Source organism: Hordeum vulgare, chromosome 1H (genome assembly GCF_904849725.1).
Source record: "Hordeum vulgare subsp. vulgare chromosome 1H, MorexV3_pseudomolecules_assembly, whole genome shotgun sequence".
NCBI lineage: Eukaryota > Viridiplantae > Streptophyta > Magnoliopsida > Poales > Poaceae > Hordeum > Hordeum vulgare.
The window spans coordinates 307359632-307431720 of record NC_058518.1 but is presented as its reverse complement, the minus strand read 5'-3'; the positions used below and the strand labels follow the sequence as shown (position 1 = coordinate 307431720).

Below are 72089 nucleotides of genomic sequence, written 5' to 3'. Positions count from 1 at the left end.
AATTCCTGTATCAAGATAATCATTTATTATCCATGCTATAATTGTATTGAGTGAAGACTTAGATACATGTGTGGATACATAGACAAAACATTGTCCCTAGCAAGCCTCTAGTTGGCTAGCGAGTTGATCAAGGATAGTCAAGGTCTTCTGATTATGTACAAGGTGTTGTTGCTTGATAACTAGATCACATCATTGGGAGAATCATGTGATGGACTAGACCCAAACTAATAGACGTAGCATGTTGATCTTGTCATTTTGTTGCTACTGTTTTCTGCGTGTCAAGTATTTATTCCTATGACCATGAGATCATATAACTCACTGACACCGGAGGAATACTTTGTGTGTATCAAACGTCACAACGTAACTGGGTGGCTATAAAGATGCTCTACAGGTATCTCCAAAGGTGTTCATTGAGTTAGTATGGATCAAGACTGGGATTTGTCACTCCGTGTGACGGAGAGGTATATTGGGGCCCACTCGGTAATACAACATCACACACAAGCCTTGCAAGCAATGTGACTTAGTGTAAGTTTCGGGATCTTGTATTACGGAACGAGTAAAGAGACTTGACGGTAAACGAGATTGAAATAGCTTTGCGGATACTGACGATCGAATCTCGGGCAAGTAACATACCGAAGGACAAAGGGAATGACATACGGGATTATATGAATCCTTGGCACTGAGGTTGAAACGATAAGATCTTCGTAGAATATGTAGGATCCAATATGGGCATCCAGGTCCGGCTATTGGATATTGACCGAGGAGTCCCTCGGGTCATGTCTACATAGTTCTCGAACCCGTACGGTCTGCACACTTAAGGTTCGACGTTGTTTTATGCGTATTTGAGTTATATGGTTGGTTACCGAATGTTGTTCGGAGTCCCGGATGAGATCACGGACGTAACGAGGGTTTCCGGAATGGTCCGGAGATGAAGATTGATATATAGGATGACCTCATTTGATTACCGGAAGGTTTTCGGAATTACCGGGAATGTACCGGGAATGACGAATGGGTTCCGGATGTTCACCGGGGGGCAGCCCACCCCGGGGAAGCCCATAGGCCTTAGGGGTGCCACACCAGCCCTTAGTGGGCTGGTCGGCAAGCCCAAAGAGGCCCCTGCGCAGGAGATAAGAAAATCAAAGAGAAAAAAAGGGGGAAGTGGGAAGGAAGGGAAGGACTCCACCTTCCAATCCTAGTTGGACTAGGATTGGAGGAGGAGGACTCCTCCCCCCCCCCCTTCGGCCGAACCCCTTGGGGGCAAGGCCCCTCCCCTCCCCCTATATATACGGAGGTTTTAGGGTTGATTTGAGACAACTTTTCCACGACAGCCCGACCACATACCTCCACGGTTTTTCCTCTAGATCGCGTTTCTGCGGATCTCGGGCAGAGCCCTGCTGAGATTAGATCACCACCAACCTCCGGAGCACCGTCACGCTGCCGGAGAACTCATCTACCTCTCTGTCTCTCTTGCTAGATCAAGAAGGCCGAGATCATCGTCGAGCTGTACGTGTGCTGAACGCGGAGGTGTCGTCCGTTCGGCACTAGATCGGAGCGGATCGTGGGATGGATCGCGGGACAGTTCGCGGGGCGGATCGAGGGACGTGAGGACGTTCCACTACATCAACCGCGTTTATTAACGCTTCTGCTGTGTGATCTACAAGGGTACGTAGATCTGAAATCCCCCTCGTAGATGGACATCACCATGATAAGTCTTCGTGCGCGTAGGAAAATTTTTGTTTCCCATGCGACGTTCCACAATAGTGGCATCATGAGTTAGGTTCATGCGTAGATGTCATCTCGAGTAGAACACAAAAGTTTTTGTGGGCGGTGATGTGCGATTTGCTGCCCTCCTTAGTCTTTTCTTGATTCTGCGGTATTGTTGGATCGAAGCGGCTCGGACCGACATTAGTCGTACGCTTACGAGAGACTGGTTTCATCGCTACGAGCAACTCCGTTGCTCAAAGATGACTGGCGAGTGTCGGTTTCTCCAACTTTAGTTGGATCGGATTTGACCGAGGAGGTCCTTGGATGAGGTTAAATAGCAATTCATATATCTATGTTATGGTGTTTGCGTAAGTAAGATGCGATCCTACTAGATACCCATGGTCACCACGTAAAACATGCAACAACAATTAGAGGACGTCTAACTTGTTTTTGCAGGGTATGCTTGTGATGTGATATGGCCAACGATGTGATGTGATATATTGGATGTATGAGATGATCATGTTGTAATAGTTAATATCGACTTGCACGTCGATGGTACGGCAACCGGCAGGAGCCATAGGGTTGTCTTTAAACTAACGTTTGTGCTTGCAAATGCGTTTACTATATTGCTAGGATGTAGCTTTAGTAGTAATAGCATGAGTAGCATGACAACCCCGATGGCGACACGTTGATGGAGATCATGGTGTGGTGCCGGTGTCAAAGAAGATCGTGTCGGTGCTTTGGTGATGGAGATCAAGAAGCACGTGATGATGGCCATATCATGTCACTTATGAATTGCATGTGATGTTAATCCTTTTATGCACCTTATTTTGCTTAGAACGACGGTAGAATTATGAGGTGATCTCTCACTAAAATTTCAAGACAAAATTGTGTTCTCCCCGACTGTGCACCGTTGCTACAGTTCGTCGTTTTGAGACACCACGTGATGATCGGGTGTGATAGACTCAACGCTCACATACAACGGGTGCAAAACAGTTGCACACGCGGAACACTCGGGTTAAGCTTGACGAGCCTAGCATGTGCAGACATGGCCTCGGAACACATGAGACCGAAAGGTCGATCATGAATCATATAGTTGATATGATTAGCATAGGGATGCTTACCACTGAAACTATCCTCAACTCACGTGATGATCGGACTTGAGCTAGTGGAATTGGATCATGAACCAATCAAATGACTAGAGAGATGTACTTTTTGAGTGGGAGTTTAGCAAGTAATTTGATTAAGTTAAACTCTAATTATCTTGAACATAGTCTAAGTCCACTTTGAATATATTTGTGTTGTAGATCATGGCTCACGCGATAGTCACCCTGAATTTTAATACGTTCCTAGACAAAGCTAAGTTGAAAGATGATGGAAGCAACTTTGTAGACTGGGCTCATAATCTTAAGTTGCTCCTGCAAGCTGGGAAGAAGGATTATGTCCTTAATGTTACGCTAGGAGATGAACCACCCGCTACAGCTGACCAAGATGTTAAGAATGCTTGGTTAACACGTAAGGAGGACTACTCAGTAGTTCAATGTGCAGTCTTGTATGGCTTAGAGCCGGGACTTCAACGTCGCTTTGAGCGTCATGGAGCATATGAGATGTTCCAGGAGTTGAAGTTTATCTTTCAGAAGAACACCCAGATCGAGAGGTATGAGACCTCCGATAAATTCTATGCTTGCAAGATGGAGGAGAATTCGTCTGTCAGTGAACATGTGCTCAAAATGTCTGGGTACTCAAACCGTCTAGCTGAGTTGGGGATTGAACTCCCGCAAGAAGCTATCACTGACATAATTCTTCAATCACTGCCGCCAAGCTATAAGGGCTTTGTGTTGAACTACAACATGCAAGGGATGAACAAGTCACCCGGCGAGTTGTTCGCGATGCTGAAAGTCGCAGAGTCAGAACTCCGTAAAGAGCATCAAGTGTTGATGGTGAATAAGACCACTAGTTTCTAGAGAAACGGCAAAGGAAAGAAGGGTAATTCAAAGAAGAGCGGCAAGCCTGTTGCCAATCCGACGAAGAAACCCAAAGCTGGACCTAAGCCTGAAACGGAGTGCTATTATTGCAAGGGTATGGGTCACTGGAAGCGCAACTGCCCCAAGTATCTGGCTGATAAGAAGGCGGCCAAAGAAAAATCAGGTATATTTGATATACATGTTATTGATGTGTACTTAACCAGCTCTCGTATTAGTGCGTGGGTATTCGATACCGGTTCTGTTGCTCATATTTGCAACTCGAAACAGGAACTGCGGAATAGGCGAAGGCTGGCGAAAGATGAAGTGACGATGCGCGTGGGAAATGATTCCAAGGTTGATGCAATCGCCGTCGGCACAGTTTCACTTCAGTTACCATCAGGATTAGTTATGAACTTAAATAATTGTTATTTAATGCCCGCGTTAAGCATGAACATTATATCAGGATCTTGTTTATTGCGAGACGGTTACTCGTTTAAGTCAGAGAATAAAGGTTGTTCTATTTCTATGAGTAATATCTTTTATGGTCATGCACCCAATGTGAGAGGATTGTTCATATTGAATCTTGATAATGATAATACACATATACATAACATTGAGACCAAAAGAGTTAGAGTTAACAATGATAGCGTCATGTTTTTGTGGCACTGCTGCTTAGGTCATATTGGTGTAAAACGCATGAAGAAACTCCATTCCGGTGGACTTTTGGAGTCACTTGACTTTGATTCACTTGACACGTGCGAACCATGCCTCATGGGCAAGATGACTAAAACTCCGTTCTCCGGAACAATGGAGCGTGCAAGTGACTTGTTGGAAATCATACATACCGATGTGTGTGGTCCGGTGAGCGTGGAGGCATGCGGCGGATATCGTTATTTTCTCACCTTCAGTGACGATTTGAGTAGATATGGTTATGTGTACTTGATGAAACACAAGTCTAAAACATTTGAAAAGTTCAAGCAATTTCAGAGTGAAGTTGAAAATCATCGTAACAAGAAGATCAAGTTCCTACGGTCTGATCGTGGGGGTGAATATCTGAGTTTCGAGTTTAGTGCTCACTTAAGACAATGTGGAATTTTTTCACAGTTGACACCGCCTGGAACACCACAGCGTAATGGTGTGTCCGAACGTCGTAATCGTACTTTATTAGAGATGGTGCGATCTATGATGTCTCTTACCGATTTGTTGTTATTGTTTTGGGGTTATGCATTAGAAACATCTACATTCACTTTAAATAGGGCACCATCAAAATCCGTTGAGACGACACCATACGAACTGTGGTATGGCAAAAGACCAAAGTTGTCATTTCTTAAAGTTTGGGGATGTGATGCTTATGTCAAAAAGCTTCGGCCTGAAAAGCTAGAACCCAAAGCGGAAAAGTGCATCTTCATAGGTTATCCAAAAGAGACAGTTGGGTATACCTTATATCTCAAATCCGAGGGCAAAGTGTTTGTTGCTAAGAATGGAGCTTTTCTCGAGAACGAGTTTCTCTCGAGAGAATTGAGTGGGAGGAAGATAGAACTTGATGAGTTTGTCGAACCTCTCGTCCCTCTGGATGGTGGCGCAGGGCAAGGGGAAACCCCTGTCGTTGCGACGCCGGTTGAGGAGGAAGTTAATGATGATGATCATGAAACTCCGGATCAAGTTCCTGTCGAACCTCGCAGGTCGACGAGACCGCGTACTACTCCAGAGTGCTACGGTAATCCCGTCTTATCAATTATGTTGTTAGACAACAATGAGCCTGCGAATTATGAAGAAGCAATGGTGGGCCCGGATTCCAACAAATGTCTAGAGGCCATGAAGTCCGAGATAGGATCTATCTATGAAAACAAAGTATGGACTTTGGAAGTACTACCTGAAGGCCGCAAAGCTATTCAGAACAAATGGATCTTTAAGAAGAAGACGGACGTTGACGGTAATGTGACCGTTTATAAAGCTCGACTTGTGGCAACGGGTTTTTCACAAGTTCAAGGAGTTGACTACGATGAGACATTCTCACCCGTAGTGATGCTTAAGTCCGTCAGAATCATGTTAGCAATAACTGCATTTTTCGATTATGAAATCTGGCAGATGGATGTCAAAACGGCATTCCTTAACGATTTCCTTAAGGAAGAGTTGTATATGATGCAACCCGAAGGCTTTGTCGATCCTAAAAATGCTAACAAAGTGTGCAAGCTCCAGTGATCCATTTATGGACTGGTGCAAGCATCTCGGAGTTGGAATAAACGCTTTGATGAGGTGATCAAAGCATTTGGGTTTATACAAGTGGTTGGAGAATCTTGTATCTACAAGAAAGTGAGTGGGAGCTCTGTGGCATTTCTAATATTATATGTGGATGACATATTGTTGATTGGAAACAACGTGGAGTTTTTGGAGAGCATAAAGGATTACTTGAATAAAAGTTTCTCTATGAAGGACCTAGGAGAAGTTGCTTACATTCTAGGCATTAAGATCTATAGGGATAGATCAAAACGCCTGATAGGACTTTCACAAAGTACATACCTTGATAAAGAATTGAAGAGGTTCAAAATAGAACAGTCCAAGAAGGGGTTCTTGCATGTTTTACAAGGTACGAGATTGAGTAAGACTCAGTGCCCAGCAACTGATAAAGATAGAGAGCATATGAGCACCGTCCCCTATGCTTCAGCCATAGGTTCTATCATGTATGCAATGATGTGCACTAGACCGGACGTTAGCCTGGCCATAAGTATGGCAGGCAGGTTCCAGAGTAATCCAGGAGTGGATCACTAGACGGCGGTCAAGAATATCCTGAAGTACCTGAAAAGGACTAAGGAGATGTTTCTCGTGTATGGAGGTGACGAAGAGCTCGCCATAAAAGGTTACGTCGATGCAAGCTTTGACACAGATCCGGACGACTCTAAGTCGCAGACCGGATACATATTTATTCTTAATGGGGGTGCGGTAAGCTGGTGCAGTTCCAAGCAAAGCGTCGTAGCTGATTCTACATATGAAGCGGAGTACATGGCTGCCTCGGAGGCGGCTAAGGAGGGTGTCTGGATGAAGCAGTTCATGACGGATCTTGGAGTGGTGCCAAGCGCACTGAATCCAATAACCTTGTTTTGTGACAACACGGGTGCCATTGCTTTAGGAAAGGAACCATGGTTTCACAAGAAGACCACACACATCAAACGACGCTTCAACCTCATCCGCGACTACATTGAAGGGGAGGACGTAAATATATGCAAGTGCACATGGATCTGAATGTAGCACACCCGCTGACTAAACGTCTTCCATGGGCAAAGCATGATCAACACCAGAACTGTATGGGTGTTAAATTTATTACAATGTAATTCGCATGGTGATGTGAGGGCTAGATTATTGACTCTAGTGCAAGTGGGAGACTGTTGGAATTATGCCCTAGAGGCAATGATAAATAAAGTTATAATTATAATTCGTGTATCAAGATAATCGTTTATTATCCATGCTATAATTGTATTGAATGAAGACTTAGATACATGTGTGGATACATAGACAAAACACTGTCCCTAGCAAGCCTCTAGTTGGCTAGACAGTTGATTAAGGATAGTCAGGGTCTTCTGATTATGTACAAGGTGTTGTTGCTTGATAACTGGATCACATCATTGGGAGAATCATGTGATGGACTAGACCCAAACTAATAGACGTAGCCTGTTGATCGTGTCATTTTGTTGCTACTGTTTTCTGTGTGTCAAGTATTTATTCCTATGACCATGAGATCATATAACTCACTAACACCGGAGGAATACTTTGTGTGTATCAAACGTCACAACGTAACTGGGTGGCTATAAAGATGCTCTACACGTATCTCCGAAGGTGTTTGTTGAGTTAGTATGGCTATAAAGATGCTCTACACGTAACGAGATTGAAATAGCTTTGCGGATACTGACGATCGAATCTCGGGCAAGTAACATACCGAAGGACAAAGGGAATGACATACGGGATTATATGAATCCTTCGCACTGAGGTTCAAATGATAAGATCTTCGTACAATATGTAGGATCCAATATGGTCATCCAGGTCCCGCTATTGGATATTGACCGAGGAGTCCCTCGGGTCATGTCTACATAGTTCTCGAACCCGCAGGGTCTGCACACTTAAGGTTCGACGTTGTTTTATGCGTATTTGAGTTATATGGTTGGTTACCGAATGTTGCTCAGAGTCCCAGATGAGATCACGGACGTCACGAGGGTTTCCAGAATGGTCCGGAGACGAAGATTGATATATAGGATGACCTCATTTGAGTACCAGAAGGTTTTCGGAATTACTGGGAATGTACCGGGAATGACGAATGGGTTCCGGATGTTCACCGGGGGGGCAGCCCACCCCGGGGAAGCCCATGGGCCTTAGGGGTGCCGCACCAGCCCTTAGTGGGCTGGTGGGCAAGCCCAAAGAGGCCCCTGCGCAGGAGATAAGAAAATCAAAGAGAAAAGAAAAAAAAGGGAAGTGGGAAGGAAGGGAAGAAGTCCACCTTCCAATCCTAGTTGGACTAGGATTAGAGGAGGACTCCTCCTCCCCCCCTTCGGCCGAACCCCTTGGAGCTCCTTGAGTCCCAAGGCAAGGCCCCTCCCCTCCCCCCTATATATACGGAGGTTTTAGGGCTGATTTGAGACAACTTTTCCACGGCAGCCCGACCACATACCTCCACGGTTTTTCCTCTAAATTGCGTTTCTGCGGAGCTCGGGCGGAGCCCTGCTGATTAGATCACCACCAACCTCCGGAGCGCCGTCACGCTGCCGGAGAACTCATCTACCTCTCCGTCGCTCTTGCTGGATCAAGAAGGCCGAGATCATCGTCGAGCTGTACGTGTGCTGAACGCGGAGGTGACGTCCGTTCAGCACTAGATCGGAGCGGATCGTGGGACGGATCGCGGGATGGTTCGCGGGGCGGATCGAGGGACGTGAGGACGTTCCACTACATCAACCGCGTTTATTAACTCTTCTGCTGTGTGATCTACAAGGGTATGTAGATCTGAAATCCCCCTCGTAGATGGACATCACCATGATAGGTCTTCGTGCGCGTAGGAAAATTTTTGTTTCCCATGCGACGTTCCCCAACATGGCCAACTAGATTGATATTTCTTTAGTGAGAGGGGTGTGTTGTAGTGGGTTCAATCTGGAGGAGTACGATATCCCTCTAATAGAAAGGGACAAGGACACATCTTTGTATTGTTGCCACTAAGGATTAAATGATGGGGTTAATTCATATTGATTGAATTCTCTTGGTCTACATCATGCCATTGTTCTACAAGCATTACTCTGTTTTACTTAATGATCTAGATGCAAGCTGGATGGCGGTCGATGGGTTGAGTAATAGTAATAGGTGCACGCAGGAGTCCGCCTATTTTATTATGGACGTGGTGCCTATATATACATGATCATTGTCGGGAATATCACATAACTATGCACTTTTCTATCAATTGCCCAATAGTAATTTGTTTACCCACCATAAGCCTACTACATGAGAGATGCCACTAGGGGAAACTAGGACCCCCGGGTCTATTTACTTATAAGTTTACAAATGCTTGAATTACCTCATTGCCTTTATTTACTTTTCATATATCAACATTCAGCTAGACACTTTACTTTCTTGCAAATATTGGGTCCAAGGAGATTGACAACACTCATGCATTAGTTGGGTGCAAATGTTTGCTTCTTTGTGTGCAACCGCTGAAGACGGGGGCTGGTTGTCACTCCTATTGGTTCGATAAACCTTGGTTCTCTACTGAGGGAAATACTTACCTATATTGTGCTGCATCACCCGTCCCTCTTCACGGAAAACTCAAGCAGATCAAAAGTATCACGTGCCCACCCCCCCTGGGCTCTCCCTGTTGGCTTGGGACCACCTTGTGGCCCCATTTTACGTGATTCCAACACTGAAAAATCCTATATATACGGGAACCCTCGAAAATGAACCTATAACTTCCGCTCCTCCAACGCAAGCCTTTGCACTGAAGAAAACTTTTCCAAATCCTCGTTCTGGCACCCTGCTGGAGGGGCAATCATCACCGGACGCTATCTTCATTATCTTGGCAGTGTCCATGACGAGGAGGGAGTAGTTCACCCTCAGGGCTGAGGGTATGTACCAATAGCTATCTGTTTGATCTCTCTCTCTCTCTCTCTTTCTTGTGTTCTTGACATGTCATGATCTTGATGTATCACGGGCTTTGTTAATATAGTTGGATCATATGGTCTTCGTTCCTTGCTATCTTGATGTGATGAATTGAATCTTTCCCTTTCACCTCATGCTATGTTCGATTGAATATTTGATTTGTCACACCCTGTGTTTCACCTTACTTTGCTAATTTGTCATAGCTCAGAAATTAGGACCAATTAATTTTTTTACGAGTGTTTGTGATGCTTGATGTGGTTGTTGTCTGCTTGTTTGCTCGTTAGAGTTTCAATAAATAAAATTCCTACTAGTCTTCAGACTCACCTCCTTGACCCAAGTCTTTGTGCAATGAACATACCATGCGTATAGGACCTAAAACTATTTTTACAAAATATTATTTTGACCAAAAAGCTTTTATTTAATTTAAGCTTTCAAACCCCCCCCCTCGATTGAGGTTTGTACTACAAGTACTCAAAATAGGAGAAGTGTTTTACCCGAAATATTTTATTTGGATCCTATTATCAAAAAGACTTCCGAGAACCCCAAAATTATTATTTTCAAAGTTATTTTCCTATTTTGTTCAAATTCCTTTTTCTGAGGTTAGAAATGGTCTTTTATGAAGAAAAAATATTTTTCTTTCTTCCAACATATTTGAGATAATTTAGGGAAACTCAGTGGACATATATATTCCATATATAACAGTATGAACACATGGTTATGTTCAAAATATTGGACAAAACCCTTCAAACCACTTTGTGCCTATTTCAAGCTTTTGAAACATTTCTACAAGAAATATTCTCAATACATTCCAAGAAAATTCTAGCAAGTCACACATGATATATGGGATGATCTTGCAAGTTTCAGGTCAATACAAGTTGATTTGATTCACTTAAATATTCTAAAACCATATCTATCCAGATCCAAATTTGAGCAACTCTACATTGCCAAGTGTCTCCAATTGTGATCAAATTTGGTGGACATGTTCTAATGCTTTAATAATGAATCCACACAAAGTGGTGCATCAAGGAGAGCAGATGAACTTGTCCAAAACCCCTCAAACCTCTTCTGTAGATTTCTAGAATTGGGAAATTTTACATTGTGAAGTTTCTCCACTTGATCCCAAACTTCTTGGGCATGCTCTAATACTCAAATACTGCCACCACACCAAGAGGTGCATTACTGGGACTTAATTTCCAAGGGTTTATACAGAAAAACCCATTCCTGCCCATTTTTAGGGTTTTTCAAGTGCACATTGGAAATTTTCTCCAAGAAATCTCAAAATTGGTGGACAGGCTTATTTATCACCACTATTTGATCTTGTTGAGTTTAATGGCAATAAAATCATTTTAGCTAGCCCAAACCTACATCAAACACCTTCTCCTCATTTACCAAACTTGTTGCTTTGGCCCCTTCCACTGTTCTCCTTCACTCCAAACTTTTACTAGGCACCCTCCTAGTCATGTTTTACCCCCAATAAGCTTGCATGGCCTCACACCAATCATGGAGTGGGGCGGAACCCACTTTTTCAACCCTGGGCAACACCCTTTTCTGTTCCCCTCGGCTTTTCCTCTCACCTAAGGCACCTCCAGAGCCCTCATTGACCTTATGAACATTATTTGCACCCCCTAGGTCCCCTAGACACAAGTGGTCGTGCCCACCCTAATAAAGGCATACATGGGCATGCAAAGTTCATGCTTTGGAGCATGCTACATTGCACTCCCGCACTGTAGCTTGCCCATCACGAGGCTCTTGACAACTTTGGGCAGTGGGGTCGTGTCCCCCGAGGCGCCCTCTACGTCTCGGACACTCCTCTCTGTCGGCCCCCTCCTCTCTCTTTCTCTCTCTTATCCCTCGCACACGCGTCACGAAAGCCCTAGCGCTCCAATGAGTGCATCCACACGTGTGCACCTATGGTGGTTCCCTGCTCCCCCTCTCGCTCTCCCTCGGCGTAGACCACATCCACGAGGCACACGGACATGCCCCAGGGAGCCCACATAACCCCTAGCGGCAGTCGTGCCATGGTCGTGGATGCCATCCACGGTGGTTTTGCGCCCCTGCTACTTTAGGCCTCCCTAGCCCCCTCTCGACCCCCTTCGCTTCTCCCCACTCCAGTAGACCTCCCGAACCCTCCAATTCCGCCTCTCGTGCCCTCCTTCCATTACCATGGCCAAAGCCCAGCCAGCGGATTGTGCTCAAATTCGAGCTCGGTGGTTGATCTCTCCCTCTCTAACACTCACCATAGCATCACCACTATCGTGGGAATCTCCCCTGCTCCACTTGCCACTCCTGATGATCGTAGCCTTGTTGCTAGATTGTTTGTCGCCGTCTTCCGCCATGGTATACGCTACGCTTAGCCTCATCCTCCACAAGGCCCGAGGAACACCCGTACGCCTGCGCCTCATCGCCTCGAGCATGCCGATGGCCGTGGCACTACCAGAGGTGGACAGAGCCACCTGGACGAGCGTCCGCATGCGTCGGCTCCGCCTCCCATGGATCCCTCCCAATGATCTAGCGGGAGGTAGGGGATGAACCCGACAGGCGGTCCCCACCGGGCAGTGACCTACCGGCCAGGCCCGGTTATTTAAGTGGATGCGGCTTCGGGCCAGGGAAGTCTCCCCACGGTGGAAGCGTACTACATTGAGTACGTGTTCAACGTGGCCCCTCTGTGTGCATGGCTGAGCCACTCGGCTGACCGAGTGGCTATTCCACGCCCTAAGGCAGCAAGGTTGATGAAGAGGCCCTCCATAATTGATCCCCGACTAGCAAGGTGCCAGAACGGAGCTCCAGATGACCTCCGTCGGAACACAGACTTGCAGCGGCGTAAAAAGTGTTTCGGGACTCCCTCTTGTGTTTTTAGGGTAGAAGAGAATTTATAAGCCAGAGAATAGAGTTAGGAGGGCCACAAGGGAGGCGCAAGCCATCAGGGCGGCCCCAGGCTGTGGCATGTTGGCTTGTGGGCCCCTCATGAGGCCTCCAACCTTCTTCCGATGCTCGTTGGTCTTCTTTTGGTCTAGAAAAATTTACCAAAAAGTTTCACGGCAATTGGACCTTGTTTGGTATGGAAAACCTGCAAAGTGAAAAACACACAGAAAATAGTAACTCGCACTAGGCACTGTGTCAATAGGTTAGTGCTCAAAAATAATATAAAATGTTAAATTAATACCCCAAAAGTATTCTAGACTGATAATAAATCAGAATGGGATAATAAAAAATTATAGATACGTTGGAGACGTATCAAGCATCCCTAAGCTTAATTCTTGTTCGTCCTCGAGTAGGTAAATAATAAAGATGAAATTTTTCATGTCACATGTTATCCATGATGGAACCTTATGCATGTATGCTCACTGAGAAACGATCAATTAACAAGCATTAACATAGCAATACTTATAGGTATAAGCAACAAATCATTAATCTTTCAAAGTATACGATCCTCAAAGATTGTTTTACCCCCCATCCATCTTTATTATATCAGCAAGGAATGGCTCCATATTCACCACATTAATACAAATGCCAAGCACTACGGTGTTCAAGTCACGCAATTGGATCATACTTTTTCAATATGCATCAACTTTTTATTCTTCACGCAATACATGAGCGTGAACCATTGGACATAGCTTAAAGGTGGAACGGAATATGGTGGTAGGTTTCAAAGGGGTAAAAGTGTAGAAGATAGTCTCACATCAACTAGGTCTACCAACAAGCTATGGAGATGCCCTTCGATAGATATCGATGTGAGGAGTAGGGATTGTCATGCAAATGATGCACAAGAGATATAAGCGTATGAAAGCTCCACTGAAGCTAAGTGGGGTGTACATCCAACTTGCTCGGTCATGAAGACCTCGAGCATTTGAGGAATCTCATCATCGTAATACACAATCAAAGTTTATGAAAAAGTGATTCCCACTAGCATATGAATGATATAACATAAGATTCACTATATTAAGAACAAGGTGCCACTTTGAGGCACAAATGTGGTAATGGATAGTAGCAAAGTCCCTTCTCTCTTTTTTTCTCATTCATTTTTGTTTATTATGGTCGTCTCATTTGGCCTCCCCCATTTTTATTTCCTCACTAGGACAATGCTCTAATAATTATGATCATCACACTTTTATTTACTTCCAACTCAACATGAAAACTGATAGGACGATATGACTCTGAATGAATCCCTATGGTAGTATACCAGGATGTGCAAATATCTAGCGTGACATGTATAAAAAACATGATAAACGGTGGCTTTGCCACAAATACTATGTCGGCTCTGTATGATCATGCAAAGCATTATACCATGAACAAACTAGTCATGTGAACTGTCGATGGCATTTGCATAGCAATATATCTCGGAATGGATATGGAAATGCCGTGATAGGTAGGTATGGTTGCTATTTTGAGGAGGATATAAAAAAATTATGTGCAACGAAGCATGTCATGTCACGTGGTTTGGATGCACTGGCAAAAAATGCATCGATCCCCAAGGTGAGAATGGGCGATGCACTGTACCGAAGAGGCTAGCAAATATGAGGAGGTGAGAGTGCATATGTCCATGGTGTCACATTAGTCATGACGAACTCATATACTTATTGCAAATTTTTATTAGTTTTATCACAAATCAAAGTACTACTCGCATGCCCCGAGGGAGAGGGTTGGTAGGAATTAACCATCGCGGGAGTCTGAATAATAACAACACAAGGATTTCAACGAGGAATAGAAATGCTCACACATCATCACCATGCCTTTTTATTTTTTTAGATGAACAAGAAGTTTAACATCTCTTAATATCGACACCTATCTGAAATTAATAATAATGCACTCACACCTTTTTCATATCACTGCATCAATATCATTAACCCACAATTTCTCTATATGTGCTACATGATGGTTTTTATCATCACTCATTGGATACTAATTATTTTTTATCTAGTCTTATGACCCATGAAAATTACCATCACTATTTGTCAAGCTCTCAAACAAATATAAGTGAAGAACAAGAGCATAATATTTCTATAAAATCTACACGGCATCGTGTTCAAAAAGATATAAGTGAAGTACTAGAGCAACTGCTAAGCTCAAAAGATGTAAGTGAAGCACATAGAGTATTCTAACAAATCATGATGATGTGGTCTCTCTCTCAAATAGGTGTGTCCAGAAAACAATGATTTTGTTAAACTGAAAGTAAAATAAAACAAAAACAAACGATGCTCCAAGCAAAACTCGTATCATGGGACAAGTAAAAATATAGCTCCAAGTAACATACCGATGGATTGAGACGAAAAGAGGGGATGCCTTCCGGGGCATACCCAATCTTAGATGCTCGAGTCTTCCTGGAATATTACCTTGGGGTGCCTTGGGAATCCCCAAGCTTAGGCTTTTTCTGCTCCTCAATCCTTTGTCCATCAGGACAATACCCAAAACTTGAAAACTTTAATCACATAAAACACAACAAAACTTCATGAGATCCGTTGGTATAAGCAACATATCAAATACTTTCAGGTGCTATTACAAATTGAATCCTATTTTATTTTAGCATAGGGTATTGTATCTTAACTCCTCCATGGCTTATACCTCCGATAAAATCCATAGCATGATCAAAACAAGCAAACTACACATGCAAAAACAGAACATGACTGAAACATAATAGTCTGTAGTAATCTGTAATGAACCTATACTTATGTAACTTCAAAATTCTAAAAAATTAGGAGAGGACTACCTGAGGAATTCGTATAGAAATACTGTGTAAAATATTCACCTTAAAAAGACGTTCCAGTAAAATCAGAGAAATTATGTACTTGACGTCAAAGTTTCTATTTTTTGCACCATATCAATTCTACTCATAATGCAAATCATCCCAAAGGTTTTACTTGGCACAAATACTAACTAAAACATAAAAACACAATAATTACAGAGGCAATAATCATGTTATCACACACTAACAGAAGTAAAAAGCAAAAATTAAAGATAACTATTGGGTTGCATCCCAATAAGCGCTATTGTTTTACGCCCCTAACTAGGCATATTGCATAGTTTCAAGTCTTGTCATCTTTGAAAGAATGACCCATCATGCTATAATCATATTCCCTCCTTTCAGTAGCAGGCTTTCATATAGGTAAGCAAAAATAATTGAACAGACTAAATAACAGAACATTAGGATCCGAAAGGTCTACTTCAAGAGGAACATGAGGCTCTTCCTCGGGTTTTTCATAAGTGATAGTTAGTTCTCATTGTATAAATTCCTATAGAGGTATTTCCTTAATTTTGTTTGAATCTCATAATCCAATACAAGTTTTGGTATAGCAAATTGATCATTGTGTTCATAACTTTTATCAACTAAGGCATTAAGCGGTACCTTCTTTCTAAGGTTCTCATCATAAGAAACATAGTCCATGGATCTTAGTTTTCTTATTTCTTCCAACTCATAAAGAATTCCCTCTATGGGTGGGCACTCACCGTTAACCCTATAATGAGAAAATATATCCCTAGCTTATTGTAGGATATTACTAAATTCTTTACAAAGGAATATATTAGCTAGACGTTTAGTGGAAGCTTCATGGATATTAGAGAATTCTAGGAAGAACCATTGTATAAAAGGATTCATGTGCAGAAATTGTCTCTCTAATTATGCTTTAAGCAAATATATTGTATCTGCATAACTTGTAGTTCTAGCAATAATAGAACCTCCTATAAAAGGTAATGATCCCACACAAGTGAAAAAATCTTGGATCACACTCTTTCCAATAATATTACCACTTCCAATGTGGAATGTCTTAGTTTGCATAATAGGTTCCACCTTAGGAGGATCACCATTCGCAAGATTATCAAGTTTTTCATTAGCAACTTCATCAAAATTTCTTTTAGCATTCTCATCGCGAGGTGAAGTTCTCAAATCAAGGGTTTCCGCACTAGAGGCAGAAGCATTACTAAATTCAAACTCAGACATGATAGCAACTTTCAAGTATACTAGAGAGCGAAGATGCAATCTAGTGACAAACAAAACAAGCAAAGGTAAATAATTTTGTATTTTTTTATGAGACAAACTAAATATACCAACAAATAAAAAGAGGAACAAGTGAATGAAATTTTGTGTGGAGTTACTTGATAGTTGGTGATGATATTCCCCGACAACGGTGCCAAAATCCTTCGTGATACTCATGATCTGCGTTGGATTTTCCATGAAGAGGAACAAGTTATCATAGCACAAAGTGGGTAAGTATTTCCCTCAGTTATGAAACCAAGGTTTATCAAACCAATATGAATGTCAACCACAACCGTCTTCAGTGGCTGCACACAAAAGAACAAACAACCTGCACCCAATGCGGGCAAGAGGGTTGGCAATCCTCTTGTCTTGTTATTTGCAAGCAAGTGAGGTGTGTAGATAATTGTAGATATCAAGAGAAAATAAAAACAAGTAAACAACAGCAAGGCAATGAAGGTTTTATCAATTTGTTGTGAATAGACCCGGGGGCCATATCTTTCCCTATTGTCATCTCTCATGAAAAATAGCATACGGTGGGTGAACAAATTACTGTTGGGCAGTTGACAGAAAAGTGGATAGTTATGCGATATTCACAGCAATGATCATGTGTATATATGCATCACGTCCATAATAAAAATAGGCCGACTCCTGCCTGCACCTATTACTATTGCTCCACTCATCGATCACTATCGAGCATGCATCTAGAGTATTAAGTAAAACAGAGTAATGCATGGAGAACAATGACATGATGTAGATAAAGTAAACTCGAGAAATATGAATAAACCCCATCACTTTATCCTTAGTAGAAGCAACATAAATATGCATCTTGCCCCCTTCTGTCATTGGGATATATAAATTCGCCAGGTTGAACCTACCACAACGCACCTCTCTCACCGAAGAAATATTGATCTAGTTGGCCAAACTATTTCAATAGACCAGAGAGAATTACGAAGATATCATAATCATGCACATAAGAATCATATAAGTATTCAGAGGTGACTCAAATATTTATCATGAATAATATGAACATAAACCAACAATTCATCAGATCCCAACAAACGCGCCGCACAAAAGGATTACTGACGACAGCCATGCAGCACCTGTATGAAAGTCATCATATGGATTAAAGCAAAGACACGATGATCATTGTATTGAAGATAAAAGAGAGAGAGAGAGATTGCCATCTAGGTACTGACTATGGACCCGTAGGTTTGTGATGAACTACTCACACATCATCGTGAGGGGAGAAAGCTTGATGAAGAGGTCCTCCGTGATCGATCCCACCTCAAGCAGGGTGACGGAACAGAGCTCCAAATGGCCTCCCATCGGAACAGAGACTTGCGGCGGCGTAAAAAGTGTTTTGAAGCTCCCTCTGGTGTTTTAGGGTAGACGAGAATTTATAACCCAAAGAACGGAGTTGGGAGGGCCACGAGGGAGGCACAAGCTATCAGGGCGCCTCCCAAGCCTCGCCCTGTGGGCTTGTGGGCCCCTCGTGAGCCTCAAGACTTCTTCCGATGCTCGTTGGTCATCTTTTGGTCCAGAAAAAATTACCAAAAAGTTTCAGGGAAATTGGACCTCGTTTGGTATGGAAAAACTAGAAAGTGGAAAACACAAAAAAATGACAACTAGCACTGGGCACCGGGTCAATAGATTAGTGCTAAAAAATAATATAAAATGGTAAATTAATATTCCAAAAGTATCCTAGAATGATAATATATCATCATGGAACAATAAAAAATTATAGATACGTTGGAGACGTATCAATTTTCAGCAATTACCAAAAGAAAACATGGGGCAACAATGTTCTAACAACATGCCTAAGGGTCACTAATTTGTTGAGAATTAGAAGTTTAAGAGCTTGAAAGAAAATCACTGGAAAAGTTTCGAAGATGTTGAAAATGTTTTGAAGAGACAATTGTAAGAGTTTTGGATAAAACCGGCTAACACCGGGAGAGAGAAAAAGATCCAAAAGAAATAAAATAACCTTCGAGTAGCATATGAAGGTTCCAAAAAAATCGAAGCCTCAAAGAAGTGCCTAGGGCGCCATGGGCCAGCCTCCTGGCAAGGCCTAAGTGGGAGGCTAGTCACATGGGCCCTAGCGGCCCATATGTAGGGAGCCCACTCCACTTGGCGACCAAGCTCATTGGGCTATGAGGGTTTTGGGAGGGGACCCCCTTGGTGCGACAGACCTAGGGGGAGACAATACCTCCTCCAAGGCGCCCTCTTCTCCCCCTATGGCTATATATAGTGGAGGGACATCCCCCCTCCAAAGGTACACCTCCTAGCGCAGGGGTTGCATCTTGCTTGTTCTCTCGTAAGTATAGTTGAGTATCCCCGTGTAAGGGTGATATAACCTAGCAATAATTATTTTCCTCGATTAAGAACCATGGCTTATCAAACTAGTAGGAATTTCTTCTGCAACAACTAATCCTCGATACATGCACCAAACAAACTTGCCCCCAAGATGTCAAGCTTCTTATCCTCCTATTTACAAGGATAAATTGTATGGTATGGTAGGAACTAATAGGCAAATAAAGTAATGAAAATGGTAAAACAAAGAAAGTAAGTTATAATGGCGTGTGCAAGTAAAGGAAAATAGACACAATGCCATAACATCACTAGAGACATCTCTTGAAGCAAGATAAATGTGTTATTTTGAACAAATTATAGTTTGGCAACAATTAAATTGTAATATTTATATTTATTAATAATATCATTCATGGCATACTCTTGTATATGCATTACACCTGTGATATCTAGACGATTATCCAACTACATCAACAACTAATACGCCTAAAGAGCACTATCCAACATGCATCTTGATGTATTAAGTTTATAATAAACAAAGCATCGCAAAAAATACGATGACATAAAGTAGGCAACAAAACTGACAATAATACAATACGTGCATGTTGCCTTTGTGTCACTGGATGGATCACCGTGAGATTGAAGTCACTAACATACACAACTCTCTCTGGAGAACTACCCATCAAACTTAGCCAAACTAGACAAATAGATCAGAGAGCGTATATGGCTAATTAATAATACAACCAAGAATTCATACAGGATTAAGTACAATTCAAATAAAAATCTGATCATAAAGTGATAATTTATCATATCCCAACAAAGACAACACCGATTACATATTATGGATCTCGGTCATCTGAGGTAGCTCAAGGTTAATTTATGTTGAATCACAAGGGGGAGAGGATGCCATTTAGCCACTTCCATACATCGAAGGTCATAAGGAAACTACTCACACGTGGTCATGCTCGCGGCAAGGTGGATGGACATGGCTTTGGATGGATTCCCCCTTCATCAGCGCACCACAACAAACCTCCAGATTAAACTCCCCCGAATAGAAACTTGCAGCGACGATTTTTTGTGTGAAATAATGGTGTCGAGTGTTTCTGGAAATATGGATTTTATAGGCAAAAATGGCCGTGAGGCGGGGCCGAGGAGCTCCAGATGGCCCCACCACGCACCACTGGCTACGTGGCTTGGCCGTCTGTGGGGCTTGGGTGCCTCGGGGCTCCCTCCGGTGCTTTCTAGAACCTTCTCCTTACGAAAAAATCATCAACAATCCCCACATTATTTTGAGGTCCAAAGATATTGTTTTTTTGTAAAAACAAAAAACATGCAAAAAACAAAAATTAACTCTCAATTTGACTTAATATGTTAGTCAAGCAAAATAATATAAATTTCTATAAAAATTATCTAAAATATATTATAATTGCATGAAAAAATAATAAAAATATAGATACGTTAAGAGACGTATCAATAACCCCAAGCTTAATCCTACATGTCCTCGATTAACTAGATTATAAAAATGTTGTTTAATGCTACCTATCATATCAAATGACGCCACACATTTTGAACTCAATATAGAAATGATTCAAGGCAATTGTCCATAGTTTGACATTGAAAAAATAATAGAAGATCATATAGATAAACAACCATTGCCCTTCAAGAATAGAGATGATAAAAGACATGTTTCCACACCGAAAAGTAAAAGCAAACAACTGTATCACAAAAACATAGTACAGTAAGTCTTGGGTCGTGTCGTGTCGACCGAGGTGGCCAGGTCTGGAGAGGAGTACATGACCTCTCGGTCTTCCTCCCAACGTGGCGACCATTTATCACCTAAAAATATAGGATAAGGAAGAACCAGGGTTCAACCTATGGTCTTAAGGCATATTTTGGCAGTTGCTATCTGTTGGGGAACGTTGCATGGGAGACAAAAATTCCTACGCACACGCAATACCTATCCATGGTGATGATCATCTACAAGAGGGGAGAGTGAATCTACATACCCTTGTAGATCGCTAAGCGGAAGTGTTAAGTAACACGGTTGATGTAGTGGAACGTTTCCGCGATTCAAATCGCCGTCGTCCCATGATCCGTCCCGATCTAGCACCGAACGGACGACACCTCCGCGTTCAGCACACGTACGGCTCGATGACGTCCTCTCCTTCTTGATCCAGCAAGAGAGGCGAAGTAGTAGATGAGTTCCGATAGCACGACGGCGTGGTGTCGGTGGTGGTGAAACTATTTCCGCAGTGCTTCGCCAAGCACAATGGAAACTATGACGGAGGATGAGCTAGAGGGGTGGGGTTGCCGGCACACGGCTTGGTGAAAAGGACGTGGATGTCGCCTAGAGGGGGGGGGTGAATAGGCGCTTTAAAATAGTTAAGGTTTAGGCTTGAACAACTGCGGAATAAAACTAACGTTTAATATGTCAAGCACAAAACCTACAAACAACTAGGCTCACCTATGTGCACCAACAACTTATGCTAAGCAAGATAAACAACTAAGTGATAGCAAGATATATTACAATAAACAATATGTCTATCACAAAGTAAAGTGCATAAGTAAAGGGTTCGGGTAAGAGATAACCGAGGCACGGGGAGACGATGATGTATCCCGAAGTTCACACCCTTGCGGATGCTAATCTCCGTTAGAGCGGTGTGGAGGCACAATGCTCCCCAAGATGCCACTAAGGCCACCGTAATCTCCTCACGCCCTCGCACAATGCAAGATGCCGTGATTCCACTAAGGGACCCTTGAGGGCGGTCACCGAACCCGTACAAATGGCAACCCTTGGGGGCGGTCACCGAACCCGTACAAATGGCAACCCTTGGGGGCGGTCACCGAACCCGTACACGTGGCAACCTTTGGGGGCGGTTACCGGTACCCGTACAAATTGCTCGGGGCAATCTCCACAACCTTATTGGAGACCCCGACGCTTCCCGGAGCTTCACACCACAATGATTGAGCTCCGAGACACCACCAAGCTTCTAGGACGCCAAAGCATCCACGAAGAACAATATCAAGGGTACTAAGTACCAAAGGTAGTAAACTTCTCAACTTCTCACTTCCACGTATCACCGTGGAGAACTCAAACCGATGCAACTAATGCAATGGCAAGAACACACGAAGTGGTCAAGTCCCTCACACTCAAATCCCTCCACAACAACAAAAGCTATGGAGAAATATGAGAGGAAGAACAAGGAGCTCACAAAGAACTCCAAGATCAAGATCCAAGGGGTTCCTCTCACATAGAGGAGAAAGTGATTGGTGGAGATGTGGATCTAGATCTCCTCTCTCTTTTCCCTCAAGAACAAGCAAGAATCATTGGAGGGATAGAGAGTAATCAAGCTCTAAGAATGTCAACAATGAAGATAGAACAAGAGCTCAACTGATGAAAAAAAATGGCAAGGGGGAAGAAGACCCCCTTTATATAGTGGGGGGAAGAATCAGACCGTTACCCCCACTCTCTGCCCGAGCTCCAGCGGTACTACCGCTGGCTGCAGCGGTACTACCGCTGGCACTCCAGCGGTACTACCGCTGTCACTCCAGCGGTACTACCGCCAGCTAGCGGTACTACCGCTAGCTGCAGCGGTACTACCGCTGGCACTCCAGCGGTACTACCGCTGGCCCCAGCGGTACTACCGCTGGGCCCCTGGTAGTGCAAAGGCACTACCACCGCCAAGAAAGTCTTCGCAAAAAGGTCCGTCCACGAACAACCGCTAGGCAGGCGGTACTAAGCTCCTGGGGCGGTACTACCGCTGACCAGGGGCGGTACTACCGCGAGCCAGCGGTACTACCGCTAGGGCCAGCGGTACTACCGCCAACTCTAGCGGTACTACCGCTAGGTCCAGCGGTACTACCGCTCGCCACTGAAACAGCCATAACTTTCGCATACGAGCTCCGAATCGAGCAAACCCAAGCTTGTTGGATTCAGGACGACAAGGGCTATCCAAACAGCGACTGGAAATCTTAAGACCATGCGGTTATGAATATGCCAAAGATATAGAGATGTGAGATCTCTATGAATGAAGAACCGGCAAAAACTCCAACATCGAAAACATCATAGTAGATGCATATGGACTCCGTTTTCGATGAACTCGAGCTTGTCATGAAGATGACCATAAGCTCTAAAACTCACAAAGAGAAACACCAACTAAGAACCAAGAAGTATGATGCAAGGATGCAAATGGTTTGAGCTCTCAACGAACGATACGATCAAGCTACTCACTTGAGAGCCCCCCTTGATAGAACAACAGTCTATCCTAACCAGAAAACCTATCAAGGGCAAACCTATACCTTGCACCTCATCCTCTTGAGCTAGATGATGATGATCTTGGCTTCCTCAAGATGGACCACCTTTCTTGATTGTGTTGGCTTGATGAAGACTCATTGATTGCTCCCCCATACTCACTATGGGTGAGCCACTCTTTAGCATATCTTCACAAGTCCATTGCCACCACAATGGACGGAAAGCTTCAAGCATGCTATCTTCGTGCTGATCCACTTGAACTTGCACATCGCAATCTTGATGACGATCACAACTTGACGTCATACTCCATGGGTTGTATGAGATCTTCCCTTTGACGCAACCCCATGGAAACACACCTAACCCCCACATAGAACTCTCACGAAGACCATGGGTTAGTACACAAACACGTAATGGACAATGCTTACCATACCATGGGATCACTTGATCCCTCTCGGTACATCTTGTACGCTTTGTGTGTTGATCATCTTGGTTTACTCTTTGTCTGAGGTCTTGATCAACCATTGATGATGATCACAACTTGACTTCATACTCCATGGGTTGTATGAGATCTTCCCTTTGACGCAAGCCCATGTAAACACACCTAACCCCCACATAGAACTCTCACGAAGACCATGGGTTAGTACACAAACACGTAATGGACAATGCTTACCATACCATGGGATCACTTGATCCCTCTCGGTACATCTTGTACGCTTTGTGTGTTGATCATCTTGATTTACTCTTTGTCTGAGATCTTGATCAACCATGCGTCTCTATGACCATTCTTTGGATAATACCTTGAATACCATCTTGGTCATCATATAAACTCCTTGAACCCAACAGATGGACTTCAAGAAGTGCCTATGGACAAATCCTATAAATGTAACTTAAGGCAACAATTAGTCCATAGGAATTGTCATCAAGTACCAAAACCACGTATGGAGATATATGCTCAATATATGCTCCAACACTTGGGAAAATCTTGATGTGTTATAGGTGCTAGCCCTGCCCCTCTATTTATATGCTGAGCCCTGGGGTCGTTTCTTGGAGAGGAAAACTCCTCAAAGTTGGTTTGGCACGAAAGGCAAGAGTCCTCCTCGGACTCCAGGACCAAACGCCAGGGTCCTCGGCGTCTGGCCCCAAACGCTAGGGTCCCTGGCGTCTGGCATGTGGCCTTCGCAAAACCCCTTTTGCACCTTCCTAAAGCCTTGTGGGCTTTCCCTTTTCACCCAAATAAAGGTGTTCTCGTACCCGAACATTTCGGGAAACATCCGAAACCCCTTTAGGTGAATTCTGAAACATTTCGGAGACCAAACACTATTATCCCATATATCAATCTTTACCTCTGGACTATTCCGGAGTACCTCGTCATGTCCGTGATCTCATCCAGAACTCCGAACAACCTTCGGTCACCAACATAACAGCTCAACTATACTTATATCGTCACCGAACCTTAAGTGTGCAGACCCTGCGGGTTCCAAAACTATGCAGACATGACCGAGACACTCTCCGGCCAATATCCAATAGCGGGACATGGACGTCCATATTGGATCCTACATATTCTACGAAGATCTTATCGGTTGAACCTCTATGTCAAGGATTCACACAATCTCATATATCATTCCCTTTGTCCTTTGGTATGTTATTTGCCCGAGATTCGATCGTTGGTATCTCCATACCTATTTCAATCTCATTACCGGCAAGTCTCTTTACTCGTTTCGTAATACAAGACCCCGTGGCTAAATCTTTAGTCACATTGCTTGGAAGGCTTGTTTGTGATGTTGTCTTGATACATGCTAACTCAAGGGACACCGTTGGAGATATCTGTAGAGCACCTTTATAGTCACCCAGTTACGTTGCGACGTTTGATACACACAAGGCATTCCTCCGGTGTTAGTGAGTTACATGATCTCATGGTCACAAGAATGTATACTTGACATGCACAAAACAATAGCAACAAAATGACACGATCATATGTTGCGTTTATAGTTTCGGTCTTGTCCATCACATCATTCTCCTAATGGTGTGATCCCGTCATCAAGTGACAGCACTTGTCTATGACTAGGAAACCTTAACCATCCTTAATCAACAGGCTAGTCAACTAGAGACTCACTAGGGACACAGTTTTGTCTATATATCCACACATGCATTTATGTTTTCATTCAATACAGTTATAGCATGGATAATAAACGATTATTTTGAAAACAAGAAATATAATAATAACTATTTTATTATTGCATCTAGGGCATATTTTCAACACTATCCACTCCGCTTAGAGTCTCACTCGAAATAAGTTGTAGGGTGCGTCCTACTTGAGGCTATTCAAGCCAGGTTTTTTTCTGTTTCTTTTATTGTTTCTTCTCCATTTTCTTTTCATTCTTTCTTGCATTTTTTATCTGTGTTTTTTCTTGCATTTCGTTTCTTCTCCATCTTTTGTTTGGTTATGTTTTGTCCATTTTTTATTGTTTATTTTGTTTTTCTTATGTTTTTTCGTTTTCCCTCCACATTTTTGTATATGTCAAATACATTTTTTTAATAAGTGATCAACATTTTTTATACACATTCGACATTGTCCAAGCGCTTATTCAATATGTTTTAAATACTTGTTCAACATTTTAATACTTATTTAATACTCCCTCTGTCCCGAAATAAGTGACTCGACTTTGTACTACTTTTAGTATAAAGTTGAGTCACTTATTTTAGGACAGAGGGAGTATTTTTTAAATTGATGTCAACATTGTTTAATACTTATCCAATATTTTCGAATACTTGTTCAATATTTCTAATACGTATTCAATATTTTAAAATACTTGTTCAATATTTTTAAAATACTTGTTTAATTTTTAAATACTTATTTAACATTTTTTAATTACTTGTTCAATTTTTTTAATACTTATTCAAAATTTTGGAATACTTATTCAACATTTTCCAAATAGTTTTTCAATATTTTTTAATACTTATTCAACATTTAAAATATATTCGTTCAACATTTTTAAAATGCATTTTTGAAGATTATTTTTTTTATATATATTTATATGTTTTTAGGCGTTATAGAGAGAGAGAGAGAATAATTTAAATAAAGTATAAAGAAAAGTACAAAAATAAAGCAAAAAATGAGAACAGAAAACAGAAAAAGAAAACAGGCCGTGGCGTCCCGCGCGGCCGGTCTGGCCCATGTGGGCTCCCCCCGACGCGAGGCTCTTCCCTCCTGTGCTCGCTTAGGGGCGCCCTCCTCCCAATTCCCCTTCTCGACTGCCAAGTCCCGAGCGCCGCCGTCCGCCGGCCCGCCGCGCCGGCCTCTAGCTGCTAACTTCCGCCGCCGGCCGGCCTTAGCGCTGGCTGGTTGTTCCAAGGGCTGCACCTGCACGCAACCGTTGCTGTCTGCTGCTGGCCCTTCTTGTGCTGCCGGCGATTCTTTGAACTGCTGCCGAAGCCTCAAGGGCCGAAGGTCGAAGGAGCAAGCAACTAGCAAGGTATGCATCCGTCGGTCCAGTAGCATACGGAGATTCTGTACACATTCACTGCTAGTCTGCTACTGATAGTCTGCTCCTGTCTAGCACTGAACAAACATGTACAAAAAAAAGGGAAAGAATAACGGACACACAAATCCCTTATATTATCTACAGTTTTTGTGTTATATGTTTAATTCACAACAATCACTAGGAAATTAGCATACCCAATGGTGAGTCTGAGAAGATTATCTGGAGTTCTTGCTGCTGGATTGCTACTTTACTGGTTTACTTCACAATGATATGTTTACTGCAGTCAGCCATGTTCTGATTCAGAGAAGAAGTAACAAAGATTATTGAATTTTTGTTTGAAGTAAAATTAATTATGATGATATAATTGCCGATTTCAAAGCTAAGAAGTCTAGAAGAGCATATCTTTAGTTATTGGTCATATTTAGTCGTCTTTTGGTCATTCCAGTGTACTGATTTGGAGAACTAGATACCAGTACTTGTCCAACAATACCCAGGTATTAATGTAGCCATTTATATTTTGTTTTCAATTTATGTTGTGAATTCCCATGCTGCTTTCAGTTTGAAGTCGGCCCCCTCTTGGTTGCTGTCACGCTCCGCTACGCCACTGCTACCCTGTCCAAACCCGTCGCCAAGTCGCCGGCGTCTCTGATGGAGTCATTTCCGCCGCATCCGCTTCCTCCACTGCCTGGGAATCTCTCCTCTGCTCCGCCGCCACCGCGTCTACATCAGCAGGCTGGGTCTGCTCCGGCACCGGCAACGCTCCTGGTGCGGCACCTCCCAGAGGCGATCACACAGGAGATGCTCTTCGGACTCTTCTCCCGCTACGGCGCCACATCCGTTCGCCTCTGCGGTGGAAAGTACTCACCTCCTCCCTGTCACCTGTCCGCTCCTGCTTTTTTGGTGTTTTACATGTGAACTGTTTTGATAACTTGTGATTTAGCTAGCAGAATCCCTTATGTATAATATTTCAATAAAAGGTCTTTAGGTATATGGAGAGTTGTCTCACCCAGATAACACACATGGATATTTTGTACTGAAACTATTTTCACTGTTACAGGATGAGAAACTGTGCATTTGTGGATTTTAGGGACGAGATGGCGGCCATTCAGGCGCAGTCTGTGTTGAACAGGTTCCTTTCCTTAAGTACACACCCTGCTTGATTAGTTGTACATTTTCTTTGTTCGAACTAGCTGCGAAATAGAATTATTTTCGAGATCTTAATTTTGTAAATTTCTGTCCTTCGTTATTTTCATTTTATTTTATTTTGCTAAGGGCTGGTTTTGGCAGGTTTAGGGTCCTTGGGAAAGTACTGATAGTCGAGAGAGCAAACCAGCCAAATGCCAAGAATGCGAACGAGAAGCATCAGGAGGAATTAGCTCACGGGATGCCTCAAGTGCCAAGTATCAATTCCCGGAATCAAGAGAATCCTACATCAACTGCCGAACCGATCGCGTCTAGGCTTGGTGTGGACTATTCATTTCCTCCTCATCTTGAGTATGTTATCGCCATCGTCATTGCTTCACTCATTATCTTCCAACATCTTCCTTTTATTATGAGTAATGATCACTTAAGCCATTTCATACAGGTAACTGATATGTTATGTGTTATTGGATATGAAGCTACATTGTTGTCTGCAAAATATCATTTAGTAACTGAAGATGCGAGCTGCTATCTGCAACTTCACCTTTGTATTTGTAGTACTCTTCTGTTCTAAAATACAAGGCACCCACACATTCAAACATTCAGTTTGAACAAGAGCTACACCAATAATATTTTAGTTCCGTGACACAATTAATACCGTTGAATTCCTAAATGATATCTCTTTCACGTCACATAACGGACATTCTATTTGGTCTAACTGTTGGTCAAATTTTACTTTCGGAATGTGTCGGCGCCTTATATAAAAGTGCCTGGTAGTACAGGTATTTCGTAAGAAGTCTCCCAGATGGGGAGACTGGGAGACTTCTAACTTAAATTAGTGATGTCTTCTTCGAATGGATCTCTTAATTGTTGAGAGGGTTGCCCAAACATGGTACATAAGGCGTACCCAGTAAAGCTTACAAGTAAGCCTCCTTTGGTTTGGAGGAATTTCATAGAAGAAGAAAAAACTTAGAGCCCTTTGGTTTGTAGGAATAGGATCCTATTCCTATGGAGGAATTCTTCCTATCCTCTACATTTCATAGGAAAATAAACATTAGCCTAGACTCAATGGAAAAAATCCTATGATGTGAACCAAAGGGCATCTTCTTTCCTAATCCTATTCATAGGATTTGAGATACATGCATCTCATTTCCTATGACTTTTCTATTCATATTATTTTCCTACCTTATGAACCAAAGGTGGCCTAAACCAGATATGGAGATGGTGGCCAAAGTTGCCGTTTCCATTTTTATAGCCCAACAAGGGTAAGATGACCTGGTCTATTCTATTTTGAGGGAATCCTGGTCTATTCTATTACGAGCACTGATTACATAAGTACATTGTCTTGCTAAAAAAAGTTAGTAGTTCTATCTCTAATCTAAAAGTTGCCTTCTTTTTCCCGTTTCAACAAAATGCTTGTCTGTATGAGAAGTGAGTAGCTCAATTTAGCACTACTTGATTTATTACCCTTCTACAGGCCTGTGAGTTATCAATGCAAGAGTTTATGGCTAATTTGCTTATATTATCCAATCAGAAGTAGCAAAATCAGTCTAGCAAACCACTTCCGAACTATGAAGTTCTATATCCTGACCAAGATGCAATTCTGACTTCTGTGACTCCATATTCCATACTTCTGCAATGTTTCATAGTTTTCCAACAAGGTCAACCAATTCTTATCTGCAGAAGCTCTTGCTGTTATCCATGTTGGCAGTCCTAATCCACCATCTTACTTGAGAAATGTGATTAACCATAGTGCTCTTATTTATTTTTAGGTATGCATATCCACCACCAGATGGAAACATATTGACAAATATTGTTAACTCTCTCATTGCCGTTCCCCGATTTTACACTCAGGTTCATTAGTTTCAACCTCGTGAACTACTGTTACAGTTTGCAAGGCATTATTTTGTGCATTCAGCATGAGCAAATGTATTTAGATTGATGTATTTCTGCAACAGGTGTTGCATTTGATGAACAAGATGAACCTTCCAGCTCCATTTCGGACGGCATTGCCTACTCCACCTCTACCATCACAAGTGCCTGCTCCTCCCCCTCCACCACCGCAGCCTTCTATGACAGAGAAACTTCATTTGGCTGATTTGTCTAGTGATGAGTCTGAGATGGAGTCTTCTGATGTTCGTACCACTTCTTGTGTTTCCATCTTTCAGTTTGTAGTATCTTTTGCCAAAAGTTTATTTGCACTTTGTATATAGGAAGATGCTGATACAAGGAAAGTCAAGCGTGCAAAGCATGAAGCTATTGTTGGTCCTGCAGTTGATAGAAGTATTGCCCATGAATCGGTCGGGGTGAAACCAGCTGCATTAGTTCCCAATGAGCTTCAAGTAATAAAAAAGAAAAACCCAGTACTGCAGGTGAAACTTTCTTACCCAGAACTCAAAAGTTGAATTACTTATTCATTCTCTAATGCAATGACTCTGTGCAGATAAAAATTGTTCCTAAGGCTGGTTATAAGGAACTGGCTGATCGGAGTACTGTCAACAAGGAATTGGCCTCTAGAGATGAACAACTTGAAGAAAAATATTTTGCCACTCCTCAGGAAATAGAGAAAGAGAAATTACCAACAGAGGAGATTTTGTCCCTTCCCATGTTCAAGGTAGATGAATTCAGTATTTTATGCCATTTGCACAAACATCGTCTTATGGGTTTCAACTCTAGCCTACCCGAACTTGTTTGCGACTGAAAGGCTTTGTTGTTGTTGTTGCACAAATGCCGTGAGTACTGGTCCGCCTGGACATCTCGATGATCTACAGTTGTAGTGATAGTACCTTTTAACTTCCAAGATGATTATTACCAATACGCAGTGTATGTATCACCATCTGCTCACTTAATTTCGTCCTTTTTATCTTGATGATGAGATGCTAATAATTGGAAGCATGGTTCCTATTAGCAGATTTTAAATGTAATTTCATAAGCTGGTGCTGCTAGTTGTTATGTACTCCCTCTGTAAACTAATATAGGACGTTTTAGAGACTTGACACACGTCCTATATTAGTTTACAGAGGGAGTAGTTAGGTCTATTATGTCACTATGACACAATGATCGCCTGGTGCATTGCTTGTATTTGTTTATTTCTTGCTATTCATCAAAATGCAAAATGGACATCATTATCCGCTCTTTTTCTATGGAAAACTATGGGCAAATGCTGATTTTCCGCAATTCAAGACTTACAAAATGTTCCTTTTGTTTATTGAAATAACATGCAATTTAATTATGTTTTGATGCCTCACTGACACGCGCTTGTGTCTGCTTTGCAGAATTACACTCCAGGGAATCCTGCCAGTGTATTATATATTAAGAACTTGGCAAAAGATGTCGTTCATGATGACTTCTATTATGTCTTCGGTATGTCCGAGGGAGACTGAATAATGTGTTTCTTGAAATGCTGATCCGGCAGATCTTAATGCTTTCTCATTTCCTCACCTTTGTTTCAAACTGCTCTTAACAGGATCTGTGTTTGAAAGCATGGATGCTGCAAGATCTGGTTTAAGTATCAAGTTAATGCAGGTTAGATGTGTAAATATCTTCTGTTTGTGCCATGATTATAAAAAAAAGGGAACTATTCATAAATTAATATCCAAACGCTCCTGCATTTGTGGTTCATGGTGAAAATTATTGAGAAAGCTGATGTTTGTGTTGGACCACATAAAACAATCTCCCAACATTTTGTTTCATTTTGCTAGTGCATTGTTCTGTTTCTGAAATGTTCGGATCTTGCTCCAGGAAGGTCGAATGCGGGGCCAAGCTTTTGTGACATTTCCATCTGTTGAACTTGCTGAACGTGCACTGGTTAGTGACTGCCGATTTTACCCATTACTTTGTAACATTACACAATATAAAGCTAATTTACTAAAATCATGGTAGAAACCCCATTTGGATGCTCAGATCAAAAGCTGCTCACCGCCCAGCACTAACAAACTTTGAAGTAGCAAAGTTATAAGACCAAAACGGGAAAATATTGAATGCCATTTGTTATCAGGAAATAAGTTCCAATTGGAGTTTTTTTTAATTCCTTATTATTCAGTCCTTGAGAACCAGATGTGGTAAAGAATGGGGCGGTTTCTGATTTTGCAGAATTTGGCACATGGTTATGCGTTCAAGGGCAAACCGATGATCATTCAGTTTGGTAGAAGCCCTGCTGCTACCAAAGCTTCCTAGGAGGTTGCATTCTTCCCAAAGCTTCCTAGGAGGTTGCATTTTTTCTGACTCCGATGTGCTGTAAAGCTGTTAAGAGTTGGCAACCAAGATTCTCATTTTTACCTGTGCTGGTGCCGATGTTGCTGTTAAGTTCTAAGCCGCTCTTGCCGTGTTGCTAGAACTTTAGGTAAGCAATGGCATCGGTTAATTTTGACCTGCTTACCCGTTAGAACAAATTCTGCAACTATTCTACGCTATATATGCACACTGCCCTGAATGGTGTTGGACTGGAAGATAACTAGGCATGTCGTGTGGAAGAAACAGCGGTATCAACTATCTTTTTTTTTTAACAGAAGTATCAACTATCTCGTGCTTCTCTTCTCCGATCAATGTGTACCAAGTGAGCACGATGATGTTGATAAATGTTCCCACACCTACGAAACGAACCTGCAAAAAAGGCTAATATGTGAAGCTTGGAGGGTTAGTGGACCAAAACCAAGCAATAAGTGGATCAAGATATTGAAATAATTAGGCCAGATCCAAATGAACTCAAAGCAATGGAGAATGATCTCAAACGTAAGGGAGGAAACAAAAGAGACTTGCACGCAAAGAGAATGGGGTTAACCAAATAAATGAGCATACAAGATTTACTTGTCAAATACTATGATCATGTGGCACAAACTCAAGGAGATGCACATTTGGCAGTCCGTGACTGGAAATCCTTTCTCTTTTCAATAGAAAGAGAAGGTATTTAATGTGTGTTTTGAGATACCATCAATCGAAGAGAATAAAACCAGGTCCAATAAAAAACATGAATGAATTTATTAAAAGCTTGATTGCACGTAGAGGGTAACAACTTTGTAAACTTGAACGTTTCCTCCTTTTGCACTTGTATCTCCTTTTGCTTATCAACTTTCTTTTTGATTTTTTTGAACGTTTCCTCCTTCACATCTTCTTTATGCCAATATACTAAGTGATGCACAAAGTAGATATCAGACTAATCTTACTACGCGGATACTCAACATAGCAATGATGTATACGGCGAAGATGTTACTACAGTGCTCAAGCATACGATGTCCGACAATACTCAAACAACTAATGTCAATAGGATCAAGGGTATCGCAAAATATAGAACGACTCACAAAGTTAATGACAAGGAAGGCAAGTGTCCTTCATCAACACAATACCTTAGTCGAGGTAGGAGACAACCGGACTTGCTTCAGGCTGTGGTGTCAATGGATGAAATGTTTGTCGTTGCAGAGAGCTTGGTGAACCGTGGAGTTTTTTTTTGAAAGATCCAGCAGCTGGCTGGCTTATATTGAACAAAGCAGGTAGAAGGCGGGCTTACAACACGATGGGATCGATCCAAAGGATCAAGGAAAAAAGAAGAAGAAGCGAAAAAATGGAAACATCGTACCCGGAGGGCACACCTACGTAACTTCTTCCGGTGATTCCCCGAAAGGGTGCACGAGGCAGGCCGCGCCTGCCTGCCTCCAGAACTCTATGGTTGCTTGTATAGAGTTGTTTATATTGCTGACGGCGGCAGTCTTCCCTCTGAAAGTGCAGTCGTTTCGCTCCTTCCAAATCTGCGACGAGATAATCACAATCATAGTCCTAATTCCTTTTTTGTGCTCTGGCCTGGCTTTGCTAATCATCTGCACTATGATGTCCTCTGGCATGGTCCTGTCGTTCCATACCGTTGGGTGTAGCGAAGCGCAACCGTTTCTAGCCGACGAATGTGTCCATACCTCCACCGCCCTCGTACATTGCCAGAACAAGTGTGGAGCCGATTCCAGATTTCGGAGGCAAAGTTGGCAAAAATACCCGTTTGGCCAACCCCTCCTTTGCAGGCGGTCGTTGCACCAAAGCCTGTTCCTCAGGAGCAGCCAGAAGAAATTTTTTAATCTAGTCGGCGCCCAAGTAGCCCAAATCAGCTTCCTAAAAGATGATTTTATGTAGCCGTGGAACTGGGCCTTGTATGCTGAACTGGCGGAGGACAATCATTGCCGTGTTCAGGCTGCCAAAATTGCCCCTGGCCAGGTGGTAGAAGCTGCCGAAGACTGCCATCACGTCCTCTTTGATGGTAGCCCAACATGCTTTGTAGAAAGCTCCTGAGAAGCCGTCAGGACCTGGTGCCTTTTCCGATGGGGATGCCTTGATCGCCTCCCATACCTCCTCCTCCGTGAAGGGGTTGTCCAGGCCTCCATCCTGGACCGACGACATGTCGAGGCCATCCCAATTGATGCCCATATGGCGATCTACCGTGGCCCCTAGATGGTCGCTGAAGTGCTGGTAGATGGCGTCCTCCTTGTGCTCGTGTGCCGTTGCTATCTCCGGTCCCACTTGGAGAGTGTGTATGAAGTTTTTTCGTCTCCTTGCTCTCACCTTCGTATGGACAAACCTAGTTCCTGCGTCTCCCATCCGAAGCCACGTGAGTCGGGACGCTTGTCGTCGGCGGGTGCGTTCCAGAGCCGCTAGGCCGAGTAGCTGGAGCTTGAGAAGCTTTCTTAGATTGAACTCGGCGTCCGTGAGCATGCGGTTTTCCTGAGCTACATCTAGCTGCAGCACTATCTCCGTCGCCATATGGAACTGGAGCTTGGCATCGCTAAAGAAAGCTTTGCTCCAGATTTTTAGGTCCCTAGCGGTGCGTAACATCTTTGTGTGCAGCCTCTGAAAAGCGTTAGCCTCTTGTACCGGTCTACTCCATGCTCTAACCACCGTGTCGTGGAATCTAGGGAAAGCTGGCCAGAAGCTTTCGAATCCGAAAATCGCCGCCCTAGGGACCGCACTGGTGTCGTCTAGGATCAGAGGGCAGTGGTCGGAAGTGGCCGAGGCTGCCGCCTGAAGCGAGGCCGATGGGAATCTGCATTCCCATGGTTGGTTGCAGAAGAACTTGTCTATGCTCATTTGCGTGGGGTTTCGATGCTCGTTGCTCCAAGTGTATCTACGGTTGTTGCACCTAATCTCTTTCAAGCCCGCCGTGTCTAAGGATGATCTAAATCTACCCATAAGCCTGCGGTTCAGATTGAGGTTGTTTTTGTCTCGCGCCTAGTAGATGAGGTTAAAATCTCCGTTGATGAGCCATGGCTCTGATGCGGGCGGTGCGGATCGAGAGATCTCCGAGAGGAACCTATCCTTTCTTGCGTCGTCCGCTGGCCCGTAGACCGTGGAGAGCCAGAAACTGTCATGTTGGCCAAGCAAGCAGACCCTAGCCATGATCGCGAACTCCCCTATGGCGTGTGAGGTTACAGTAGCGAGGTTTTTGTTCCATAGTATCGCTGCTCCCCCACTGGTGCCGATCGCCGGAAGCGCAATACAGTCGGTGAGGTTGGCTCCCCCTATTTCCCTAACTAGTTCCGGAGACCAAACCAAGATCTTCGTCTCCTGTAGGCAAAGTATGGCAGCGCGATGGGCTGCGGCTATCTCAGCGACGGAGGCTCGCTTTGCCGGGTTGTTTAGTCCACGAACGTTCCAGCACATGATCGGGGTGAGTGATTCACTCATGGAGGAAACAAAGGAATCTATGGTGGCAAACTCTAACCGGCCTCTGGCCCAGAACAAACACCGCCAACATAGGGTGGGATCGCTGACACCAACCCTTAGGCCCGAAGATGTGCCAGCAACGACGAACTACTAACCCTCTAGCCTGACAACTTGAAATAAACCCTAACTCTAGCCGATCTACGATCGGCCGCCACCGTAAGCTGCTACTCATGTCGACTACCATGATCACACTAGTGCCTCCTCGGCAATTCCCTCTGGGCCACCCATACGGGCCATGACCCGTAGCGCCTCTCCGTCCAGGCGAGTGAGCTTGGCGATGACCGAGATATCGCTGTCCGTCAGTGGTTCCTCGAACCTGTGCAGGAGGGCTTTTGCCACCTCTGTCGTCATCTTCTCTTTTGGCCCGAGTAGCCCCAGCTCCTTCACGATGTGGAGGGAGGCCCTTTTTGCGACCGGCACCGTCAAACCAACCGCCGCCTGTCTAGCGCTATGGAGGGTAGGTGCAGAGATGGCTCTGCTCTTTGGAGGAGCTATCGATCGCCGCGGTGCCGAGGTGGGGCGGTTGAGCATCGGCGGCTCGGGGGCATGGAAGAGGGAACCCCCCTTGGCAGCAGCGTCTGGAGCAGCTATCTCTAGCTGACAGACCCTGCTAGTCACAGCGCCCAGCTGCACCTCGAGGGTCCTAGCCGCCGATGGAGTGGCCCTGTTGAACTGCCCGAAGTCGGACACCGAAGGTGAGAGAGTGGGGCTGAATGCATCGAGCTGCAGGGCCTCTCCCGGAGTCTTGTCCAGTGCTTCCTTGTCGAACTCGAGGGGTTCCGCGAGCACGGCCTCTGCCGCCGCGTGCACGTCCGCGCCTAGCCCATCCACAGTGGTGGAGGCTAGCAAGGGCTTCTTTGCCGATCTGAAAAAATCGTCGACGGGGTCTTTCCCCTTACTGACGCGATCGACGACCGCGTGCACCTCGACTGCGGGGGCCTCCCGAGACAGGGAGGAGAGGCCTGGACCGGCCCCGCTGCGCCGGCTGGCGCGATGACCCCGAGCCCCGCCTATCACCGTGACGGCGACCCGAGACCTCCTCTGTCTACGGCGTGTCGGAGGGGACCTGCTCCGCTGACGAGGGGCTGCTGCAGGCGCGGGCTGGGCCGCGGAACGTCCGCGGCGGAGTAGCACGTCTTTCCACGATCGGTGGCCACCAGCCCCGGGGCCCCGTTGTCCTCGCCGTCGTGGTCTCTCCCATATCCACCCCGCGGCAGGCCGCGGTAGCCCAGGTTTGCGACAGGGGCTCTCTTCTGTCGCGGGTGCCATTCCGGCCTCTGGCCGTCCTCCACCCCCATCGTCCAGGGAGCAGAGGACACTCCCAGGAATGGCTTGGTATCGTCGTCCGAGCCCGAGGACGGGATCCCGCTCTGGACGAAGTGGGATGAGCGGGGAGAGGGTGGCGCCCAGTCCTCGACTCTGTCCACATGGATGAGCATCTCGTAGTCGGCGGTGGCCGGAGGCGGTGCCACCCTCCTGTCGGGCGGGGAAAACCCCTCCATCTCTTCGACGCGGCCCGCCCCTCTCGGCAGCACCCTGAGCGTGTGCTTGGTGGGGATGTTGGCAACGTCATTTGTCCATACCCAGCAGGCGAAGGTTTTGGTGTGGCCGCGCTCGAGCGTCCTGCTATTGAGGCGGTCCACCCTAACTTTCTTCCCTAGGATCTCCTCCGCCCCGTCGACGGACCAGAACTGCATCGACACCCCCTCGATGACGACGCGGACGTGTAGCAGTAGGGCGTCGAACGACGCGTGGTCGTGCTCATGCCAGGAGGCAATGCTGAAGGAGGCGCCGTCCACCCTGATGGAGCCACGGCGCACGGCATTGACCTGGTGCGCCGGCTGCGTGAAGATGACGAAGAAATGCTCCGGGTGGTGCGCCGTCACCTGGAGAGAGTGCGCCGGGACGGCGAGCTGCGCCTCCAAAGCTCTCCCCACTGCCATGGGAGACGAGGCATTGACCCCGTCGGCGGTAGAGAGCGTGACAGCGTGGTTGCACAAGAAGAAGACCGCTTGGTCCACCTCCGGGGAGGTGATGGTCACCGAGCGGCTTACCCTAGGCCGGCGCGCGGGGTCAACGTGGAGCAGCATGGCCTGCGCCATCGGGCCTGCGGCGAGGGTGGGTGGGGGTGGGGGGAACCTGATGCGGGCCTGCAGAGGCTGCCCTGGAGGAGCCGGCCCCAACCTAGCTCTAACAGCGCCGGACCTAGCTATCGCGCGGGATCTCTGAGGGCAGAGCCGGCCAATGTGCCCGGGCCCGACGGCAGATGATGCAGTGGATGGCATCCCTACAGTCAGCTAGGCGGTGGCGTTTGCTCAAGCAACGAAAGCAGCGGCCGCGGAACTGGGACAAGAAGAGCTCGCGTTGCCTCTCTGCCATTACTGTGCCATCGCGGGCCGACCGTTGCATTCCAGGAGGCAGCGTAGCGACCGATGGGCCAGAAGCAGAGCTACGAGGTCTACGTTTACTCACCTCGGTCCAGGATCCGTCAATCCCCGAAGAGGAAATCCGCGGTTCCAGGGATTGGGACGGGGCAACAATGATGGAGCGGAGTCTAGTTGGCAGACACGCCGCAGGATCCGGCTGTCTACTTGACGGAGCGATCGGTGGAGACGCCGATGTGGACTGCAGCCTCGGGGAGCGCGGGCGCTGCGTCCGGCCAGCGGGGCAAACAGGTGCCCCCCTCGCGGCCGCGAACGGACCGGCGGACGGGAGCCTCTGCCTCGAGGCCCCGGAGCCAGAGCCCTCTCCCCGTAGCAGGATCCGCGGCGAGGGGGTGGGATCTGATGACGACTGCAACAGCGGTGCCTGATGCGGACCGACGGGCCGAGGGACGCGCGCAGGGCTAGAGCGCGTGCTCGACGAGGGACTGCTGGATCCGGTCGGAGACCGGCGGGCCATTAAGGTCGGGGAGGTGGCCGCCGCGGCCGTAGTGGCCCGCGACGCAGAGGAGGGGAGAGCTAGCTAGCTATCGCACAGAGGAGGGGCTCATTTACTCCACGGTTCACATCGATAGCTTCGAAACGAACCAAAGAAGACCAAAATTCGAGTCCAGAATTAAAAATTACAACCAAAACGACAAAGGATGTAGATGTCGACATTTCATGTGTGCATTTGTTAAGTCCGGAAGTTCTAGGGTAGGTGCCGGAATGTCCGGTGTTCGGAAATTCCAGGTTTGCAAAGAAGTGTCGATTTTGTTAGAGTTCTTATATAAGTCATGTACCCTTTTGTATTTATCTCAATATATAAGGGGTTTCCTGCATATAGTCCACCACCTGTACATGTATATATATTGGCCTATGGCCTCATGGGAATACAAGTTGCTTATTCCTAACATGGTATTAGAGCATTAGGTCTTTTTCGCACGCGCAACTCGTGCTTCGATCCAATCTCGTCTCCCTGCAGTCACCGCCTGCCTCGATCTTGGCGTCCAGCTCCCGCTTGGTTCGGTCGCCCCTGCCTCGATCTCATCTGGACGCCGCAGCTTCTTGTCCCAGCGCCCAGCTCCCTCCCTGTCCCGCGAAGTCAGTGTCCCGATCTGGAATCCATCAGGAAGCGCACCAGGCTGCCAGCCGCCGCTGATTCCATCAGGTTGTCGAGGCGCTGCTGCTCCAAGATCTGGAATCCATCAGGAATCGCACTAGACTGCCAGCCGCCGCTGATTCCATTAGGTTGTCCAGGCGCTGCTACTCCAATTCCGATCTGGATTCCAGGCACTGCTGATCCAATCCTGATTCTCCTCTGTCCTCTCTTTGATCGCTTGATTCTCCTGTTCATGTCCTCACGCTGATGGTACTCCCCTTCCTGTCGTTAGTAGAGGCACTCTTACCACTCCTTCTTATTCTGTTCCTGATGTTGCTCATGTTCCTCGACTTACCATGAATTTGTTTTCTGCTGGTCAACTTGCTGATTCTGGTTGTCGCGTCATCCTTGACCTTGACTCTTGTTCTGTCCAGGACCGTCGCACGCACACTCTGGTTGGGGCTGGTCCTCGCCGCCGTGATTCTGAGGGTCTTTGGGAGTTGGACTGGCTTCATGTTCCTTCCGCTGCCCACTCTATCGCCAGTTCTTCCGCTTTGGTCGCCTCGGCTACTGGTTCTTTCCAGCAGTGGCATCATCGACTTGGTCATTTGTGTGGTTCTCGTTTGTCGTCGTTAGTTCGTCGACGTCTTCTGGGGTCTGTCTCAGGAGATGCCTCCTTAGAGTGTCAGGGTTGTCGTCTTGGCAAGCAGATTCAGTTACCATATCCACATAGTGAGTCAGTGTCTAAGCGTCCTTTTGATTTAGTCCATTCCGATGTATGGGGTTCGGCTCCCTTCGCTTCGAAAGGGGGTCATAAATACTATATTATTTTCATAGATGACTTCTCTCGTTACACATGGCTTTATTTCATGACTTCTCGTAGTGAGGTGTTGTCCATTTATAAGTATTTTGCTGCCATGGTTCATACTCAGTTCTCTTCTCCCATTCATGTGTTTCGTGCTGACTCCGCTGGCGAGTATATCTCTAAGATTTTGTGTGGTGTTCTTGCTGGGCAAGGGACTCTCTCTCAATTCTCTTGTCCTGGTGCTCATGCTCAGAATAGCGTGGCTGAGCGCAAGCATCGTCATCTTCTTGAGACGACTCGTGCATTGATGATTGCTGCCTCTCTCTCGCCTCATTTTTGGGCTGAGGCCGTCTCCACCTCCACCTATCTCATCAATTTCCAGCCTTCCGCTGCTCTACAGGGTGGTGTTCCTTTCGAGCGTCTTTTTGATCGTTCTCCTGATTATTCGATGCTTCGCTTGTTTGGTTGTGTTTGCTATGTTCTTCTTGCCCCCCGCGAACGCACCAAACTGACCGCTCAGTCTGTTGAGTGTGTCTTCTTAGGCTATAGTGATGAGCATAAGGGCTATCGTTGTTGGGATCCTATCGGTCGTCGGATGCATATCTCTCGGGATGTGACTTTCGATGAGTCTCGTCCCTTCTACCCACGCCCATCTTCCTCGACCTTTTCAGTGGAGGATGTCTCTTTTCTCACTTTTCCTGACACACCTATCACACCTGTCGAGCCTTTGCCTATTCGTTCCGCTCCCTCTGCTTCTCCACCTCCAGTCGATTTGTCGCCACCATCTTCCACGGTCTCCTCGTCTAGCATGTCACCGGAGTCTACATCTTCCTCTCCGGTGACTTCTTCGTCGTCACTCCCCGATTCTACCTTGGCGATTCCTCCTTCCATTGTTCCATCTTTTCCTCAGTGTTACACTCGTTGTTCACGTTATGTGGATGCCTCTGTGGATGTGTCCTCATCCTCATCTCAGCCTACTTATGGTTTGCGTTCTCGTCCTCGTCCGCCTGTTGATCGCTTTGGATTTTCCACCGTTGGTGCTGCTGTTCTTGAGCCGACTACTTATCATCAGGTTGTTGTTCATCCTGAATGGCAGTTTGCGATGGCAGAGGAGATTGCTGCTCTTGAACACATTGGTACGTGGATCTTGTTTCCCTTCCTCCCGGAGTTCGTCCCATCACTTGTAAGTGGGTCTACAAGGTTAAGACTCGCTCTGATGGTTCTCTTGAGCGTCACAAAGCTCGTCTTGTGGCTCGTGGTTTTCAGCAGGAGCATGGTCGTGATTATGACGAGACTTTTGCTCCTGTGGCTCATATGACCACTGTTCATACACTTGTTGCCGTGGCCTCTACACGCCACTGGTCTATCTCTCAGCTTGATGTTAAGAATGCTTTTCTTAATGGTGAGCTGCGTGAGGAGGTGTACATGCAGCCACCACCTGGGTATTCTGTTCCTGATGGCATGGTATGTCGTCTTCGTCGCTCTCTCTATGGCCTTAAGCAAGCCCCCCGCGCCTGGTTTGAGCGTTTTGCCTCTGTGGTGACTGTCGTTGGTTTTTCACCCAGTGTTCATGATCCAGCATTATTTATTCACCTTTCTCCTCATGGTCGGACTCTTCTTCTTCTCTATGTTGATGATATGGTCATCACTGGGGATGACCCCGAGTATATTGCCTTTGTTAAGGCCCGTCTTAGTGAGCAGTTCCTTATGTCTGATCTTGGACCTCTTCGCTACTTTCTTGGGATTGAAGTTTCTTCTACCTCTGATGGCTTCTTTATATCCCAGGAAAAGTATATCCAGGATCTTCTTGCTCGTGCTGCTCTTACTAATGAGCGCACCGTTTGTTCACCTCCGTGATACTGATGGTGATCCCCTGCCTGACCCGACGCGTTATCGTCATCTTGTTGGCAGTCTTGTCTATCTAGCTGTCACTCATCCGGATATCTCTTATCCGGTTCTCTGAGTCATTTTGTCTCCGCTCCCACCTCGATTCACTATAGTCATCTCATTCATGTTCTTCAATATCTTCGGGGCACGATCTCTCACCGTCCATTCTTTCCTCGCTCCAGTTCTTTACAGCTTCAGGCCTATTCGGATGCTACGTGGGCTAGTGATCCTTCAGATCGCCGTTCACTTTCTGCTTACTGTGTTTTTCTTGGTGGTTCTCTCATTGCCTGGAAGACGAAGAAACATATTGCAGTTTCCCGTTCGAGTGCACAGGCTGAGTTGCGAGCGATGGTTCTTTTGACGGCAGAGGTGACTTGGTTACGGTGGTTACTTCAGGATTTTGGTGTTTCTGTCACTACACCGACTCTACTCTTATCTGACAGTACAGGTGCTATTAGCATTGCGCGCGACCCTATGAAGCATGAGCTCACCAAGCATATTGGCGTTGATGCTTTCTATGTGCGCGTTGCTGTGCAGGATCAGGTTATTGCTCTTCAGTATGTGCCTTGTGAGTTACAGTTGGCGGATTTCCTGACGAAGGCCAACACTAGAGCACAACATGGTTTTTATCTCTCCAAACTCAGTGTTGTTCATCCACCATGAGTTTGAGGGGGGTGTTAGAGTTCTAATATAAGTCATGTACCCTTTTGTATTTATCCCAATATATAAGGGATTTCCTGCATATAGTTCACCACCTGTACATGTATATATACTGGCCTATGGCCTCATGGGAATACAAGTTGCTTATTCCTAACAGATTTAACCTAAAATTACATATATGAGTTCGAGGGCGGGGAAACTCAATTTCCATCTCTAATTGAAGGGGGGGAGGAAAGTTGGGGCAAAGGGACACAATGGAAGGTAGGTCAACGAGTTTTGCAAGAGATTCGTGGATCGTACCAACCGGTTCACACGAAATCCAAAAAAACGGATATCACTATTTTTGGTGAGTATTTTTTAATTTGGCAAGAACAAATGGACAAGAGGTTAGAAAGATGAGGGGGGGGGGGTCCAAATCCTGGCAACTTTGCCATTGATATCAAATGATATATACGAGTCAAACCATGAAGGTGGCCCGATCTACACGAATTGAGGGAAGACTTGATGAAGAATACGGAGGGAAACAAGAGGAAATGCAAGGGAAACTAGAAACAAATCAACACAAGATACACATGGATATATTCTTGGTCCCAATTATCCACAAGAGAGATGGAGCAACACAGGGTTCTTCCCCAAGTCCTATGACAAGGAGAACTTAAGTTCCACATCGGGAATCTTCTCCCTCGAAGAAGGTATTCTGATCGTGGAGCCTTCACCACAAGGGTGGACTTGATACTCCTTGGAGTTTTCACCCAAAGGTGACCTTGAACTCCAATTGAGTCTTCCCTAACATGGAGGGATCCCACAAGGGGGATGCATGAGCAAAGCTCTATGTCCGAGTCTAATATTTGCTAACCATCGAGATGAGGTGGTTAAAAGCTATATATAGGCCCACCTACCAAGGGGAGAATAGGAAGGAAAAGATACAATGGTCCAACCCACTACAAGTAGGTAGGGTTGCTTTTTGTAGGGCAGCCCAGAGGTTCGAGGGGCTGGAAGTTGTAGGGTTGGTTTTAGGGTACTTCCAGGATATCTGATTGCTTGCAACGGGCTATGTGGCACCCTGAAGGTTTGGGAGATGCTAGCCTGGAAGTTCCAGCGTAGACATTGGCCTTTGGTTGGCTTCTGGGCCGCCACCTTCATAATTAATGTCTCTGTCTCTGCGCTTCCTTCTTTGCTTTCATGCTTCCCTCTTGGACGTCATAAATGTCCTCTTGTGCTTGATCTCCTCCATGTCATGATGTTGTTTGGCTCAAACCTAAAGGTATACAAGATACGAGTGTCAAGTACACCCTTTGTCCGATAATATTAGAGTGTTTTTGACACTACACCACTGTAAAAAACGCTCTTATATTATGAGACACGGGGAGTAGTATACTATCCTTAAGAGAACCAAGTAGTCACACATAAAGAAGAAGACTCTCATTTTCTATTTATGGTGCGTTTGATGACACTTGGGTGGAGGCTCACAAGGTGGATGCAAGGACATTAGTCCTGCCACGTGTTGCAGGGGCATCCCGCTGCCCTTCTCTACCACAAGTAGGAGGGTTGCAGGGAAATGCTATACTTACATAAGATAACTACGCATGTTTACGTACAAAAGTGACGTGGAGGATTAGGAATGGTGTTTAGGGGAGGGAGGGGCCCACCCTCCTGAAAATCAGGGGGAGTTTAGATTAGTTTGGGAGGTTTCGTAAGCACACACATGCTCTTCGTAGGTGTAGCATTTTCTGAGGTTTGCATGGCCATTTGCCCTTATTGGTCATATCGCACATTTCAGTTCCGAGAACCTATGACCGACATGTAGGTTTTTTTGGCTCCCTTCCCTCTCCCGTGTCGCTCTCGTGGGCGACCCGGGGGAACCCTAGCCGTCACCAAAGAAGCCCCCTCCCTTCCTCCTCCTCCTCCCTCTGCCACCGGAGGGCATCATCGGGCAAAGCCCACACGACATCGGCGATGACGAGGGTGACTCTCCTCCTCTCGTTGGGTGGCGCGCAGGGCGCTCCATTGGCGGCGGGGGCTCCCGTGCGGCCTGCGATGCGTGCTAGCGATGCTTGCGCTAGGAGGCGGCGCGTGCGACATGATGCATAGACGATGGTGGTATGGGTCAGCCACAGTCGATCTGGGGGATCTCCATGCCCAGATTTGGCTCCCCTTCACCCAGATCTAGGGGAGCTCCATGCCCAACGGCTAACTCGGTCCGTGGGTGCTCCCGGTGACTGTGTCCGAAGGATGGTGGTGGGGCGGAGATGCGGTGCGGTGTGGTGGCATGGTCGGTGAGGTGGAGAAGGTGATCTATTGTGCTTGGACTGTGAGGCATCCTGGCGTCCAGATCCGGTCTTCCAGTGGCAGCAGCTTGCTTGGGCGGCGGTCCTCCGTGGCCATGACCGAGGGGTTGGCGGTGGATGCTGCCGACGGGGTTCGATGTGGCGGTGGTGGGATGGGTGGCCGATGGCGGTGGCTCCGGCCTCAGCAACGACATGACTCGGTAATGGGGTGGCGCGGGTGATGCTACGAGTGAAAGCCCTGTGTTGACCCCAGTCGACACCGGCGGGAACGACGCTCTTTGGCATCGGATCCCTTTGTGGAGGTGCCATTGGTTCCATGCCCACTCTGTTCATTCTATGGGTGAAAGCCGTAGATCCAATGGTTGGATCGGACGTCGGCGACGTCCTTGACGTCGTTTTACCACCTTGGTGGAGCTTGTCTTAGGAGATGCTTCTTCGTGCTGCTTGCCTGAGGTTTGGAGTGGTGTTTGGCTGGTTGGAGGTGGGTGGTCGGTGATGGTGGTGCGGCCAGTCTGAGGTCGACGGTGGTGTGTCGTGCTCGAGTGCTTGTGGTGCGTCTCTGCTTGGCGGTCCCTGCGGCTACGATGCTGGCACGCAGGTGTTGTGGCATCGTCTCGGCCTCGCATTATCGTTCGAATGCACCCCAGACACACGTGGTGTCGTGGCGTCGTGCAGTCTTGGTTTGTGAGGTGTCGTTGGATTGCATCGACGATGCAGTGCTACAACTTGGTTTGCTGGGTGATGCCCTCCGACTATGTCAATGGTACACATGTTTCGTGGAGTCGTCTCGGCCTTGTGTGGCCTTCAATTGTGCCTCGCGATGCAGGTCCTGTGTCGCGGCGTTGTGCAGTTGTTAGAGCATATTTCTCCATATGTGGTTTTGGTAATTAATGACAATCCCTATGGACTAATGGTTGCCTTAAGTTATATTTATAGGATTTGTCCATAGACACTTCTTGTAGTCCATTTGTTGGGTTCAAGGAGTTTATATGATGACCAAGGTGGTATTCAAGGTATTATCCAAAGAATGGTCATAGAGACACAAGGTTGATCAAGAACGTCAGACAAAGAGTAAATCAAGATGATCAACACACAAAGCGTACAAAATGTACCGAGAGGGATCAAGTGATCCCATGGTATGGTAAGCATTGTCCATTACGTGTTTGTGTACTAACCCATGGTCTTCGTGAGAATTCTATGTGGGGTTAGGTGTGTTTTCATGGGCTTGCGTCTAGAGGAAGATCTCATACAACCCATGAAGGATGACGTCAAGTGGTGATCGTCATCAAGATTGCGGCGTGCAAGTTTAAGTGGATTAGCACAAACATATCATGCTTGGAGTTTGCCGTCCATTGTGGTGGCGATGGACTTGTGAAAATATGCTGAAGAGAGGCTCACCCATGTTGTGTATGGGGGAGCAATCGACTAGTATTCATCAAGCCAACGCAATCAAGAAGGTGGTCCATCTTGAGGAAGCGAAGATCATCGTCATCTAGCTCAAGAGGACGAGGCGCAAGGTATAGGTTTGCGCTTGATAGGTTTTCTATTTTAGGATAGATTGTCGTACTGTCAAGGGGGCTCTCAAGTGAGTAGCTTGATCGTATCGTTCGTTGAGAGCTCAAACCATTTGCATCCTTGCATCATACTTCTTGGTTCTTGTTGGGTTTTTCTCTTTGTGAGTTTTAGAGCTTATGGTCATCTTCATGACAAGCTCGAGTTCATCGAAAACGGAGTCCATATGCATCTTCTATGATGTTTTTGATGTTGGGAGTTTTTACCGGTCTTATTCGAAGAAGGGTTCTCACCATTTTCTTATGGGCCTTTTCTCACTTGCTTCTTATTGATATTTTTATCAAGATTGTGTTAGCCCATGTCTTTAGCTTTCCAACAAACTTGGTTTCGTTAAATTCGGAGTCCGTATGCGAAAGTTAGACCAATTTCAGTATCGAGCGGTAGTACCGCTCCTGGTGCCAGCGGTAGTACCGCTCCTGTAGCAGTAGTACTGCCCGCGGAGCGGTAGTAATTTTTTACTACCGCTCCCTAGCGGTAGTACCGCTCCATCGGACTATTTTCCCATCCTTTTTGGCCTCAGCATGGTTGGTGAACCTACTGAGCGGTAGTACCGCTCCCATGAGCGGTAGTACCGCTCTGTGCGGGCTGTGAAGCATAACGGTTGGATTTTCCCCCACCTATAAAAGGGGGTATTCTTCCCCATTGAACCTCATCTCTTTAGCTCGTGTTCTTCGCCCATTGTTGACCTTCTTCGAGCTTGCTAACTCTCAATCCCTTCAATGATTCTTGCTAGTTCTTGAGGGAAAAGAGAGAGGAGATCTAGATCCACATTTCCACCAATCACTTTCTCCTCTAAGTGAGAGGAACCCATTGGGTCTAGATCTTGGAGTTCTTTGTGTTCTTCTTCATTCTTCCTCTCGTTTTCCTCCCTAGCATTAGTTGCTTTGGTGGGATTTGGGAGAGAAGGATTTGGGCACTCCGTGTGCCCTTGCCATTGCATTTGGTGCATCGATTTGAGTTCTCCACGGTGATACGTGGAAGTGAGAAGTTGAGAAGCTTATTACCTTTGGGTACTTGGTACCCCTAGAAGCTTGCTGGTGCCTCGGAGCTCAATCATTGTGGTGTAAAGCTTCGGGCAAGCGTCGGAGTCTCCAATTAAGTTGTGGAGATTGCCCCGAGCATTTGTGGTCACCTCGAAGCCATATGCCATTGTGGTGAAGCTTGTGGTGTTGTTGGGAGCCTCCAATTAAGTTGTGAAGATTGCCCCAACCTTGTTTGTACGGGTTCGGTGACCGCCCTCAAGGGTCCCTTAGTGGAATCACGGCAGCTTGCATTGTGCGAGGGCGTGAGGAGATTACGGTGGCCTTAGTGGCATCTTGGGGAGCATTGTGCCTCCACATCGCTCCAACGGAGATTAGCATCCACAAGGGTGTGAACTTTGGGATACATCATCGTCTCCGCGTGCCTCGGTTATCTCTTACCCGAACCCTTTACTTATGCACTTTACTTTGTGATAGCCATATTGTTTCTTGTCATATATCTTGCTATCACTTAGTTGTTTATATTGCTTAGCATAAGTTATTGGTGCACACAGTTGAGCCTAGTTGTTTTAGGTTTTGTGCTTGACAAATTAAACGTTAGTTTTATTTCGCATTTGTTCAAGCCTAAACCGTAATTATTTTAAAGCGCCCATTCACCCCCCCTCTAGGCGACATCCACGTCCTTTCAGTAGTCTTGGTTTGTGAGGTGCCGTTGGATTGCGTCGACGGTGTAGTGTCGTGGTTTGGCCGGCTAGCCAATCTTGTCTTCTCCTATGGTGTTCTTTGTGGTGTTTTCCTTCCTTGTTCTTCCTGTTATGTGTGTTGTTGACGTGCGTTTTTTTTTGTTTATCTCTTCTTTCTTGTGTCACCTATACTTCTAGTTTGATTGAAACTATCTTGCAAGGCTGCAAATCCTTATAGGTAAAATTGGATACAATTCAGGTGAAAGGCCTTGCCCTCTCCAGGTGACCTTAAAAAAATATCACGCAGTTCCTTGCAACGGTGACAACGTGGCGATAGGGTACAATCCTTCCTCTCGTGCCTCTTCTACATGTAGTTTAAGCACTTCCTCTCAAGCTTTGCCGGGAGAGGGCAGAAGTGGGGCGGTCAGTTGAGCAGTAATGCGTCTGCGGCGGTGGCCCCAATGCTGCCAACCGTCGGCGTTTGGCAGAGCGTACAGAGCGACGGCCAAGCAGGTTGCTCCACACGGATGAAGACGTAGTGCGTCGGAGCCGAGGCAGAAGCATAGTAGCCGGAAACAGGAACGGTGGGCTATCCCTCAACCCGGATTCATCGACCCAGAATCAGATTCGGGAACGAGGGTCGATACGGTAAGATTCGATGCGGATTCGGTGTTTCCGTAGCCGGATCGCCCATTCAGTTTCGACGACTCGACAGTTTTGGTTCTTGAATCGACCGAGTAAGCAAAAGGTCAGCCATATCAATCACGAACTCCTCGTTTTACTCTTTGCCCCGTGCTTTTCCACTCCCCTAAATAACTCCTCGTTCTGCTCTCTAATTACTCCAAGGCTGCTAATAGATTTTTCATTAGGAATGAGATGATTTATTTTAGTCCAATTGCTCCCTGCTAGTAATAGATTTTTCATTAGGAATGAGATGATTTATTTTAGTCCAATTGCTCCCTGCTAGTAAAGATTCACGTTCCTCGTTCCATGGTACCGTACCGGATTCATCATACCGGAATTGATTGGATCACGTTTCCGCTTTAGAAAAATCGTTTTAGAGATGTATACCCCGTTCTAAAAAGTGACTCTAGGCAAATGGTTTGGTCATGGTTTTCGAGTCCTCCGTGTCAGGTTAGGTTAGACCTCTCTCCTCGAGGGAATCACCCAACGATTGAATGGATGATCAGCAGAAACAATGAGGGGCATAATCCGATTGAATGGATGATCAGCAGAAACAATGAGGGGCATAATCCGATTGAATGGATGATCAGCAGAAACAATGAGGGGCATAATCCCATCGGATAAAAGCAACATTCGTTTTTGCAAGTGGAATTATGAGTCAGTGATTAGATATCAACTTAAGGGAAACTTTGTGGAGCAAATGGTACACTGGAACAAGCGTTCTCTTTATGCTAGTACATGTGTATGTACAATGTACACTGGGACAAGCGTTCTCTTTATGCTAGTACATGTGTATGTACAATCTTATCACAAGATCCTTAACTTTACACAGGGGCAGGCTAATATACAGTGGATACATCATTGTGTATTTGGGGTTGCAAGCTAAGCATGTTGAGATCTGCCCTAAAAAGAGAACACACCATTTCACCGGATGTACAACATTCTGAATTGGAATGAGATGAGGGATTCTACGGACTGAGGTTGCTTCTTTCAAAGTCCCAAAGAGGTCCCTTCTGACTTGTTCCTGTTAACCAATGTTAAACAGACACATTCACGTTAGCGTATAAATCAAGCAAACAAAAAAATACAGATCTCAGATGGTTTAGGGGGTTCCACCTTAGTATTTTAGCAAAAGCAAAAATATATAGAAAACAGATATCTTGTCAGAATGTCATATAAGATGCAGCTTTTGCAACTGAGGTGTGATTTGAAATGATTGGGGTATATCTGAAAAGAGTGCAACACTTTGAATAACCAAAGTTTTCGAGAAAGCATTCCTGTACTAATCATGTCTATCTTCTAATGTGACTTTTATATGTAAGTACAATATGCTCTAAACTTACAGAAAGAAAGGAATGTAACACTCACACCAAGTCACACTCTTCCTGTTAGCTTCTTGTCTGAATTTTCTAAAAATTAGCATGAAACAATTCCTTGTCAAGGCGCATCAGCTCTTAACCACATTCAACAAAAGTAATCAAACATTTGATATCAAATTGGTTATCATGGAAGCTAACTACGTATCAGTCGCCCAATATCAACAGGCTCAGCACCATTTGGCAAAACAACAGTATGCAGCTCTTATGTTAGAAGCAGTGTTCAGGTAACAACAAAATAAGGAACGCTATTAAGTATTAATGGACAACTGAAAAGCACGGTAATTTTCAATGTTGGTCTAGGCATGAAAGTAAAACAAGAAGACTCTATGGAGACAAGAAAACATAACCCAGTTGTTAGAATATATACATTATAATAGTTTACAAATCACTTTCGTCTTTTCAACCACTTTCTACGCATAAAATGCCCAAATTGACAATCACACTTATCATGTTCAATTTTCAATCAATAATAGTGACACAACACATAGAATTTCATATGCTTTTTAATCATAACTCTCTATGAACAAGCTTTATGGTTATTTTCTTCTGTTGAACGTGGATTTGGCCAGGTTTCTGCATCAGTTCGGAGTTTTGGTTTTACTGGTTGGTGCATGAAACTCAATATCTTCAATCATGTATTCATTGCTCTCCAACCATATTCCCAACAAACTTTATTAAGGACAAAAAGTTTTGAAACAATACGGCTGCACGTATTTCAGTGGCAGACCTGAAATAATTCTGCTTCTTAAGAGGTGACTAGAAGTGTTGCTCTAATCCCTCAAATGCAGCTCCGAAACAGCCAGCGGCTAATCGTACGTAACAGATTGTCACTTAACCATAGCAGCTTTGTCGAATAGATGAGTGCATCATATTCCCAGCAAATCAGATACTCCTTTTACTGAGATGTCTAGGTTTTCCTCTGAATTCCTTTTACTGAGATGTCTAGGTTTTCCTCTGAATTGTGTCGTAAGTGTTTCACCATTCTACCGTTTCACAAATTCTGTGAACCATTTTACAGTTTTACCACCGCACCAGGAACAAACTAACAGACTGCAGTGTAGTCGCAGAGAAGGACGCAACCAATGCAGCAAACATCAGGGCAGCGAGCAAGCAATAGATGTTGCAAACTATATTTCGCCAGATCAGTTTTGATGACAGGAAACTGCGACGACAACCATATTCTCATGAGCAATTGTTACAATAAAAAATAAGGCTAACCATGGATGCACCAACCTAATCTACAGTTTACAACACGAGCATCTCAGCTGTAGGTCGACGGTGGAATAGAAATCTTGGCTAGAATTGAGCAAAAGTGGGTCAAGCTGAATTACCGCAGAACCCAATAGCAGCACATCCAGATGGGAACAAAAGTAAAAGGAGACTTGGGGAGGTCAGAGCATTCACCTCTGGGCTTGCGATTCGTAGAACCTGGCGATGCGACCGCGGTTGGGGGGCTTAGGCTTGACGGGCTTCTTCCGGCGCAGCCCGGCGATCTCCTGAACGAGCGGGACGTGCACCAGCACCGCCCTCCACGCCACATACCAGCCTGAGGCTCGTCAGTTGACCAAGACGAACGAGACGAAATTAGAAGGGAACGAGACAGGGTGAAGGGATGGCCGCCGTACTCAGGAGGATGAATGATAAGACGAAGGTGATGGCCAGGACGGGACGGAGGACGAAAAGTTCGGCGAGCTCCCACGCCGTCTCCAGGCTGCCGCCGGCCATGGCGCCGCCGGCCTTCGTGGGGGAGAAAGGAATCTCGTTCTGTGGGATGAGGGTTGAGCGGTGGTCCATGAGTCTATGACATGTCGGTCCTAAACTGAGATCGCTCGTTGCTCAATCGTTAAAGCAAAGGAGATTTTTTCCTTTTTTTTTCTTTTCCAAAGGAAGCAAAGGAGATTGCTTGCGGGAGGAGGGGATGTAAACCCTAACCGAACAGGATTCAAATTGTGTGCTGATCAAATCACATTCAGACCCACGAATATCAACACATTCGAATATAATATGATCATATCAACACATTCACAAATTGGATTGAAAATAACTCTGACGCAAATTAGATTCAAAGTTATTTCATCCATTTTCTAACAATTTTTAAGGCATGGAAAATCAAACGTTTTCTAGGACAAATTATGTTTTCACAAGCGCAAATTGAGAATAATTTGCCATTGCTTGCTAAAGTAAATTTCCATCCTCACGAAAACATAATTTACAATGTTCAACCTGCATTTACAAAATGTTTAGCTTGGATCTAGAAAATGTTCAACCTGTACGTAAAATGTTCAATGTCTATTTAGAAAATTTAACATGTATATACCAAAAAAGAAAAGAACAAAAACGAAAACGAAAAGGAATAGAAAAGGAAGAAGAAAGAAAAGATGGAGAGAACACAGACACAACACAAAAAAAGGGAAAACCCGCATGAAAGATTATGTGTGTAGCGGTCCATGGAAGCTTGCCAAAACCGTTCTATTGGACTGGCCCACTCAAGATAATCTTTGAGGGTGTGTTTAGTAGTAGTTTCCATCATAGCATTGTTTTCTTGTTTTTGAGTATAATAACTTTATTTCTCAGATAACAGCAAGATCATTTACATAATGATGAAGAATAAAGTCATGGACGATAGCCTTCCATACTTCACATTTGCTAATACTAAAACAGTATTTTGTTAAGCCATCTGCTACTAAGTTTGCCTCTCTGCTACAGTGATCAAAGCTGATACTAGCGAAGTCCATTGCCAAAAGGGAGCATTTTGTGATGATCGGGACGTCCACTCCCATATGGGCATACGGATCAGATATAGCCTCTAGTGTTGTCATGCAATCAGACTCAATGATCAACTTTATACACCCTAGGTTCATTGCCAAATACAATCCACATCGAATAGCAATAATCTGTGTTGAGCTTGCCCTCGACACATGCAGCAGCGCTAAAATCGTTGCCCCGGGGAATTTGCCTTGGTCGTTGCGAGCAACAACTCTGCAAGCTCCCGTGAGTTTTCCCCCATGAAATGATGCATCCACACTTACTTTTACAGCTCCCCACTATGCTTCTTCCAAACATGATAAACCCCGCGGATCGGATGTTTTGGAGTGTGCGCGAACGAAGTTTGTAGCGAGTGCCTGAATGGAAATAACTATTTGCTCTAGCGTTTCGAGTGTCTCCCCATTTGTACATTGCCTCGGTTGCCACCATATGAACCACATGGCTACTAGGATAAACTCTGTTGTTGGTATGCTATGTGTCATTGTGCGAAGTCGGATCAGAATATCCAAGCTTATAGAGCCAGAACGGTCCTCGTGGACCGCTTGACCAGTCACCTTCTTCAGGACTAGTGCTTCCCGCATGTGCGATGCTAGGATGCACGTAAACATGCAATGATGAATCTCTTCTAGGGTAATATTGCATAGCAGGCACTGCAGTATCATTGGTATATGTCTGCCTACGAGTACACCATAACATGGTAGTACTCCCTTAAGCACTTTCCAGCCAAAGTGTTTAATCTTTCCTAGAAGAAGAAGCTGCCAAAGCTCCCTCCAAATCGCGTTAAGTTGAGCACTCCGTGGACTATTCGGATTTGCATAATGGTGTCCAAACTGGTGGTCGTATTCCACATGGTATGCCGAAGGAACTGAGAAGGTTACTGGTCTTGTACTTCCATGGTTTCAACTTGCTAGGGTATTTGAAGTATTCTTCGCACATCAATGGAAGAGAACACACTTTGGATTAGTGCCCCGTCCCATTGTTTCATGTGGGGATCAAATAGGTCTTGCACTTTTGATAACGTAATTCCACCTCTAGGAGTAATGAGCTTCGGTGTTGCGCTAGATGGAATCCATGGATCCCCCCAAATATTAATCTGAGAACCATTGTCCACTCTCCAAATATATCCCCTCTTAAAAGTTTGTATCCCCGCCATAATGCTTTGGCACATAAATGACGAACCTTTCTTTGGGCAGTCTTCTAGGATATTACCATTAGAATAGTATTTTGCTTTCAGAACACATGCACACAAAGAGTCGGGATACTGAAGAAGCCACCAACACTGCTTTGCTAACACAGCAAGATTAAAGTGTTAAGGTCTCGATATTCCTCCTTTTTTTTCTTCGGGACACACATTTTCCACCATGCAAACCAATGCATTTTCCTTTTATAAACAGGGGAGGTAGAAGCGTATGGCCGGTTAAAGACAAAATTTTCAAAGTATGGAGGAAAGTGCATCAACACACAAATATCATTACAGGTGGTTACGCGCTTGGTGATTGGTCTAGTTGATCCATTATAGCATCTAACATGCAGTCTTCTTGTGACAAGCGTGCGACGAGCATCACTTGATCGTACACGAGACGTGGAGGAATCTCCTTACCATCTGGCCCCGTTGTTCCATCTCTGGCCATATGCTCGGGATCTAGGCGGGTAAAGCGGGTATTCACCATAACCCATGCCTCCCGAGCTCCTTCTCGACGGGCCAAGGTCTTCCACAGTTCGAAGCAATCGCGGGCTCTTGTAAACTACTCGACAAGATCGGACATCCCTTGCAGAGGATTTTTGTTCGGGCATAAAGCTCGGACCATATTCTACATAGCCTTCCGCGAGCGCTCATGCACAATAGACAGTTCCTTGAATAGCCCCCCCAAAGGAAGTGGCATCCTCCTCAGGATGCCCAGTTAAAAGACCTAATCCAAAGAAGAAACAAGTTTTCATGATCAATGCAATATAGGTCGAATCAGTTCCAGGTCACAGCTTCACTTGCAGTACACGCTGCCTTTCAATCTCTGGTTCTCTTCTTGAGTTTGCGCGAGTTGAGTTTTCAAAATCTCAACTTCCTGAGGTTATCTTTTGTTCTTTTCCTTGAGATTGTTGTTTTCTTCCCATCGTCTCCTCAGTACACGCTGATCGGCATCAAGGTGTGATTCGGCATATCGCTGAGCTTCTCAAGAGGCATCCAGATCTTTCTGCATTTGCCCTATTGATTCACCCCATATAGCAATTTTTCCCTATATATATATATATAAAGCAAATTCAGCATAATACTCCCTTACTATGGGCTTCTCTGGTAAATTTCTTCACATCTACTAGCTGTTGGAAATATGCCCTAGAGGCAATAATAAAGTGGTTATTATTATATTTCCTAGTTCATGATAATTGTCTATTGTTCATGCTATAATTGTATTAACCAGAAATAGTAATACATGTGTGAATATATAGATCACAATGTGTCCCTAGTAAGCCTTTAGTTGGCTAACTAGTTGATCAACAAATGATCATGGTTTCCTGATCATGGACATTGGATGTCGTTGATAACGGGATCACATCATTAGGAGAATGATGTGATGGACAAGACCCGATCCTAAGCATAGCACTAGATCGTGTTGTTCATCTGCTAAAGCTTTTCTAATGTCAAGTATCATTTCCTTAGACCGTGAGATCGTGCAACTCCCGGATACCGTAGGAGTGCTTTGGGTGTATCAAACGTCACAACGTAACTGGGTGACTATAAAGATGCACTACGGGTATCTCCAAAAGTGTCTATTGAGTTGGTACGAATCGAGACTCGGATTTGTCACTCCGTGTGACGGAGAGGTATCTCTGGGCCCACTCGGTAGAATATCATCATAATGAGCTCAATGTGACTAAGGAGTTAGTCACGGGATGATGTTCTACGGAACGAGTAAAGAGACTTGCCGGTAACGAGGTTGAACAAGGTATAGGGATACCGACGATCAAATCTCTGGCAAGTATCATATTGATAGACAAAGGGAATTGCGTACGGGATTGATTGAATCCTTGACATCGTGGTTCATCCGATGAGATCATCATGGAACGTGTGGGAACCAACATGGATATCCAGACCCCGCTGTTGGTTATTGGCCGGAGAGATGTCTCGGTCATGTCTGTACGTCTCCCGAACCCGTAGGGTCTACACACTTAAGGTTCGATGACGCTAGGGTTATAGGAAAATAGTGTACGTGGTTACCGAAGGTTGTTAGGAGTCCCAGATGAGATCCCGGACGTCACGAGGAGTTTCAGAATGGTCCAGAGGTAAAGATTGATATATAGGATGAAAGGTCTTGGACACCGGAAATGTTTCGGGAGTCACGATAACGTACCGGGACCACCGGAAAGGGTTCCGGAGGTCCACTCGGAGGGGCCACCAGCCCCAAAAGGTGACATGGGCCAAAAGGTGGAAGGAAACCAGCCCAGAGTGGGCTGGTGTGCCTCCCACCAAGGGCCCAAGGCGCAGGGGAGAGGGAAGGGGGGCAAACCCTAAGCCAGGTGGGCCTAAGGCCCACCAAGGGTGCGCCACACCCCTACTCCCCTCCTGGACGCCACCTCCTGGTGTAGATGGGGGCTTGATACGTCTCCATCGTATCTACTTTTCCAAACTCTTTTGCCCTTGTTTTGGACTCTAATTTGCATGATTTGAATGGAACTAACCTGGACTAACGTTGTTTTCAGCAGAATTACCTTGGTGTTGTTTTTGTGCAGAAATGAAAGTTCTGAGAACGTCGTGAAAATTTACGGAGAATATTTCTGGAAAATATGAAAAATACGTGCGCAAAGATCCACCGGAGGGGATGGGCCAGTGGGTCACAAGCCCTGTAGCCGCCCCCCTGGTGGTGGCTAGTAAGCTTGTGGGGCCCACGTGGCTTTGCCGCCCCCAATCTCAGCTCCATAAATTCACTTTCGTCCCATAAAAATCAAGAGAGAAGATTTCATCGCGTTTACGATACGGAGGCGCCGCCACATCTTGTTCTTCATCTCGAGGGTAGATTTGGAGTCCGTTTTGGGCTCCGGAGAGGGGAAATCGTCGCCATCGTCACCATCAACCTTCTTTCCTCTCCAATTCCATGAAGATCTTCATCGTTCGTGAGTAATCTATTCGTAGGCTCGCTGGGCGGTGATGAGTAGGATGAGATCTATCATGTAATCGAGTTAGTTTTGACGGGGATTGATCCCTAGTATCCACTATGTTCTGAGATTGATGTTGCTACTACTTTGCCATGCTTAATGCTTGTCACTAGGGCCCGAGTGCCATGATTTCAGATCTGAAATTATTATGTTGTCACCAATATATGTGTGTTTTAGATCCGACCTTGCAAGTTGTAGTTACCTACTATGTGTTATGACCCGGCAACCCCGGAGTGACAATAACCGGAACCACTCCCGGTGATGACCATAGTTTGAGGAGTTCATGTGTTCACCAAGTGCTAATGCGTTGGTCCGGTTCTTTATTAAAAGGAGAACCTTAATATCCCGTAGTTTCCTTTTGGACCCCGCTGCCACGAGAGGGATGGACAATAGATGTCATGCAAGTTCTTTTCCCTAAGCACGTATGAAGACACACAGAATGCATGCCTACATCACATTGACGAACGGGAGCTAGCCACATATCTCTCCGTGTTATAACTGTTGCATGATGAATATCATCCAAACAAATCACTGACCCATTGCCTACGAGTTTGTCCTACTGCTGTTGTTACTTGTCTTGCTCTGCTGCTACTGTTGTTACTACTGTTGCTTGCTACTGTTGCTACTTGTTACTGTTGTCACTACTGTTGTTCGTTTCCACTGCTATTACTCGTTACACTACTGCTACCTGCTACAATTTTGGTTCGCTGGTCGTTGACGGGAACAGACAATTTCCATCAACGGGCAACTTCTGGCGCCATTGATACAATCGTTAGGAATAGTCTGCCGTCAACAGATCGTTTCTGACACCGTTGTTATCATACTACTTTGCTGCTGACTCTTTGCTTGCAGATACTAATCCTTCAGGTGTGGTTGAATCTGACACATTCAGCTGCTAATACTTGAGAGTATCCTCTCACCTCCTATTGGCGTATCAACAAATTTGGGTCGAATACTCTACCCTCAAAAACTGCTACGAACCCATGCGCTGGTGGGCCGTCAACAACATTCTTCTAATTTCGTTGCCGGGGAGTGCTAGCAGCATTCTTCAGGTGCCGTTGCAGGGGAAGGTCTGTTGTCACAGAGTCAACATTTTTCTGGCGCCGTTGCCGGGGAGGTATTGCTATATTCTCTGAGTCAGCTGGGATTTATATCTGCTGATCACTATGAAGAATCTGAAGGATCCGAAAACCAAAGTCTTGCCCTCAACTACGAGGGGAGGTAAGGAACTACCATCTAGCTCTGCACTTGATTCACCTTCAGTTATGAGTAAGTTTGCGACATCACCTCCTGCTAGAAATCTTGATATGTCGCGTGTGCTTGATAATGCTTATGATGCTACTACTAGAGATGATTTGCCTGATACTGCTAGAGATGCTATGCCTGATACTGCTTTGCCTGATGCTAGAGATGCTTTGCCTGATACTGCTAGAGATGATATGCCTGATACTGCTTTGCCTGATGCTAGAGATGCTATGCCTGATGATGCTATGCTTGATACTGCTAGAGATACTACTTTGCCCGATGTTCCACTAGGGGTGTTCCTTGATGCTCATATTGCTAGAGTTACTGCCAATGCTCGTGATGCTTCTGAAACTTCTGATACTATTGAGATAGAACCTGCTTTTGCTCCTGGTAGATCTAGCTCTCCTAGATATGAATTGCCTGATATACCTGAGGGTTACGCTATGGAGGGAGAGATAGCTGAGGATTTTCTTGCATGTAAGGATGCCTATGACGCTGAGAAATTACTTCTCAAGTGGAAGGAAAAATCTCTGAAAGCTAGGATGAAATACGACCCGAAGTTTGCCACTTCACCCATCTTTATCACCGATAAGGATTATGAATTATCTGTCGACCCTGAGATAATCTCTCTAGTCGAATCTGATCCTTTCCACGATTATGAGTCTGAGACGGTCGTAGCCCATCTTACCAAACTACACGATATAGCCACCCTTTTCACTAGTGAGGAGAAGATCCGCCACTACTACATCCTTAAGATGTTTCCTTTCTCTCTAAAGGATGACGCTAAAGCCTGGTTCACCTCTCTTGCTCCTAGATGTGTGAGTAGTCCCCAGGATATGGTCTATTACTTTTGTGAGAAATATTTCCCTGCCCATAAGAAGCAAGCTGCCTTGCAGGAAATATACAACTTTGCTCAACTCCAAGAAGAGAGTCTCCCACAAGCTTGGGGGAGGCTCGTCCAGCCAGAGAATGCTTTGCCTTATCTCCCTCGTAAGAAGAACGAGATACTTGATATCTTCTATAACGGACTTACCGATGCCTCTATAGACCACCTAGATAGTTGTGTCGGTTGTGTTTTTAGGGAACGAACTGTAGAACAAGCTGAGACCCTACTGAATAACATCTTGATCAACGATAATGCTTGGACTATTCCCGAACCACCTCCTAAGCCAACTCCGAAGAAAAGAGGTATTCTATTCCTCAGTCCGAAAGATATGCAAGAAGCCAAGAAATCTATGCAAGAGAAAGGCATTAGATCTTAAGATGTCAAAAATCTACCACCTATCAAAGAGATCCATGGTCTCGATAACCCGATACAAGTAGTAGAAGTGAATTCTCTGCGTAGGTTTGATGAGAGTGATATTCCTTTTGACAAATCTGCTAGCCTATGCTTTGATGAATTTGACAACTTTGTTGCCAAACAACAGAGTTTCAATGATTATGTTAGCAGACATTTGGAACAAAGTACTCGTATGCTTAGCCATTTAAGTGCTTGTGTAGACAGAAATGTCAATGATATGAAGCTTCTGGGTAAACATGCCTCTATGATTACTACTCAGGTAGAACAAGTACTTAAAGCTCAAAATGACTTGTCAATGAATTAAATGACAACTCTGTCAGAGTCATTACTAGAGGAGGCAAAATGACTCAGGAACCTTTGTATCCTGAAGGCCATCCTAATCAAATTGATCAAGATTCTCAAGGAATTAATGCTGATACACCCAATCATCCTAAGGAGAATAAGAAGGATGATAGAAACCTACATGCCAGTTCACCAAATACTGTCACACCTGAAGAACCTAATGATATTTCTGCGTCTGATGCAGAAACACAATCTGGTGATGAACATGAACCTGGTGACAATATGGACAGTGATGTTCATAATAATGCTCAACCTAGCAATTATGAGGATATGGAGATTGAACCTACGGTTAATCCTGATAACCCACAACCTAAGAAATACGATAAGAATGACTTCACTGCTAGGAAGGATGGTAAAGAAAGGGAGCCATGGGTTCAGAGATCTATGCCCTTTCCTCCTAAGTCATCCAAGAAAAAGGATGATGAGGATTTTGAGTGCTTCGTTGAGATGATAAGACCCATCTTTCTGCAGATGCGGTTAACTGATATGCTCATAATGTCTCCGTATGCCAAGTACATGAAAGATATCGTGACTAATAAACGGAAGATACCAGATGTTGAGATCTCCACCATGCTTGCCAATTACACTTTCAAAGGTGGAACTCCTAAGAAACTTGGTGATCCCGGAGTGCCCACTATACCTTGCTCCATTAAAGGAAACTACGTAAGAACTGCCTTATGTGACCTTGGAGCCGGCGTTATTGTTATGCCGCTCTCTCTTTATCGTAGACTTGAATTGGATAAGTTGACACCCACTGAAATTTCTCTGCAAATGGCCGAAAAATCAACTGTTTTCCCTATCGGCATTTGCGAGGATGTGCCTGTTGTGGTTGCTAACACCACTATCTTAACAAACTTTGTTATCTTGGATATTCCCGAGGACGATGCCATGGTTGTCATCCTCGAAAGACCCTTTTTAAACACGGCAGGGGCTGTTATAGATTGCAACAAAGGCAATGTCACTTTCCATGTCAACGGTAATGAGCACACAGTACACTTTCCGAAGAAACGATATCAAGTACATTGCATCAATGCTATTGAAAAGACTTCATCGATTCTTATTGGGAGCTTTGAATACCCTATTCCTCGTGTCAAGATGAGGTATGATTTGCTTGTTGGGGAGATACATATCCCCATTGAGGCGACTTAGTGGCTATTCGAAAATTCTCCGTTCTCTCTTGCGATTCGAGAAGGTTTTGTCATGAGGACTTGATCAACCCCATTGACGGATTTCTTTCGATGACCATGAAATGGATGAATCAAAGAGTCACATACCTCTGTTTTGAGCTTTCATTTTCTGTTGCTTAGAAGAAAAATGATAGATTTAGTTTAGCTTTTCCTGTTTTCTGTTTTAGTGTCCCGGAGAAAAATAGCCCAAAAATAAAAGTTCTCCGATGGTCGTGAAAATTTAGTATGATTTTTTCTGGAATATTTGAAAAATACTGGGCCTGAGAGCTGGCGTGGGGGCCTGACCAGTGGGCCACAAGCCCTGCAGCCGCCGCCCCCCTGGTGGCGGCTAGCAAGCTTGTGGGGCCCACAGGGACCCCCTCTACTCATTCCAGCTCCTATCCTCTTCTTCCACCTCCAGAAAAAATTGTTTCGCAGCTCAAACCCGTGTTCTTGCTCATTTGGTTGTGATTTTTGATCTCCTTGCTCAAAGCACCGTTCTCCAAACCGTTTTGGGGAAATTACTCCTTGGTAAGTGACTCCTCCATTGGTTCAATTAGTTTTTGCTCTAGTGTTTTATCCTTCGCGTATTCTTGCTACCTTGGTGACCCTGTTCTTGAGCTAGAAATGTTGATTTAGCTGGTCCCAAGTAGTTTTAGCGCGTGATACGGTCTCTAGGCACTAGTAGGAGCAGTTGCTACAAGGTGTGGTTGGCCTTCATTCACTTTTCTCTTGAAACTTCAAAAAATTTAGCAAAAGGAAATTATGTTCAGGAGGAAGTTTCATGGTGGTTCCTCAAGTAAGAAGGGTCCCCGTCTTCCTTTTCGGGAGCCCGAACCTTATCAACTAAGGAATGCACCAGTACAACCATGTGAATGGCCTTCCGATGAGTTCATGATCGAAGCAGGTTTCAAGGATGAGTTTGATACACTTGTCCGCAATGCTGGGTTAGAAGAATTCCTCTCAGATAAATGTGAACAGTATGCTATGCTCACTGCCTCTTTTGTGCGTAAATTTAAATTTTCAGTTGGTCGTGACACATCCATACTGTTTGATCTCTATGATAAATCCTACGCCATGGATTTGGAGGATTTCAATAGGATTTGCAAGATACCTGATGGGGGTAGTATTAATGATCCTTCTAAGTCTTCGGTCAGAGACTTTGTCTCCAGTATAACTGTTGGAGAAACCATAGATATCATGCAAGCCACCATAGGAAGCATCCATTTCCCTGCCTTGCACTACTTTGCCCTCTTCATAGGTAGGTGCATTAACGGCAAGGGTGCACATTGTCACCTATGCGCTTCCGACCTTAGTATCCTTAAGAGCACAGTAACAGGTGACAAGAGCTTCAATATGGGAGCTATAATAGCAAGAAGGCTGAATAATAATGCCATTGAGGGGGATTTCTTTGGTGGAATTTATGCTACACGCTTATCAAATTTTCTTGGGGTATCCATCCATTCAGAAGACCCTCGTCTCCGTACAGCCTACCTTGATCGGGTCGCTCTAACACGCTACCAGTTCCTTGAGACAGATCATGGATCCCTCCTGTACCGCTTGATATTTAACCGGCAGCGTGTTTTCCATATTACCCTTCCTGCTCCTGCTTTCTTTGACTTTCAGGTAAAACGAAGATACTACATAACCATAGGAGTGGCACAGGAGTATGAGAGGGAGGCGACGGCTGCTCGACTACGTGAGGCAGCTATTCAGGCAGTGGCTGTAGCACTCCCGTATAACACCCATTACGATTTTGGGTTTCGCCAGGACCATCCTTGGGAGTAGACCAAGCTAGGCCAAAAGCCTAAGCTTGGGGGAGTACGTATTCTCACCGACCTTACATTCATGCTTATGCTTTCACTTTGTTAGCCGGTGTTTACACTTTGCCACTGTATTATCCATGCTAGTTTATTTTCGTTTTCTTGTTTTCTTGTTTTGTGTCCTTTTGAGAAACCCCAAAAATATTTTTCTTTCTTCTTTTGCTTGTTGGGAGCTTTCCCGTGTAAATATTTTTCTTTTTCTTTGGGTCAAGGTAGAAGATATTGGTTATAATGTTTAGTGGTTATTGCATGCTTACCTGTTTAGCTTTCAAAGAGCCATATTACTTTGTCTTCTCCTTTGTGTTTGCCTGCAGATTCAGCTTAGTCCATTGCATGAGCACTCTTATTATTGTTCACATCGTTCGATCGTGCAAATGAAAGGCAATAATGATGATATATGATGAAGTGACTGAGACTGAAAAGCTGGTATGAACTCTATCTATTTTGTTTTTGTAAATATGACTAGCTTGTCATCCCAGATTCAGCTTTGTTGTGAGAGAACCATGTTTGCAATGACAACTTAGAGATCATAGTTTCTGATGCCATGCTTAACTAGCTGAGAGCTTATAATGGTTTGTCTTGAATGCCAACATAGATTTTGAGATGACTATGATGTAGTATGATAGGATGGTATTCTCCTTTGAATGATTCAAGTGGCTTGACTTGGCGCATGTTCATGCATGTAGTTGAAACAAAATCAACATAGCCTCTATGAGGTTCGTGTTCATGGTGATTTATATCTTGTTCATGCTTGCATTCAATGTTAGTCAAACTCATTGCATCTTGATGACTGTTGTCGCTCTCTAGTTGGTCGCTTCCTAGTCTTTTGCTAGCCTTCACTTGTACTAAGCGGAATACTGCTTGTGCATCCACTTCCATAAACCCAAAAGTTTTTCCATGAGAGTCCACCACACCTACCTATTTGCGGTATCTACCTGCCGTTCCAAGTAAATTTGCATGTGCCACTCTCTAAACCTTCAAGAAATGATCTGTTTTGCATGCCCGAACCGCTCATGTGGTGACAGGGGGCTATTGGTACCTTCCATGCTAGGAGTGTTATCCTCGACATGTGTTTATTCACTGTCATTCACGAGAAAGGGGCCGGTAATTGGAATGCCCAGTTCCACGCTTAAGTCGAAAACATAACTGTAAAACAAGACTCCCCCCGAATTGATGTTAGTATGGACGGTACCCGAGGATTCGGCTAGCCGTGGAGTGTGATTGATTGGTGGTGGGGGAGTTAAAACTTTACTTTTCTGTTTGGGAACCTCCTATAGCATGAGTAGCATGGAAGATATTGAGAACTCTTGGTCATTGCGTTGACAATGAAAGCATGCCACCCAAAATTATTATCTTTGTTTTCAAAGCTTGAGCTCTCGCACCTGTGCAAATCAATGCTTCCCTCTGCGAAGGGTCTGTCTATTTATTTTCCTGTTGAGTCATCCTCTTCTTGTATAAGCACCAATTAGAGAGCACCTCCGTCATTTTTATGCTTTGCTTTTGATTGATATTGAGTATGACTATGACTGGATCTTCGTTGCTATGAATTACAATGTTTACTCAGCCCTTGATCTTTGAAAGTGCTCTGCATTTATGTTTTGCGGTCTCAGAAAGAGCTAGCGAGATACCACCTATTCATATTGCTTCATGCTTGTTTTGATTGAAGTGTTGGTATTTGAAACTCATTATTATTTGCTCGTTAGCTGATTATGCCATTGATATTAGTTTACCGTGAGACCTTTGTGTCACTTGCTTATGTGGTTAACTTGTGATCTTGTTGAAATTCTGGTTATGAGTTAAACATAGTTGCAACAACAAGATCAAACAGAGTTTGTCAAAGTTTTTCTTTCTCTCTCAGTCTGTCAACTGAGTTGCTTGAGGATAAGCAAGATTTTAAGCTTGGGGGAGTTGATACGACTCCATCGTATCTACTTTTCCAAACTCTTTTGCCCTTGTTTTGGACTCTAATTTGCATGATTTGAATGGAACTAACCTGGACTGATGCTGTTTTCAGCAGAATTGCCTTGGTGTTGTTTTTGTGCGGAAATGAAAGTTCTCAGAACGTCCTAAAAATTTACGGAGAATATTTCTGGAAAATATGAAAAATACCTGCGCAAAGATCCACCGGAGGGGATGGGCCAGTGGGCCACAAGCCCTGTAGCCGCCACCCCCCTGGTGGCGGCTAGCAAGCTTGTGGGTCCCATGTGGCTCTACCGCCCCCAATCTCAGCTCTATAAATTCACTTTCGTCCCAGAAAAAATCAAGAGAGAAGATTTCATCGCGTTTACGATACCGAGGCGCCGCCACATCCTGTTCTTCATCTGGAGGGCAGATCTGGAGTCCGTTTTGGGCTCCAGAGAGGGGAAATCGTTGCCATCGTCATCATCAACCTTCTTCCCTCTCCAATTCCATGAAGCTCTTCATCGTTTGTGAGTAATCTATTCGTAGGCTCACTGGGTGGTGATGAGTAGGATGAGATCTATCATGTAATCGAGTTAGTTTTGACGGGGATTGATCGCTAGTATCCACTATGTTCTGAGATTGATGTTGCTACTACTTTGCCATGCTTAATGCTTGTCACTAGGGCCCGAGTGCCATGATTTCAGATCTGAAATTATTATGTTGTCACCAATATATGTGTGTTTTAGATCCGATCTTGCAAGTTGTAGTTACCTACTATGTGTTATGACCCGGCAACCCCGGAGTGACAATAACTGGAACCACTCCCGGTATGACCATAGTTTGAGGAGTTCATGTGTTCACCAAGTGCTAATGCGCTGGTCCGGTTCTTTATTAAAAGGAGAACCTTAATATCCCGTAGTTTCCTTTTGGACCCCGCTGCCACGGGAGGAATGGACAATAGATGTCATGCAAGTTATTTTCCCTAAGCACGTATGACGACACACGGAATGCATGCCTACATCACATCGACGAACGGGAGCTAGCCACATATCTCTCCGTGCTATAACTGTTGCATGATGAATATCATCCAAACAAATCACCGAACCATTGCCTACGAGTTTGTCCTATTGCTGCTATTACTTGTCTTGCTGTGCTGCTACTGTTGTTACTACTCTCGCTTTCTACTGTTGCTACTTGTTACTACTGTCACTACTGTTGTTCCTTGCCACTGCTATTACTCGTTACACTGCTGCTACCTGCTACAATTTTGGTTCGGTGGTCGTTGACGGGAATAGACAATTTCCGTCAACGGGCAACTTCTGGCGCCATTGATACAATTGTTAGGAATAGTGTGCCGTCAACAGATCGTTTCTGACATCGTTGTTATCATACTACTTTGTTGCTGACTCTTTGCTTGCAGATACTAATCTTTTAGGTGTGCTTGAATCTGACACATTCAGCTGCTAATACTTGAGAGTATCCTCTCACCTCCTATTGGCGTATCAACAAATTTGGGTCGAATACTCTACCCTCGAAAACTGCTGCGAACCCACGCGCTGGTGGGTCGCCAACAACATTCTTCTAGTTTCGTTGCCGGGGAGTGCTAGCAGCATTCTTCTGGTGCCATTGCACGAGAAGGTCTGTTGTCATAGAGTTAGGGCTGCCGCACCTCTTGGGGGTGGGAACCCTAAGGGCTGCGCCCCTCCCTCTCCCCCTATATATAGTTGAGGTTTGGGGCTGTTTTGAGACACACGGAATGTCTCTCTCGGCGCAGCCCTGCTTCTCCTCTTTCTCCTCTTCCGCGGTGCTTGGTTAAGCCCTGTCAAAGTACCTCATAGCTCCACCGCCACCGCGCCGTCGCGCTGCCGGAGCTTTCCCTCAACCTCTCCCTCCTCCTTGCTGGATCAAGGCGTGGGAGACGTCACCGGGCTGTACGTGTGTTGAACGCGGAGGTGCCGTGATTCGGCACATAGATCAGAACCGATCGCGATCTGAATCGCTGCGAGTATGACTCCATCGACTGCGTTCATAGTAACGCTTCGGCTTAGCGATCTTCAAAGGTACGAAGATGCTCTACAACCTCTCTTGTTGCTGGTCTCTCCATAGATAGATCCTTGTATGGCGTAGGAAAATTTTGAATTTACTACGTTCACCAACAGTGGTATCAGAGCCAAGGTTCCATGCGTAGATTCTATGCACGAGTAGAACACAAAAGTTGTGGGTGCTGATTTCGTCAACTGCTTGCCGTTACTAGTCTTATATTGATTTGGCGGCATCGTGGGATGAAGTGGCCCGGACCGACTTTACACATACTCTTACTTGAGAATGGTTCCACCGACAGACATGCACCAGTTGCATAAGGTGGCTAGCGGGTGTCTGTCTCTCCCACTTTAGTCGGATCGGATTCGATGAAGAGGGTCCTTATGAAGGGTAAATAGCATTGGCATATCAACGTTGTGGCTGTCACGTAGGTAAGAAATGTTCTTGCTAGAAACCCAAATCAGCCACGTAAAACTTGCAACAACAATTAGAGGACGTCTAACTTGTTTTTGCAGGGTATGCTATGTGATGTGATATGGCCAAAAGGATGTGATGTTGCATATGTGATGTTGCATATGTGATGTATGAGATTGATCATGTTCTTGTAATAGGATTCACGACTTGCATGTCGATGAGTATGACAACCGGCAGGAGCCATAGGAGTTGTCTTAATTTATTGTATGAGATGCAACGCCATGTTGATTACTTTACTTTATCGCTAACGGTTAGCTATAGTAGTAGAAGCAATAGATGGCGTGACAACTTCACGGAGACACAATGATGGAGATCATGCTGATGGAGATCATGGTGTCATGCCGGAGATGATGATGATCATGGTGCCCCGAAGATGGAGATCCAAGGAGCAAGATGATAATGGCCATATCATGTCACTATGTGATTGCATGTGATGTTTATCATGTTTTTCATCTTATTGCTTAGAACGACGGTAGCAAAGATAAGATGATCCCTCATTAAAATTTCGAGATATGTATTCCCCTAAGTGTGCACCGTTGCGGAGGATCGTTGTCTCGAAGCACCACATGATGATCGGGTGTGATAGATTCTAACGTTCGAATACAACGAGTGTAAGCCAGTTTACACACACAAAACACTTAGGTTGACTCAATGAGTCTAGCATGTACAGACATGGCCTCGAATACGGGAGACCGAAAGGTCGAACATGAGTCGCATGGTTGATGCGATCAGCATGGAGATGCTCACCATTGATGACTAGTCCGTCTCACGTGATGATCGGACACGGGCTAGTTGACGTGGATCATGTTTCACTTGGATGACTAGAGGGATGTCGATATAAGTGGGAGTTCATTAAATAATTTTATTAGATGAACTTAATTATCATGAACATAGTCAAAAGGTCTTTGCAAATTATGCTTGCGCTACAGCTCCATAGGTTTTTTATATGTTCCTAGAGAAAACTTACTTGAAAGATAGAAGTAGCAATTGTGCGGACTAGGTCCGTTAACTGAGGATTGTCCTCATTGCTAAGCAGAAGGCTTATGTCCTTAATGCACCGCTCAGTGTGCCAAACCCCAAGCATGGTCTGTAGATGTTGCGAGCATCTGACATACACGTCTTTGATAACTACATGATAGTTCCATACATATTGCTTAAACGGCTTAGAATTGAGGCGCTAAAGACGTTTCGAACGTCGAAGGACATACGAGATGTTCCAAGAAATGGAATTGGGATTTCATACTTGTGTCCTTACTGAGAGGTGTGAGACCTCATACAAGATTCTTTATCTGCAAAGTAAAGGAGAAGAGCTCAATCATTGAGCATGTGCTCAGATTGTCTGAGTACTACAATCGCTTGAATCGAGTGGGAGTTGATCTTCGAGATGAGACAGTGATAGTTCTCCAAAGTCACTGACACCGAGCTACTAGAGCTTCGTGATGAACTATAGCATATAAAAGGATGGATATAATGATCCTTGAGCCATTCACGATGTTTGACACCGCAAAAGTAGAAATTGAATAGAAGCATCAATTGTTGATGGTTTGTGAAACCACTAGTTTCAAGAAGGGAAAGGGCATGAAGGGATACTTCATTAAACGCAAACCAGTTGCTGCTATAGTGAAGAGACCCAAGGTTGAACCCAAACCCGAGACTAAGTGCTTCTGTAATGAGGGGAACAGACACTGAAGAGGAACTACCCTAGACACTTGGTAGTGAACCCGAGACTAAGAAGGATGGCAAAGTGAACAGAAGAATATTGGATATATATATATATATACATGATATTGGTGTGTACTTTACTAGTTGTAAGTGCATCTAGTGCCCCTTAGTGATTTTGGTGGTTTGAAGACTTATAGGTTAAGTATCTAATGTGTTTATGAGTGTACAAAGGATCTATAAGTCATTGAGGAGTTTGAGATATTTGATGAATATCGACCCCTAAAAATGTATGTCTTCAGTTGAAGAAATTGGTCTGAAGCTGAAGAAATGAATCGCGAGGAATCTGCGATGAAATTGATATTCCTCATGAAGATACTGATATTGAGAAGTCCGGTGGTTCCTGAAGAAAATCATTCTGAAGAATTTGAAGCGTGAAGATTTACACTTTCTGTTTTACTTTCTTCGCATTTGAGTAATAGGAACACCGTACTGTTAAAGGGGGTCGAAGTTACACTATGGAATGAATTTCCTCATGATGCTCAACCCAAGCCAAATCCTACCAAAAGCCTCAAGTGAGGAATATGAGTGACATGAGGACTCTCACAGTTGAGGGTTCCGACCGTTTCGATAACCACGCCAAGTCACTGGTCTTATCCACTCCAACGGTCATATTATTTAAGGGCATTAGTGTCAAATCATGTCGGGATGCTCCCACGCTATAAATAGCCACCCCCACAACCACTAGCTGGTTGGCTGCTCCGTTAGAAACTGACACTTGTCATAAGAGCAACCCAAATTCCTCAGAGTCTTCGAGAGTAATTCATCAGTGAGGAAATACACCACCCACCGAAACCACAAACCAAACCTAGTGATTGAGCATCACTGAAGAAGTTGTTCCTGTGTGGGACAGAAGCCTTTTACCTTTGAGGAGTGTGCATCCTCCAGACGGTTAGGCGTCATGGTCTAGAACGTTCCAGCAGTTAATTGTGGATCGTCGAGTGACCAAGTTTGTGAGGGTTTGGAAGTCTGCCCTGAAGACTTACCACGAGTGTTGGGCGAGGACTGTGTGTCCTTAGCTCAAGGAGAATACGGTAGGGATGTGTGTCCCGGGACTGGGTGTCCTTTGGTTTCAATACCAAGCCGCTCCAAACCAGATGTACAACTGTCACAACAGTTGGAACTGGGTCATCTACGACTGTCTTCACTGAGAAACGGGTTCTAATTCCTCAACTCTTTACTTTCACTGTATTATGTGTTGATGACTTTCACTGTGACTGTTTGAAGAATTTGCTGAAGACTTTCTCTGAATTTCCTCAACCCAAAATTCTTCACAATAGTTAATCATCATCTGTATTATGCGTGCCTGCTTACTGTGCAATCTGTTTTCACATTCTTCACTCTGAAATACTGCTGGTGTGAACGTTTGCACGTCTGATCCTTTACTGTTTTCGCTGTAAGTTAGTCATCAGTGAGGAATTTCCTCAAAAGGAATTTCCTCAGTGATGAAATTCTAAAAATCTCCTATTCACCCCCCTCTAGTCGATATAACGCACTTTCAATTGGTATCAGAGCAAGGTACTCCCTTGTTCTGTGTGATTTTGGTTTAACCACCTGGAGTTTTAGTTATGTCGACTGCAGACATGTTTAAGGTGACTGCAGCATGTTCTACCTACGAAGGAAATAAATTTCCCTTCTGGAAGAACAAAATGCAAATGCATCTACAAGCTATTGATAATGATATCTGGTATATTGTGGAAAATGGAGTCCCCATCATCTCTGCCAGTGTCACTGCGGTTGATGTGAAGAAATTCAAGCAACTCGATTCTCAAGCGAAGAACATCATCTGTGGCCATCTGAGCCGTGGCCAGTTTGGAAGAGTAAGTGCTTTGGGCTCTGCAACACTGATCTGGGAGAGACTATGCAAGGTAAATGAAGGAGTATCAACCCAACGTGACTCTCGTGTTGATATTCTTCACAATCTCTTCAATCGCTTCAAGAGACATGACAATGAAAGCTGCCAAGACACCTTTGATCGCCTCACTGACATATCAAATGAACTACAAGCACTGGGAGCTCGAGACATCACTGATCACGAAGTTGTGAAGAAACTGCTGAGATCTTTGGATTCTTCATTTGACACTTTAGTTCTGATGATTGAAGAAAGACCAGACTACAAGATGCTGGATCCAGCTGATATACTTGAAAGGCTAAATACTCATGAATTCTAGCTAGAAGAAAAGAGAGATCTATATGGACAAAGCTATTCCAGACCACGTGCACTGAAGGCTAGAGCAATTTCCTCATCTGAAGAAGAAGACACATATGACAGCATTTGTGACCCTGAAGAATTTGGACAGGAGCTTGCAATGCTTGTGAGGAAATTCCAGAGATTTACACGACGTGGCCAGTTCGGTAAATCTTCAAGAAGAGACATGAGGAAATCAGAATCTGCATCTGAGGACTACAAGAAACGAACCTGTCACAAGTGCAAGAAATCAGGTCATTACATTGCTGATTGTCCCTGTTGGGGAAAGGAATCAAAGAAGAAGAAATACAAGGATGACAGTTCTGATGACTCGAAGAAGAAGAAGAAATCTTCAAAATCCTCATCTTCAAAGCCCTCATCACACAAGAATACTAGTTTCAGAAAGGCTCGGGCACTTATTGGCAAGGAAATGGACTCCGAGGCAGAATCAGAGGAATGTGATGAAAAAGAGGGTTCTGGAGAAGACTCAGAATCTGGACAGGCTAGTCTTGCACTAGCAACCACTTTCGTCAGCAAGTCAATCTTCAATCTTGAAGAAAATGATTGCACCATCCAGACTGATGACTATGCTGATGACTTCGCTCCAACCTATTGCTTCATGGCAAAAGGTTCAAAGGTATCAAATAATGCCTCCTCCTATGATTCAAGTGACTGTGAACCTAATGATTATAAGAAACCCAGTTACAGTAAACTAGCTATCATTGCCACTAAACAACAAACTGCTCTGGAAAAGCTTCAGAAACTGCTAGACAAAAGTGATGATCTGTTGAATGATGAAATGAACCTTACCCAAATCCTCACTGATGACATGAAAATTCTTCAGTCTAGATTTGATAATCTTCAGGATCGTTATGATA

The 72089-nt window shown here is 44.9% G+C and overlaps 2 protein-coding genes across 3 annotated transcripts; one reads left to right on the top strand and one right to left on the bottom strand.

Moving 5' to 3' along the window:
* Nucleotides 1-26517: 26517 nt before the first annotated feature.
* On the top strand, nucleotides 26518-32390 carry LOC123432643 (U11/U12 small nuclear ribonucleoprotein 65 kDa protein-like). 2 transcript variants are annotated; one of them, XM_045115406.1, is made up of 12 exons: nucleotides 26518-26793; nucleotides 27361-27659; nucleotides 27860-27931; nucleotides 28090-28296; nucleotides 29715-29796; nucleotides 29901-30077; nucleotides 30156-30314; nucleotides 30386-30556; nucleotides 31218-31305; nucleotides 31409-31467; nucleotides 31688-31749; nucleotides 32035-32219. In XM_045115406.1, the coding sequence occupies exons 2-11, from the start codon at nucleotides 27451-27453 to the stop codon at nucleotides 31712-31714; spliced, it is 1251 nt and encodes a 416-aa protein (XP_044971341.1). In that variant the 5' UTR covers nucleotides 26518-26793; nucleotides 27361-27450; the 3' UTR covers nucleotides 31715-31749; nucleotides 32035-32219. The 2 variants fall into 2 exon arrangements, with proteins under 2 accessions (XP_044971341.1, XP_044971340.1); XM_045115405.1 differs by having other exon boundaries at nucleotides 26554-26793; nucleotides 31684-31749; nucleotides 32035-32390.
* A 17035-nt stretch (nucleotides 32391-49425) lies between these two features.
* LOC123432627 lies at nucleotides 49426-51927 on the bottom strand. Its single transcript, XM_045115404.1, has 3 exons — nucleotides 51726-51927; nucleotides 51505-51646; nucleotides 49426-49745 (listed from the first exon to the last, which is right to left on the bottom strand). The coding sequence occupies exons 1-3, from the start codon at nucleotides 51892-51894 to the stop codon at nucleotides 49712-49714; spliced, it is 345 nt and encodes a 114-aa protein (XP_044971339.1). The 5' UTR covers nucleotides 51895-51927; the 3' UTR covers nucleotides 49426-49711.
* Nucleotides 51928-72089: the final 20162 nt, after the last annotated feature.

What these genes read in the sequence shown, in the direction of transcription:
- LOC123432643 (XM_045115405.1), top strand. Translation starts at nt 27,451, where the DNA reads ATGGAGTCATTTCCGCCGCATCCGCTTCCTCCACTGCCTGGGAATCTC. An exon ending in CTGAGATGGAGTCTTCTGAT is followed by an intron (nt 30,078 to 30,155) that starts GTTCGTACCACT and finishes CTTTGTATATAG; the next exon opens with GAAGATGCTGATACAAGGAA. An exon ending in TGTCCCTTCCCATGTTCAAG is followed by an intron (nt 30,557 to 31,217) that starts GTAGATGAATTC and finishes TCTGCTTTGCAG; the next exon opens with AATTACACTCCAGGGAATCC.
- LOC123432627 (XM_045115404.1), bottom strand. Translation starts at nt 51,894, where the DNA reads ATGGACCACCGCTCAACCCTCATCCCACAGAACGAGATTCCTTTCTCC. An exon ending in CTTATCATTCATCCTCCTGA is followed by an intron (nt 51,647 to 51,725) that starts GTACGGCGGCCA and finishes GACGAGCCTCAG; the next exon opens with GCTGGTATGTGGCGTGGAGG. An exon ending in TACGAATCGCAAGCCCAGAG is followed by an intron (nt 49,746 to 51,504) that starts GTGAATGCTCTG and finishes ATTGGTTAACAG; the next exon opens with GAACAAGTCAGAAGGGACCT.